This window comes from Mytilus galloprovincialis, chromosome 4, assembly GCF_965363235.1.
Source record: "Mytilus galloprovincialis chromosome 4, xbMytGall1.hap1.1, whole genome shotgun sequence".
Classification (NCBI taxonomy): domain Eukaryota; kingdom Metazoa; phylum Mollusca; class Bivalvia; order Mytilida; family Mytilidae; genus Mytilus; species Mytilus galloprovincialis.
The window spans coordinates 84,061,839-84,133,927 of NC_134841.1; the positions used below are offsets into that span (position 1 = coordinate 84,061,839).

At 31.7% G+C, this 72,089-nt stretch overlaps 1 protein-coding gene and 2 long non-coding RNA genes across 3 annotated transcripts; 2 read left to right on the forward strand and 1 right to left on the reverse strand.

Annotated features, from left to right (window-relative positions):
- Positions 1–4,315: 4,315 nt before the first annotated feature.
- On the reverse strand, positions 4,316–25,336 carry LOC143073192 (uncharacterized). The gene is made up of 13 exons (XM_076248548.1): positions 25,229–25,336; positions 22,710–22,891; positions 21,241–21,313; positions 18,384–19,571; positions 17,721–17,842; positions 16,318–16,405; positions 14,380–14,465; positions 13,405–13,467; positions 12,249–12,340; positions 9,424–9,497; positions 8,311–8,542; positions 6,869–6,971; positions 4,316–5,238 (listed from the first exon to the last, which is right to left on the reverse strand). Exons 2-13 carry the CDS (start codon positions 22,889–22,891, stop codon positions 5,034–5,036), a joined length of 2,508 nt encoding a protein of 835 aa, XP_076104663.1. The 5' UTR covers positions 25,229–25,336; the 3' UTR covers positions 4,316–5,033.
- Positions 25,337–28,431: 3,095 nt separating this feature from the next.
- Positions 28,432–38,163, forward strand: LOC143073194 (uncharacterized). Its single transcript, XR_012977419.1, has 2 exons — positions 28,432–28,487; positions 36,597–38,163. It is a non-coding gene; the product is annotated as an uncharacterized LOC143073194 (long non-coding RNA).
- LOC143073193 (uncharacterized) lies at positions 31,460–32,643 on the forward strand. The gene is made up of 3 exons (XR_012977418.1): positions 31,460–31,587; positions 32,119–32,197; positions 32,454–32,643. It is a non-coding gene; the product is annotated as an uncharacterized LOC143073193 (long non-coding RNA).
- Positions 38,164–72,089: the final 33,926 nt, after the last annotated feature.

The following is a 72,089-nucleotide window of genomic DNA, read 5'->3' on the forward strand; positions in this document are numbered from 1 at the left end:
TAATACCACATCTTCTCATTTCTATTAATGGTAGGATCTATAAAAATACCAAGTTTCAAGCAAATACCAATAATTAAATAAGAAAGTGAATTCAGAAAAAGATTAAAATTCAAAGATTAAAGGAGTATACTTCCCTATATGCAGATAGTCATGTTTTCTGACTTCTGTCATATTCAAGTATTTGGTTCAGACAGAAAGGGTGATCTCTAGATACTCATCACAAGTTTACTTGTTCTAATGCGATTATGAATAGTTACCCCAAACATTGGTTCAAGTTGAAATAAGAATCCCTGAACAATGGTTTCATAGAGGAGATAAAATGTGAAATCTTAAAAGACATCATGATAATGAATATAATTTACAAAATATCATATGGAACTTCAGGCTATTTGATCAAAGATTATGTATTGTATGATATATTTGTTGAGATATTTAAAGGCATAAATTACAAATACAAATCTTTATATTTTCATCTGTTTATTCTTGTACATTTAATACAAATATCTAAACTTTCATTCCTACACATATTAACAAAATTTTAGAACAATTTTATAAAATTAACAAAATTTTGAGATTAAGGCACAATTTTTGTTACTATCAATACAACAAAAAAGGCAACATTTCACGAAATCTAAATAGAGGAATAGAATTTTCCACACCGTTATAGAATTATATTGCAATAGTTGAAATTTTGGATTTATATCAGTTTCAAAGGGAAAATTGTAAATCAAAAAGCATTACAAATCTTTCAAATGATATCCTTTAGATGTCAATATATATAGCATAAGGCTCTCAGACACCAGTATTTTCATTTTTGAATTCAATCTTACATTGGCATAAGAGCAATAAACTTTGCACATTTAATGCATAACAGTAAAAACTGCCTGTATAGCTTTTTTATATTAAATATGATCAACATCTTTACCCCAAAAGATAATTTGCTACAAATGTATTTTTCAAAAATGTTAATGTGTGTAAATATCTATTTTGATAAAGCTGTTGCTCACATATATAAAAACCCAAAAACTCATAAAATGACTATTTAGATCAAGTATGTAAAATTCTAAATGACACCTAGCTGAACTAGTGTCCAGATTATAATACCATGTTCATTTTTCAAAAAAGTTAAAATTACTTTGAAAGGTATAAATTTTACTATTTCTGCCATTTTAAGGTCATATAATGGTGACTTGTATTTTTAAATCTTGACATTTAATTCAGAACTTAACTTGAATGGTAAAAAAAATGATCCCATAAAACACTATATTCTCTTCTTAATTTCATTTGATGAGAAGATTAAGAATGTTTTAAGCAAGTATCACCATTACTTTGCTTATGTGCCTTTTAGTTTCGTTATCAAGAAGAAAATATTGTTTTAAGCTAGGATCACTGTTGATTTGTTGATCTGTGTGCATTTTGATCGTGTTACAAAATAATGAATAGAGTCAATTTCAAATTCATAACAAGTATACTTCAAATTTTGAAATGAATTGTAAGTAATGTGGAAATTTTTTAATATTATGGGTGGGTTGGTTCTGAAAAAGTGCCTCCCATATGTATTTTGTTCGAGGAACAACACTTACAAATGTATTAACTACTTAATTACACACAGATAAGGCTTAAAATTACAGTAAAAAAACAAACAGGATTTGCTTTGAGCATAAATATTCAACTAGCATCTAATATCCATGATTTCTGCTGTCGTTTTTCAAAATTCAACCTTAAAACTTGAGGTCAGGAGGATATTTTATGTTAAATGTTCAAATCTTTGTTTGACTTGGACTATTATTTAAAGTAAAATGCTGAAAACTGATAATATGAATTAACTAATATTATGCCTGGGCATAGTGGCAATTTCATGGACATCTGAACATCAAAATGCTTATTAATTCAATAAATTAATAAAAAGTGAGCTTCATCTTTAAAAAAACAATGAAATTATAAGAGTTATTACTCCTATAAAGAAGAGTTTTTTTCATATTGAAATTTATGTAGTAAAAGAATATTTCCCTAGTACAATTTAGAACATAATGTAATCAGTTAACCATAGTACAATTTAAAAGATGCATTCATACTACATTTACCATCCATTCCTTAAATCATACAAGGAATCAATTCATTCATTCCCTTACTCCAAAAAACCAATCATTCACACTTTTAATCATATATACCTTCATCCGTTACTTAGAAACACATATCATATTTAAAATCAACATGATAAAACTTCAGTTATACACAATATTTAAATAACAAGATACAAAGTTTCTTTAGTGCTCTAATGTTGTCTTCTTGTCTATACAGGTAATTCATTTTGCTGGCCAAAAAAAAATACCTACTTAACTAACGTCAGGGTACCCAAATTGCACCTATTTTGACAGTTTTTTAACCTACGTTTATTTATACTTCAGACAAAAGTTTTCATTATATATGTTTATTTTGTAAATGTATCATTATCTATTATATGGTTTCAACAATTTAATATTGAATCCATATGGAATCATAGAAAAATTGGTCTAAACTTACCTCCAAACCATCAATGATTCTGAAATGAACAGTAACCAAATTGCATCCATGCTTAAATTCGCATCGCCAAAAGTATAATTACAGAGCTTTTGTTTAATTTTTTCAAATATTTTGAACAATTGGATATTTGTCCATGCTTAATCTTCGTTTTTTAAGAAAAGAATACTTATAACATATTGTATTTGCTCATTTTAAAAAGATGACATTTTGATGACGTCCCATGGTGACGTTTCAGTAGATTTTGCTTTTTCAGTAAAAACTTCATCTGTTGTTAAATACTATGAACAATTTGTGCATATCTAAATATGTTTACCTATGTTGAAAGATGTGCATAGTATAAAATTATAAAAATACAAATTGTTTTGTCTCTTGGAAATCTTGTAAGATTTCCGCTAAAAAGGTGCAATTTGGGTACTTGTTGCAATTTTGGTACCATTACGTTACCCCAGGGCTTCCAAAACGGTCATATATTCCGGACATTTGTTAATGTCCGGTAAAAGTCCGGTTGGGAAAATCATGACACGGTCATATACTTTTTAGTTTTCAAGGCTTTATCGGTCATTTTTACATAATTCACGATCTTTTTGACATAATCTTTTGCCTTTAACATCCACACATTTCCGGTCATAAAAGTGACATGATGATTAATTACTATCAAAACAATTCCTACTTCAATACTTCCTAATTTTAATCAAGGCTAATTAGTTGTTGGACAGCTGAAATCTACCTGTTTAAGTAACAGGTGAACTATTTTAAGTACCGGACATTGTATAAATTGATCGGTCTATTCACAATTATTTTCTTTCATTTCAGCGGTTTGTATCCAATTGATTTAGTCCAAAAGATTATAATTATAAGAAAGTAGTTTATCCCATGATTTGATGAAAAGGTTTTAAATGAAAAATCGTCAGAACTACGCTGTCTGAACTGGAACACGTGTGCGCATGTGCACAGGTGGGAAATTTAATTATGCATTCTACATTTCTTCAAAAATGCTAAAATTATCAATGATACCTGTATCTAACGTTCATTTTAAGTATTTTGTTGAAGAAATAACGTGGAAAGAGCTTCTTTGCTCAGTCAAGCTTTGTAAACATACACTGATTTTACATATTCATTTATGGTCCATGTTTTACCTTTGTCAAGTCAACATCCGGTTTGAGAAAAATGTGATTTTCAAAACCAAAGTAAAGTTTTTGACAATGTCATTTTGCACAAATAAAGAGTCTTGGGCAGATATATGATCACGCTGATATGCACACTTTGAATGATGCACTGTCAATTTAACCGAACATCAAATTCATATCAAAGTAAAGTTTAAAATCGTTTTTTTTTCAATCTAATGTCAATCATTGGAATGGCCATCTGATTACCATAATTGCCTTTTGTGAATAAGTCTTAAGGGATTAAAATCGGGATCAGATTTAAAATGTCCGGCTGGCTCAAATATTTTTTGGAAGCCCTGCGTTACCCACCACTGCAAGGTACGGGTAGGTAATAACAAACAAAAAAAATGTTTTTAAAAGGTGGCATTGTTGTTCCCTTTAAATATAAACAACGTATCTTGTTTTTATTGTAAAGGAAATTCTTATTCAAACTTATTCATATAAGCTTCATAAATAATATAAGTAAAGTAAGCTATAACAAGAAGTTAATAAGAAAAACTTGACCAGATTATTTTACTTGTGTGATTCAAGTTAAAATAACATACAAGTATTTGGCAAACAGGAATTTGACAATAAAATATATATCATACATTGAAAAGAAACTAAAAAAAAATTTTTTTTCAATTTCTGAGTTTTTTGTTGTTGAAGCAAGTGTGATAAAAAAAAATTACACATGGATGTTACATGTACAAGTCAAAGAAATACACGAATTTGACAATATAGAAGAGAAATGACCGATCAATGTTGTTGATACATGAATTTCCATTTTTATGATAGAAAATAATCAGGGTTAATGATTGTGTTTTTGGTGTAATAACCACCTGTTTATAGTTAGTTGGTTGTGAAAAACATCAAAATTCTCTTTTATGACTTACAACACAATGTCGTTACGCTTATCTGAACATTTTGTGGTATTTTTCATCTAGAAATATTTGTGACATTGCCCATTTACTGTAACTTGACCTTAAACTGACTGATCTTAATCGCAGATATTCAGGCATTAAGCATGATACCTTTTATAGTGACAATAAACAAACATTTTCAATATTACTAATAATGATAATAAAGTAGTTTTACAAAAATACAAATGTAAAAATTTAGGATCTGTTGTGTATTGTGATAAACAGTAGAGAAATAGACAGTAAAATAATATTGCAAACATTCTTCAAGACTGAATTGTAGTATTTGAGCAGGGTAGCCATAAATATTAACTAAAGATCGTCTTACTTTTGACAAATAAAATGTTGCCAGTATAATATACGCTTTGACTTTATGGTGAGACATAAAAATATGAATTAACATTTTAAAAGTACCAACTTTTTACATTTCAGCAATCTGCCTATGCTATGAATATAAAAATTCAGAACATGTTACAAGTTCACAAGCACTACTATAACTAGGAATCTCTTTCATAAAAAGTCTCAATTGCCTGAACATATTTTGATCTTCTTTAGTGTTCCGTGAATATCGTTTACATTTCACTAATTTATCTGTCAAGTAATGCAGCCACCAGATGTTGGATTTAGGGTTAAACTTCTCCCAGTTATTCCTAAAAATAAATATACAATAGTACAGTTGCAAAACAAAATACACTTCATCATGTTCATTCATATTTATAATATTCAAGTTTTTTTTTCAAATTTGTAATATCACTCTAAAAAACATATTTTAAACTTTTGTAACAATAAGTAGTCCAATGCATGGTGTTAACCCTTTCAACGCTATACACAGCATATGCCGCGATGACATATGCCGTCCGCCACTGCTATTCGCGGCATATTGCCATGATAGCGGATTTTTCATAAGGACTCTTAAACCATTACAAGGTCTCATTTGCGCTTGAAATCCCGGCAATTTTTATTGTAAAATCATGCAGTAGAAGGAAAATTGAAGGAAAATAAAAACAAATATTTTGACAAATGCAAATGGCAGAAATCGGAAACGAAGCTGTAAATATGGAAATATTTCAGCATTTCTATGGCGAAACTGACAACGAGGATTAGTTAAAAGGTTTCTTGTTATCTCAATGTGTTTATTACATTCAATTCGTGTGGGAAATATGATTTGATCGATCATTACGAGACGTAGAAAAAGGGGGGAAAACGGAGGTTGACTGAAATTTTTGAGGACGGAGCCACTGATTTGTGCCACGATTACATAATACGTTGTGTATGGTGCAATACGCTAGGGAATCGAGCAATTGTTGTCTTCTTTATTATATGGCAGATAAAACAACAAAATAGATGAAGACTAAAATACTAAAAGTAGTTTTTATTCAAAATTCAACACAAATGTAATAAATTACACCTTTTACCTGTTAATTACCTGAAAATGCAGGTAACCTGATTAAAACTTTACTGAAATAACTGCCTAACATTACAGTACATACTCTCCTGAGCATTTTTCATGCAATAACTTTCTCTGTATCTCTTATAATAAAAAAGATACAGCAGTCTAAAAAGGAATATACTGTATTAATGAATGAACACAAAAAAAAAATGCAGCAGCAGCAGCCATTTTTCTATTTTTTTGTGTAGCGTTGAAAGGGTTAATATTTGTACAATGATAAACTAGTTGAGACACTGTAACATACCAATGGAGAATTATTTTGTTCTATTAAATATTTTTCAAGCATATAGTATTATTTTTAGTTTGCAACAACCCATGTTCTTTTATAACCTTGATCATACATGTCATATACATACTTTTCTAATCATTTTTAGATTAGACTCTGATTTGAGGTCATTAGAACTAATTAGGCCTAAAACACAATACTCTGGATCTTTTCTCTTTCGTTGATTGAGGAAAAATTGATATTCGTTGATATTTAATTTTGAGGTTTTGCCTGTCTGCTCATTTTAAATCACGGTTTTTCTATAATCAAACAATCCAAAAAAATTGGTTTCCCATCAAAAATAATAAATGTTCCAATTATTTCAAAAGAAAATCCCCCCAGGGCCCCCACAGCCAACATACTTTCTATAATCATGATAATCAGCCAACATACTTTCTATAATCATGATAATCAGCCAACATACTTTCTATAATCATGATAATCAGCCAACATACTTTCTATAATCATGATAATCAGCCAACATATTTTCTATAATCATGATAATCAGTCAACATACTTTCTATAATCATGATGATATATGGGACATGATAACTAATCAACATACCCATTTTCTTCCTTCATTTTTCTGTAAATCTCAAACTGATAATCTCCTGTCCCTTCAAACAATGTATCATCTGTAGACAAGTCATTGTATGTTGTTACTCCCTCTACAAATATAAGTAGACTTTTTTAAAATTACTACATATAAAAACCAATAACAGTAAATTACAAAACTATCATATGGCATACACATTATATAAGAGGACCTCTATGACATCAGTACACTTAATCTATTGGATGTGTATTGACTGATACTTAAGTCTGGGAGAATATGATTTGTTTAATAGTTTTAATTGCAACAGATTTTTACAATTTGTTTTTGTGTTGTGGAGTAACACCACTGTCCTGGGAATGGGGAGGGTTCAACACTTTCAAACCTGTTTAATTCCAATGTCATAACAGCCAGCTAGTTATAGTTTGCATCTCAGCTGACTGCAAAACTTATCTTAAAACACTATAATTACATAAATTTACTAAGCAAAACTACAGAGTCAGAGCTCACAAGTATAAAAAATATTGAAGTCAAAAGTCGGTGGCAATTGCTATCCTTCCCTTCCACAACCCTGATAAACAATCAACATAGAATCGTGAATGTTGACGTATGCATATGTATAATAAGTGAGATGATAGAGCAATATTAAGTTGGTTGAAATTTGTTAAACTTTGTTTAAAAGGATTTCTGTGTATTCAAGCTTTCTTTCAGAAAATAAATAATGGATTTGATTTATTTTTATATAAGAAAGTCTATGCACACCTGTTTTAGAAGAAACATTAGCATATCAGATAATTATATCTTGTTCACCTTTTTTTGTTGAATTTGAAGGATCATAGGACTTTGTAATTAATGTAGTGAAGCAGCAAATACACATTTTAAAAAACAATGATGTCATCAGGTAAAAGATCAAACCCCTAGACCTCAAACACATTACAGCAAAATCTTAGAAGTGGTTTTTTTGCATCTTTAAATGGCTGCCTGTTTTTACAGTGCATGTAGCACTATATTATTGGAACAGCTTTTTACATCTTGCTACCATGTTTTCAAAGTGTATTTCCTTGGAACCCCATACTTGGATTAGCCATTTATACTAGTATGGCTACCTCATTTTCAATAGGCATTCCTTTGTAAATCATTTTGGGAATATCCATTTAAACCTTAGGGATGACATCAAAAGTTCAATGAAGGATAAAAAAACTTAATTCACATAGTTTTTTCACTGACCCCCACCCCTCTTAACTTAATTTGGGAAAACTTGATTGACCAAAATGGATACATGTAAAAATCAATGTCGGATAACCAAATCTTGCAGCCGTTCAACCCCCCACCCCCAAACTATTTGAATTAAGTTTTTTTATCTTACATTAATCTTATGATGTCGTCTCTTAATTCTTATACTATTTTCAATATTCTCTCCCTATACACCACATGCATGTAACACCTTTATATACCTGTATGTAATCTTGATAATGTAAAATCTATGATGCTGACATGAATATTGTGACATTCTAGTTTATAAAGCTGACCCATCAGTTTATATTTTAAATGAGTTTTCTTTGTTTTTTGTACTAGTACATTTCCCCAATGTAAATCTCTGTGTTCAAACTGTAATGATTCTTCTGCCACAGCCAGGGAAAAGGCAACTTGAACTAAAACACTTTTTGCTTCAAATATATTGTGGAACTGAAAAATAAAAACTAAACATGATGAATTTCTCAATACTTTGACAGCTTGAGTGTATTCCACAAATACTTAATTTTGAACTCACAAACAAATCACCTGTCTATCTGTACATATACTGTATACTGAAATACTGGTAAATAACTCTTCATCTGAATTCATGTGCAGATTCATTTAATGACAAAATAATCAATATCCTAAAAGCTGTATAAAATATGATGCAAGAAGCACACAATTTTCAATAGTGTTGTACAATTGAAGTATCATTTCTGTTCCTCAAAATCAGTCATATTCTTTTAAAATATCATACCATGTAATCTTCATATTTATATATAAATATTCATTTTGAAACATAAAAAATTGGAATTAATAGCAGGCAAAAGGGCTTTATGCATCAATAAATACAAGAAGTTCATACAAGTTATACATTTTTGTTTAAATAAAATGTTTGAGCTTAAAAAAATTGAATCTTAGATACATGTAGCTATTGCTTATAAATTATACCCTGACCATCCCATGACATTTGAAAGATAATAAAATAGAAGATTAAATTGTATTTAGTTTATAATCAGCCAGTATTAAGTTGCATCTTGCAAATGTTTCTAAAAAACTACCTGTTTTCTGATAAGAATTGGCTACAAAGGTGAAGCTCAGAATGACTCCTGTACTGTGACATCATAAAAAGAAAAGAAACTTCCTCAATGTGCTCATATGTTGGTTCATATTTGATAGTACAAGACAGATGCATGAAATCCCACTTTTTGATAACAATGTTAAATTTGTAAATTTATCTATAATTAGCATGAGAACATTAACTAAAGGGGGATATCAGATGTTTACTATCAACTATTCTTGCATAGATTCATATCTGAAACTATCCTCACCGTAGCAGATTCAACATCTTTTCCACCATCAGCAAACTCAAACACAATAAACAGCTGTTGGTCTGTAAACATGTCTGTTAAAAAAAATATTATATATACATTGTAAGTAAAGAATAATATCAGCAATAAAAATACAATAAACTTGACCAGGTAGAGTAATTATGTTATACAGATAGCACCAATACTATAATAATTCATTAATACATTGTGTACTCTAAAGTAATCGGAGAAATAGACATATAAAACCAGACAGCTTTAAAAAGAAACCCTAGAATAAAACATTCTCCTGCAATAGTTACCTAATTGTTTAGTAAAATTTGGGTTTTTACACACATACAAAAATGAATTACAAAAAAATAGTAATATCATAGATGCCAACCCCCTTTTGACACAATCAGTAACAATCTATCAAATTTTCAGTAATTTTGAAAAGTTTTCAGTAATCATTAAAAAACGTGCATTAACCAAAAAAAATTACTGATGTGTGATTGCAAAGTAATGTGCACTAATATGTTTCTTTAAACATGTTATCTTTAGTATGTATTCCATTCATTAATTGATCAGACGTTCTCGACTCATACATTTTGTTGTGTCAAGGAGAAGTTGAGGAAAGGGGAAAGCTACTTCATAAAATGCAAGTTTGCCTCTTTGGAAGTCAGTTAGTTACCAACGCTAGGTCAATAACTCCCGAGAAACCGTAAGCATTCCATTGGCGTTTTCTAAATACCGGACCAGGCCGGAAAAGAAATGATAAAAATCCATGTTTTACAATATTGAGCGGCAATGACTGGGAATCCGTAACTATTCGACTTTGACCGTAGTAGCGTAGTTTTGATCACAAAATTGGAAAAATTACGGAAAAATCGTAATGGTTGGCATCTGTGTAATATGTATATAACAGTGTTCTCCCCAGGATTTTTGGATAGCGCTGTGGTAAGCGCGTGATTTTCGACAATTCTCAGTAACTTTGTCGCGGCGCGCGGTTGGTTTGTAATTGATTTGAAATGTGTTTTTCTTATGTTATGCTATTGATGGTTTCTCTTGTAATGATGTCCTCATCATGCTATGCTCATGGAAGTTACCCCTTTGTTTGCTAATGTTATTGTCTGGATATAGACATGATAGAAGAAAAGCCTTTTTTTCTCCATTGTAAATTCATATAATCCTCATATTATCTGTCTATAAATTAAAACCCAAGGAAAAGTCTTTTCCATGGTGGGTCTATACCAGACTGCCTATGTGAAGATTTCTTATCACTAACAGGTGATATTGCAGAACATGTAGGACCAAGAATAAAGTCATTGTCAGCTTCTGTGAGAAAGTTTTCAATGACAAGATTGGTATTTTTTACATTTACTTTTATTAACATTTCTAGCAAAATACAACTTTTCAATAAAAATGAGTATAGTATTTCAAAGGAAGAAATGAAATTGCCCTTTCAATAATATTCAAATGTTATCAAAGACTTGCTTAAAAAAAGGCTAAAATATTAAAATTATGAATATGAAAGAAATCCTATAAAAATATTTTAAAGAGATTTTTTTATTTCAAAGGTGAATTACCAATCAAATACATTATGCCAATTGAAACAACTACCACCTTTAGAGGTTGTGTTTGATAATTTTATAAACATTTGAATACTTGCCACCAGATAAGTTTGTCAAGATTTGACAATACTTCTTTTAGGTCTTTCCCTCCCAAATTATCTCCCTTACTGGCTGACATAACTTCCTGTTTACACTTGTGGCCTTTTTAGCATTAAATACTATTCCTTATCCAAGCCATCCTCTGTTTACATTAAATTTAAAGCAATATTTAATTAATATATATTGATGATTGGTTGACAAACATCGATATTTAATATATATTTACACAAAATTTTCGTTTTGTTTTATTCCCTTATCCATTTTGAAAAAGAGCCATGGATGGACAAGTAATCGTTAAATACGGGCTTATAATGAATCCCTTGATAACAGGGATGCTTCCATCAAGCAATACAGGTTCGACAGTTCGGTTGTAAACGCAAAAAAAGTAATGATAGAATCGTAGATGGTTCAAAAAATGGTCGAGACCACGTTGTCAGAGAAGGGGGTAAAACTTCCCTTATATCATTTAGAAATGAACTTTTCAGCACCCGAGACATGTATTATATGTCTCTGTTGGCACTGTCCATTCCTTTCATAAGTTTCGGCATCTTTTTAAAGCAAAAAACTCGAGGAAGGAAAGGTTTATTTGGCAGTAAAAGTTTTGCAAATGGCGTCATTTTGATCATTTATTGAACTGGCCCCTACGATATTTGACATCGTTGGGTGAATTAACGATCTCTCGGATAAATAAACCAGTTGATCACGTGATCGGAATGTGTACAAAATAATACCGGAAGTTTGAAATTCAAAAACAATAGCGCTGGTTTTTGATTGGATAGCGCTGCGGTCTGCCCAAATACCACCGCGGTGAATTCAAATAGCGCTGAACATCGCGGCGCTAAAACGGCCTGGGGAGAACACTGTATAATTTTAAAAAATTAAGAATATTTTATTATGATTGGCTACAAGCAGTTTTCCTATCGAAGGTCTGAGATTCTCTCAAGGCCTTCTGACTTCCTTTACTAAAAAATCTGACTGCAACAATTAGCACAATAGTGCTGAAAGTCAAGTTAGACACCAAGCAATCAATTATCTTTATATTTGTATAAACAGTTTGTAGGTGCTCTGATCCAAATAACATAATAATCAAACTCCAACTAAAAAATGTAAAAAACTTTTACTACCATGGTGCTCTATTACAATAATGTAACTAAAAGGAATCTTAAAATAAAAACCAACCAGGTCTATCATTCTGTGATTCTTTTTCTGTGTGGAATGTGTCCCATTGCTTTAATAGTTCTCTTGGATACTTTCCTTTCACACATGAAACACTGAAGAAGTAAATATATTACATGTTTTGATAATATTATGCAAACCAAATTAAAGGGGCACTAGCTACGAGATACATAAAACATTTATATTATGATTTTTTTTGTTTAATCTTATTGAAAGTGAAATCGTGAAATAATAATTCTCTTTTTTGCAGCCAGTATAGTTCAATTTTGTGAAAATAAGCTAAGAAACATTGATGATGAATTTTTCACTTGCAAGTGAATAACTCGACCTTATTGAATCTGTATTCATGTGAACTTCAATTTAACCCCTTACCTAGAGACGCAGGATTGATGTGTGTTAGGCTATTTATAAAAAGATGTCAACATTGAAAGTGAAACAAAGAAAATGGTTTAATTGACTGATTCGATCCACAACATATCATTCTTATACCAGGTAAAATAAAAAAATTAACTTATTTTTTAACCTTGAAAGTGAAATCAAACAGACATAGAAAAATCCATTTGCACGAGGTCCATATATCTATTTATATTTATGTCTATATCATGTTATGTGACCGTCAGTTGTTTTTGGGGTCATCTCCATAGTTAATAAGATGGCATCTAGGTTAAAATATACAGGAAATGAAGCTTCTTCATCTTATGGGCTAATGTCAAACTTAGTTTTTAATCAATGGATGCAGGGTTCAAAAGAGATAATCCTCAAACCAAAATTCCCATAGCTGGTGACCTTGATCTTATACCTTAAAATTAAAAAGGTATTTTTCACCCCACCAATCCAAGTTCAACCAACATGCTTCATGATTACAAAACCCAAAAGAAGAAGCTGTAGATTTAAATTTTTTTAGATACAAGTGTGGACACAGATGAGTGTGGATAGTATGTTTGGATGTTTGACAGTGTTTTATGATAAAAGCAGTTCTATATTTTTCCTATATGTTATTAACTGTGTTGCACGATGACAACCAACATGAGCCTTAGGAGTGTTGTTTATTTTATATTTAGTTTAGTTTTTATGTTCAAGACGGGCATGGAAGAGACACTAATTGCATTAGTTACCAAATGATTTAGATATAATGTAGAAGCACTGAAATAAACCTCACCTGTTGACTTCACAAAAGTTATCTGTCTGTGAATCTTTACTGGTTCTTAATAAACTCAGTTCTCTGAAATTTAAAACAAAACATTAACAATCTCCTTTTTTGCACTGCATTTTAACTTGCATGCTAGAATTTTATTTATTTTTAAATTCAAGGAATACAATGAGAAAATATGTGCCTTTCCAACTTTCAAACAGTACAGAAAATTTGCTATTTTACAAACAATTTTTACACAGCTTGTGAATGTGATGTCATATTGCTATTTTTCATTTAATCTTACTGACTGATAATTCCTTTCTCAGCACAGTAGAGTTATATGAAAAATTATCGCTAGAAAATTAGGGTGCACATGTCATTGTAAATAAAATTAACAAGGTCATCATAGGTAAAATAGTGTACCAGCTCAAGCAAGAAAATCAATCTGATAAGGATGCCCAAAGATAATATATAATTATAGTTAATTATGTTATCTGATACAGTGATATTGTTTGCCTTAAATTAGTGGAGAATAAAGGCTTTTTCCCCTGGAGAAGAATCCCAATTTTGAAAAAAAATGGCTTAAAATTATTCCCAAAAAGACAACTTTTTTTACCAAACAGTGCAGTCAGTCTCAGTAGTAATTGTGCATGAATTCAAACTGAAAAACACTCATTTAAACAATTTTCTTGCCTAAAATGACTATATGTGCACATTTGAGGGTCTATTTATGCATCATCACGGGGTCTTATTTTAAAGCAGGGTTCGACTCTTGAAAATGGGTCTGTAAATTGAAGTTTCAGTCATATTCATGGTTTATTTTAAATTTCCCAATTTGATGAAAATGACGCATATTTTCCCAATAAAAAAGGGTAGAGGTAGTTTTGAAAAAAGCCAACAATATCACTGTGATAGGTATTGATGGAAAATATCAATTATTTGTCTCCATTATATATTTAAACTCTAAATCTTTTTTCTAATTTATCGAACAAACTATCTTACTTTGATATTACAATTTCTGGTAACATCCCTTCAAATGTTTTCTGTGGTTCGTCGTTTACTTCAAAGTCTCCCTCTATTGGTATAACCTAGAAAGTAGAAGTATACAATGAATATTACTGAAATGAATCATAAGTGGATAACATTCTTTATCACAATGTTATTTGTTTACTTTATTCAAATTATGTATGGTAAAAGCTTTTTTCATCTTTTGCTCACATTAATTTTAATTTGTTCAGTTGTCAAAATTTAAACCTTTTTCTTAATTACGAATAGCATCTATCCATCTGTCCAAGTTTTGTTAAATTCTATGAAGGTTTGACAAGTTATTTAAGTTTTAAATTCTTGAACCCAGAATGAACCTTGATGCTGAAAACATAACATAAATTTATAAAATAAAATAAAATAAATAAAAATAATCAGTCAAAGATGATGACCCTTATAATTGTACACCTATCTTTTATTTACATCATGTACAAACAAGCATAAAATAAAAGTTCCATCTTGAAAACTGTACAAGCTGGACAAACCATAAACCCTTAATGTCTTATTTCACCCAAAATTACAAATTTCAACAATCTGTTATAAAATACAAGTCCATCCATTAGTACTTGACTACCAATAAAATACAGATAAATTGACAAAATATTGAAATTTTACCTAGATGGTATCTCTTGATAATTTAAAAAGCCCAAATTAAAATTTTCTCAGATTTTGAAAAAAGGAAAGTGATGATTTCAAGCTTTATAAATGTTTATTAAAAATGTCCAGTTGTCAATGAAATATTACCAGGCCTCGACAATAACGCTTGTCCGATACCAGAGGGAAAAAATGTCTGACAAGTAAAAGTTGTATCAAGTTTGTCCGTCGGGACAAGTACATGATTATTCAGCAGAAAATAAATTTAATCCAACTTTGATGAACAGAGTAATTATAAACTAAAAACAAGAAAACAAAAATTAGTTTGACATGTTTCTGCATTCTGTTTATTCAAATGCAAAACCTTTTTTCTTCAACATGTTTACTTGCAATCGATAAATTTTAACTGGTTCTTTGTCAGGTACTTTTCAACAGGTAAAATGTATACTATTCTCGGAAACCAGTCTTACTGATCCGAATCAATGATGCGCTTTGTAGATAAGGTAACTTTACAGGACAGTTCTTCACCTCTACAGGTTTAGCTGAAGTTTAATAGACAGTTTGGCACCGTAGGAGACATATTTAATAGACATGATTGATAGACAGTTTGGCAAGGCAGGAGACATTTCAAGACCAAGACAAATCATACCTCATTTTGCTACCCTATTCTGTTTCTTATAACAAATACCATACTGGTAATTTTTTCACAAATTTTTAATTTTTTTATTTACCATTAAACATGTTAAATTCACACAATTATATTTGATCATAAGAAGAAAAAAAAATACTGACAATATGGTGACCTATAGTTGTTAGTTTCTGTGTCATTTGGTCTCTTGCAGAGAGTTGTCTCATTGGCAGTCATACCTTATCTTCTTCTTTCTATTGATTGCATTTCAATAAACTTTTTTCAACTTAAAAAAAAGGATTATACAAATCCAATGAGGCCTATCAGATGGTGCCTCATGTTTAGAGTCTGATGAGACTGGCATTGATGAAAAACTAGAACCTAAGTCCTGTGACATGACTAGATTCAGTTAAACTTGACTCATATTTTTGAAAAGTATTTCAAATCAAAAGAAATGTACATCAAATCCTGTCTATTGTTTAAATTCGTTTTTTTTTCTTTAATCAAGTAAAAATATAAAAAGGTTATTTTTAATAGAAATATTTTGGATAAGTAACAATTTCATTTGGACAAGTAAATTTTGGTATGTACTTGTCCGACAGGACAAGTTGAAAAAAAAGTTATTGTAGAGACCTGTATTACACAAAGATTAAAATATAACCAAGATATCTTACCTTCAAAGCAACAGATTGTCCACTGTTTTGAGTTCTGAACACTTCACCATAAACACCTTCTCCAACTTTCTTACAAATTTTCATCATGCTAGGAAAATAAAATAATTAGATATAATATGCTCTTTTATAAAGCTATACATAAATCAACGTCAAAGAGACAAGACTGCACAGAAAGATCTCTCAAGGTAATATTTCTGTCATGCTTATTGTATGTTTAAAATTTTGATATGCATTTTAATCTTAATGTTGCAAATGATATAACTATATAAGGCAAAAACAGAAAATACTTCCCATCATATTTGTATGTTTGAATCAATTTCAGATTAGCAGAAATAAAGAATTATGGATTATTCACACATGTCAAATTCACCTATATGTTTGGTATGATGACCATCACTTCATAGTTTCTAATTGCTTGCTTGTCAAACAAATAACCTGAACAATGGCGAATATTCATGCATTTTTAGGACAAGAACAAATAAACAATAGTTAATGAATAATTATTAATACAAGTTCTACAAGGTAGTTGAATAGGAGTACTGTAAATTCTCAAATTATTGCGTGCATTTATTATCGCGATTTTATCATTTTATACTTAAATGCAATTTAAATTTTTACGATTTTGAGAAAAATCCTGTTAAATTTATATAGAATATTTTAAAATGCGAGTTTAAATTATTGCGTATACAACATTTGAACAACTGTTGCATTTTTCGCAATAATAAAAACCTCTCAATAATTTCTGAATTTACAGTATTTAGTTTGTGCTTGCTACCAACATGACCAATCTGATGTAGAGTCAAATCTTCAATACTTTTGCAAATATTTATAACAAGAATGTGTCTCATCCACACTATCATTTTCTATGTTCAGTGGACCGTGAAAATGGGGTAAATCTCTCTTTATGCATTAAAATTAGAAGGACCATATGATAGGGAACATGTTTACTTAGTTTCAAGTTGATTGGACTTCAACTTCATAAAAAAACTACCCTGACCAAAAACTTTAAACTGAAGCAGGACAGACGGACGAACGGACCGAAGGACTGACGAACAGACGGACACAGACCAGAAAACATAATGCCATAAATGGGGCATAAAAACAAACCACATCCAAACAGAATTGAAAATACAATTTTGCAGCACATATTTGCCTCTTTCAAACTTGCCCTCCTTTTCTCATATCATGTCAAGCCAAATTTTCTGCCCTTCCATCCAGAAACAAAAATTTTTAACACACAAAGTACCAGTCTTCATGATTTTAAGCCACTTTCAGTTGGTAAAAGCTAGTAAGTTAGAAGTCCAATTTCTTTGATTTTCGAGACTTGATAAGAATCAAGAGTATCTCAAACTACATTTGTTTAAAAATGTCATGAATATACATCTAAAATAAATAGTAGTCACCTAGGTGGAATACATGACTGGAAAGACATTGGGTCATCTTGTTGACAAATCTGAAACACTTTAGACATTGGAGACATCACAACTTTAGGCTGGTCTTTCTTTTTAACTGGTGTCAGCATTACCTTTGAAATAAATCATATGTGGTCATTTATATATGGTTATAACAGCATACATAATTTCAAAACAAGTCATTTTTATATATCTAGCTGTGCCCCATGGTTGTTTAAAGGGTTGTATTGTACCTGTAGATTGTGGAGAGAATATAGTCAGAAAATTAATTGCAGTATTAGTCCAATTTTTTTGCTCCATGTAATAATAGGTTTCAAATTTGTTCATATTACCATGTAGCTGTTTCCTCCAATGCACAGATGTTAATGACATCAATCAAAGAATGCCTCTCAAATTGATGATACACAGCCAACAGACTAACAGTGAAATGTGATATTTTGCTCTGTGTTAGCACTGTTAGGACCCTCACTGTGACTTTCAGATGAAGAACAGGGATAAAAGCCCCAGAATTTTAGTTATGGTTTCGTCAATTTTGTCTATCATATCATTTTGCATTGGCAATAGCTACCCCTTGGTTATTTTTAAGTACAAGCAAATTATAAGATATTCTAGAAGCACATATGAAATTTAACATTTTTATATAGAAAAACTTACTATCAGTGATTCATTCAGGGATTTCAAATTACCAATGCTTTTGTTTTGAAGAACAGGTGTTGCAGTAGGTGTTTTTAACTTTTGATAAGACAATGATGACACACCATCCAAGCTCTGTCGTCCAGAGGTATCTTGAGCTGTATGATAAGAGTGATCTGATGCAGTGGAGTGAGCAGTATCATATTCTGAGAGACAACAGTCCTCATTAAGCATATATCTTGTTGAATTTCTGCTTTTACTACTCTCGTTAGTATTATCGTTTGATTCATTTTCCTTGTTCTCCCTGGTGTTATCAGAAGAAGAGCTTTCTTCTTTTCCATCATCTTCTTCTTCTTCTTCGTCATCATCATCATCTTCTTCATCTTCATCAATATCACTTAAATTTTCACTTTCTTCATTACTCGAGTCACTTTCATCTTCATCTTCCTCCTCAGGTAAATATTCGGAAGCCTCTTCATCGATACTATCAATATCATCTTTTACACTCTTATCTTGCTTAATGTCAGATATATCACTGAAAAGACTTGCAGAGTGATCAAAATTATTACTGATTGAAATTGATTTTCTTCCCCTGCGCCCTGATATATGCATTAACAAAAGACTAGTCCGTAATTTTTTTAACTGAATTTGACAATCAACCACAGGACTGATTTTATCATCTCTATCTGATTTCAGTTTTTCAGATTTTGAATTTTTAGCAGATTGCACTAGGACAGGACTATCTATCATACTAGATATATCTAATTCTGAGCAGGAGGATGGACTGTCCTCAATGGCATCTATATATGAAATATCAGTACACGAACCTGTATCCTCTTTTGAAAATGAGACATAAGACCTAGTCCGTTTAGCTAATGGTGTACTTGTTTCAATAATGTTTGAGCTCTTAACATTTGTTTGATTAATTGAGCTATGATTTGGTACTGATTTATCCTTATTTGTTCCTCTTGGTGGAGAACCAGAAATACATAAACTATAATCATCAAATTCACTAAAATTACATGAAAAATCTGGTTTTTGAACAACTGTTTTGGTAACGGCAGGTGATTTAGGTTGTCTTTTTCTTTTTCCTGTTACAGCATTACTTTTCTGATTATCATTATAATTCAGATTACTACGATCTCTGAGGGCTCTTTTTGGTCTGTGTGTCTTGAATAAACTTTCATTTCCTGTACTCCCAGTGCTATCCTGCAATGAAAGATTTTGCAATAGGCACATCAATACATCATAATTTTTACAATATTTTAGCAAATATATTTGGTCACACATGTATGTAAACAAAATGAACAATTCAAGAACATGACAAAAACATATAAATAAAAGAATGCTGCTATTCGCAAGCAATTTAGAAAAGCTGCAAAAATTAACACTAAATCATGGACATTGTCAAAACTAGAGGCTCTAAAGAGCCTGTGTCACTCACCTTGGTCTATGTGAATATTAAACAAAAGAAGCAGATGGATTCATGACAAAATTGAGTTTTGGTGATGGTGATGTGTTTGTACATCTTACTTTACTGAACATTCTTGCTGCTTACAATTATCTCTATCTGTAATGAACTTGGCCCAGTAGTTTCAGTGGAAAATGTTAGTAAAAATTTACAAATTCTATGAAAATTGTTAAAAATTTACTATAAAGGACAATAACTCGGAGTCAATTGACAATTTTGGTCATGTTGACTTATTTCTAGGTCTTACTTTGCTGTACATTATTGCTGTTAACAGTTTATCTCTATCTATAATAATATTCAAGATAATAGCAAAAAACGGCAAAATTTCCTTAAAATTACCAATTCAGGGACAGCAACCCAACAACGGGTTGTCCGATTCATCTGAAAATTTCAGGGCAGATAGATCTTGACCTGATTGACAATTCTACACCGTGTCAGATTTGCTCTAAATGCTTTGGTTTTTGAGTTATAAGCCAAAAACTGCATTTTACCCCTATGTTCTATTTTTAGCCATGGTGGCCATCTTGGTTGGTTGGCTGGGTCAACGGACACATTTTTTAAATTTTATACCCAAATAATCATTGTGGCCGAGTTTGGTTTAATTTGGCCGTGTAGTTTCAGAGGAGAAGATTTTTGTAAAAGTTAACAGACAACGCCGGACGACGATGACGACGACGACGGACACAAAGTGATGAGAAAAGCTCACTTGGCCCTTCGGGCCAGGTGAGCTAAAAATAGAGAATGTGTTTATTGGACACTGCAGGTGTAAATATTAAAAAAAATCTGCAATTTTCAATCGACAAAGGGAAATAACTCAACAACATAAAAGTGTTGCCATCAAATGTTTGGTGTTTTATAAGCATTGTGTATAAGTTTTATTATATTTGGTTTGCAGAAAATAAAGTTAGATTGAGTAAACTGCAAATTACTAATTTTCCATTAATGAAGGGACAGAACTGAAGAACAGTGAAAGAGATGCCACCTTAAATTCAAACTTGATAAAGATTTGGTGGCAATTAGCATCGTGTATAAGTTTCATAATATTTCGATGAGGCAAACGTCAAATGGAAACTAATGTTGGATGTATGGACAAGTGTACAGGCTGACAAAAGTAAATCTAAATGCCACCTTCGCTGCGGTGGGGACATAAAAAGTTAGAAACATTTGTCTTTCGGGCATGTTTACAGAATATTTTCATACATCATCTGTTTCATTCTTTGTACTAGCTGATGATTTTTTTATATTTTTATACATTCAACTTATAGCAGTCAGCCATATACTGTATCAGCATTCAGACATACAAACTGTTGTTATACCATTGACAAGCAAAGACAATTGTCATAAAAAACTGATAATTTTTCATATTAATCATAGGATAAAACAACTAATAAATATGTGCATAAATACCATTTCTGATCCATATCGCTTTCTTGGCAAAATTCTTCTTTTTTGTCTGGTATATCCATTTTCCTTATTTGAGCTTTTAAAAAAAATAAAAAAATAGAAACTAATTTTGAAATGAATTTTACATACTTTGAAACAGAATAAATAGAAAGTAAATAATTGTGCAAAATTTACTACGTACCGGATCGTCTAGAGTAGGCGATACTATTCAGATAAGGAAAAAATTATATCAGTCTAAAAATTTGCACAACGGTACTGATATAAGATGTTATTATACGAAAATGTTGTTATCAAATCATGTTGACAAATATTTGGGCTCAACAAATGGCCTTCATCTGTGTCTTCTTGAGAGAACCTCTGTTATGTTAATACTGGTACTTTTTTTTTTATATATATGATATTCTTAATTGTTATACAGAGAACCTGAATTATTTGGAATGTTAAATATACATTTCCAAAGATCTGGGTTCTAAATCTGTAAAATGTATTTATCTGTACTGATTTTTGAACTTGTCAAAGATATTTTTTAAATTCAATAACAATTTTGACTCTACAGTGTTCAAATTGTATTTTTTCATATAAACCATATTTGCTATGGGCAATTTTTCTTTTCAAATAATTGATCAGCATTGCTTTTAAACTCGTCTGAAACATTGCTGATGTAAACTTTTAATAAAGTCTGGCAAGAATTGAACCTGTGACACCTATTACACGAATGAAGTGACACCCAGAATTCTTGTCAGACTTCACTTGCTTCAGTTCCCTGTTGCTGCAGGTGACAACATGTATATGAGTTGCATCAGATAGATAAAGTTACGATACTGTTGTCAGATCATTAAAGATTGCATATTTTGGCTTTAATATTGATTCACTTATAGGGTCTTTAAATCTGAACCAAACACATTTATTTTTTTTTTAAAACAGTTGTTGGCATGACACAGGTTATGTTCTTCTCATATATTTTATGATAGTATGATACTAAACCCCTAACAGAAGGGATTGTGCTGATATTCATATGATGGACATAATCTTTCAATCAGTTTAATTGAGGTCTGGAGCTGGCATATCAGTTAACTTGTTATTTATGTATTATTGCCATTTTATTTTAATATCTTTTGTTACATCTTCTGACATCGGACTCAGACTTCTCTTGAACTGAATTTTTATGTGCATATTGTAATGAGTTTACTTTTCTACATTGGCTAGAGGCATAGGGGGGAGATCTCATAAACATGTTTAACCCCGCCGAAATTTTGTGCCTGTCCCAAGTTAGGAGCATCTGGCCTTTGTTAGTCTTGTATGATTTTTAATTTTAGTTTCTTGTGTATAATTCAGATAATTCATGCAAATTCTGTAACTATTTTTAAGTTGTGTTAATGTTGGTGATAAAAGCTTAGAAAACAAACCCAAATTCTTGTTTTATTTTTGTTTTTGACTGTTCTGAAATCAATCAAGAACTTATGCAACAATACCTGTTCCTTTTAGAAACACCAGCTTTTTTAAAACTGTCTGATGTGTTGATACTAGAGGAGCTCAAACTAAACAAATGCTTCTGCTGTTCATCTCCTGATGATTCCCATAATTCCTTGTCAACAGTAACAACTCTGCTACCATGATGTCTACTGTAGGTCTTTACTTTTCTTTCCCTTCCCATCTGAATAATTAAATGAAAAATGTAAAGCTACAACCATCATAACAAGGCAAAAATTAAAAAAAAAAAAAAGGGTAAAGGGTTTCCCTAGGAACTATATTTCTATATGCCTTTAAATGCCTACCCTCATAGCTGGTCTTACATACAACAGCTATCAATTACGATATAGAGCATATATTTCTATAGCAAAAAGAAATGAAAGTATATCAGTCAACTAAACACATGATCATTCAGATTATTATTAATATTTGCCATAATTTGGAAGGTCTCCTACCTAGTCTGAATGTGTCACTAGACATCAACTATTTGGAGTACATGTACATGATACATGTACAGATGTTAAATTTGAAAATTATAAATCTTTTGAAAGAAATTCCCACGTCCTATGTCGTAGGAAGCCTCCAGAAAATAAATAAAATAGCCTTGCAAGACGTCATAATTATTTGGACTAACCTTGACCTATTCAATTTACAGACTTTTCAGTAATTCACTATCTTAATCAGATTACCATGTATGATTACACTAAACTAAGATTTTATAAATGAAGTAAAATCATCTGTCTGAAGATATCAGCGGTATTTTGTTTTAACATGTTTAAAATTTAACACAACGCTGATTCAATAAAAGAGGGTGGTAAAGGGTTTAATGTGTTTTCTTGTTTGATCCAAAGAGGTCGGGGTCAGAAACTTGAATTTAGCTACTATGCTAACGAGACTGGACAGCGAGAACACAGAAGAGACAAAAGCCAAACTATAAACAGTGGCACATTACATTGACAGAACAGGCAGATTAAATACTGCTGTTCCTCAATCCCAATCTTAACCAGGGCATGCCAATTTAAAGCACAGAGAAGAAAATATGTAGAGGAAAACTGCACATTTGGGACAATTCGTGCCAACAGGCCTTAAGATTGAGGGTTGAGGTTTGGACGTTGTATTTCTAGTTTTCCGTGTTTGGTTCTGTGTGAGCACTTCATATCTCTCCTTATTTATTTTCCGTGTTTCTTGTCGGTACTCCTCATCTTTGCTCTTTATTGCTCATGCTTGTCCCACATTTGATTCAAAGCATTCAAAGGTAAACCAGACTAATTCAAAGTCAGCCTGGATACTGTACATTTAATTACTATGAATAATATTTTTTTTCCAATTAAAAAGCAACTAGCAGACTCTAAAAAGTGACTGCAGGGTCTTCGTTTCTGTTAATAATGACTGCATGATCTCAAAAACTGCTGAATAATAACTTTTGGTATTTTTTTTCATTGATATTCATGAATTTCTTTCTTGTGCTTCGTTTTCCCGGATTTAGGCAGTAATAGGTCCTCTACCTGTATAAATCTATCCGTTATTTACTTTAGAAGGAAAAAAGAATCTGGGTCTGTTGGCGCCCATTCGTATTCGCACCCAATCACGTTCGCCCCCTTTCACTTTCGCACCCTACACGTTTGCGCCCAATTTATATTGGTTTTGTGTTTAATAACTTTGTAATCAATTTTTGGCAAGTGTATTCCTATAAGTATGATTCAAGTATAGTTGTCATTGTCTCAAAAAAATTGAGACGGAATTTTTTTTTTTGTTGTGTTGAATAAATCTTAATCATGTTTTGAATAGTGTATTGTTAAAAAAAAACATCATTCTTTCTACATGTTCTAAACAAAGTGTGAATTTTAATCATTTAGCCTAATGTATTGCGATGGATTCAGATCAAAGGGGGCAAGCTATTAAAAAACATTATCTTTTGTGTTTTTCATTTAAAATCGTCAATGTTTTACTCATACCAAGGTACTTGTATAAATAAATATACAATTCCTTGCTCATACCAAGCTAAATGCATGCAGTATTCATTCACATCAAAGCAATTTAAAACAATAATCATGATTTTCTTATTATCCAACAGGATTTGTTTTAAATTTGAGTGTGAACGTGTAGGGTGCGAAAGTGCAAACGTGTAGGGTGCGAAAGAGTGTCGGGTGCGAATGTACCTGATACCAGGAAAAAAAAGGAAATTGTGTGGCAAGTCAATGATTATTGGGAGCAACAAACCCAATTCCATTTTGATATTTTATTTTTTATAACTTTATCAATATTTTCTAAAAAGTGATTTGTTTATCAATATCATGTTTATTTGTTTATGTCAGAGTTCAACTGTTCTGAGTTTTCAAGTGAAGCGCATTCAGGTGTTCTTTTGTGTGGGATTTTTTGACAGTCGAAAGCTGCAAACGTAGGTGTTTATTTCTAATCTCAGTCTGTTGCAATTAAGCACATTTAATTTGTTCATTTTGTCTTTTTCCTTTTATAATGTAAGTTGTTTAATACAATTTACAGTTTTTCTTGTACAATTTACATTTTTAAATCATAAATCTTTCCATTTTTCTGTAAAATTTCAAATTGTAAATATCAAATATGGCGCCCTATGCTTCAAACCCGATGTAACGTTGATTGCGATTGGCTACTATTTCCTATTATGAAAATCAATACCGGAGACCGGAATTGTTTCCGGAATTTATGAAACTTTTTCTTTTAAATACATTTTATGCATTGTTTGCGGAAAAAAACAACAGTGAAGTAGAATAAATAATACAAAATGGAAAATTCTTTCTCAGTTATTAATTATTGCATTTTCAAATGATCTGTAGTCATTGTTTTTGTTATATTCTTATTCTTTATTTAAAACACAAGTCAGTTTCTTTAAATCAATCACACGTCCCGGTTTTTGAATTATTCGCTTACGGCAATTTTTAGTTTTTTCATTGTTCTATTATTAATTTTATCTGCCAATTATTTTCTATTCGGTTAATCAATCCATCTTAACTTTTGTGCATAATAAATGTACACATTGATCTTAATTTTGTGCGAGTACTGAACGGTTTTTATAGTTTATTAAAAAAAACGACTGCATGCACAGTCCGGGCTCCGGTAACTGTACATAGTAAAGTTGGGCATCGTCCATTTAATCAGAGACATGAATAATACAACTATATATCTCTGATTTAAGTGAACGGTCCCACAGACATTCCAGGACTTATCCCGTTTTGTTACAGATATTTTCAATGATCGAGTCCTTTCTTATAATTTTCGCTTATTCCGTTTATTCAATATTCGAAACAAAACTAATATAATCATACTTTCGAAGCTGTTTATAAACTTTATATGTGGCGCCTCTGCTGTATAATTTCGTAATAACCCGTGACTTTTATGTTCAACGCACCACTGACTACACGTAACAGTGAATGTTGAAGGAAAATACTAAACATGTTTTAAAGCTAACGGTATTTTGACTATTGCAATTATAATGACGGAGAACAACATTTCTTAAAATCTTACTATTCTCTACGTTCGAACTTCTATCGGAAAGTTTCGAAAAAAGCCATTTAAGTAAAAAAGTTCTCCTTCAATTGGGTTGGTTTCAATTTGAATAATTTACAATAATTATCATTAGCTTCAATTACCGCGATCAAGGACGTATAACTAATATACGTCCTTGCCGCGATATATATTGTGTAGTGTACTCTCAATGAAAACTGAAGACAAAAAATCGTTGATTATCTTGCCTTTTAATAAAGACGATACATATGTCTTTCATGTTTTGCTTAAACCGCAGCAATGTATTATGTTTACCGGTGGTAGCTGTCCATCATTGACGTGTACCAAACGTCTCTCTGTACATTCCTAAACGGATAATTTTAGCTAGTTTGAAAAATGTATAGCTATGCGGCAAAATTGTAAGCACGATGTTGTCGTTAGCTAAAAATTCCAATGCTGGGCCACACTACATCATTTAGTTTGCAACGGCGACAAATGATTTGCTCTGTGTAGTGCGTTAACCTTATTTAAGTATATTACACCCAATTTACAATAACCCTGACAAATCTCACTACTAGCCTTGCTAATAGACTGCTCGACTATCTTCTCTACTACTTGATTGTCTATTATTGTCATTTGTGTCCCAATGAATTCTTTAGAAAACTATTTAGTAACTCTTCGAATACCAGACTGATAGATAAGTTTTAACGCACTACACATAGCAAATCAGTTCCACATACACATCTTATATCTATATTTATCTTGAAATATTTTTCGCTGCAAGTTTGCTAAAAATATATTACATCTAATCCAAATACTATATATATTCATGTATATATGCTTGTGTTTGGTAGTTCGTTTATTTTCGACATTAAAATTTCAGATACAAATTTTGACAGAAACACTTTCAAGGGTACATATGTCTTTTATATATTTTATAAGCTCATCAATTATGTACTCTATGTACTAGTATTTAAAACAGATATAGTTCATTTTCCTGCTGATAGAGAGTTCATTTTCTTGCTGATCTATTTTCATTGTTTCATAGTTTATTATTATACAAAACAACACCCAAGGGAATCAATCAAACACGAGCTTGAGTTTGTGTTGTGGTCTTAATATTAAAGTAGTTTATTGTATTCTTTTATAAAAATAAATTCTAAAGTTATTTCCCTTTGAACAGTGTGAAAATTCATCCATTCCTATCGTGCAGCTGGAACTACCAATTTTATGTTCATCACGAGAAAAAGGGAATGAAAAACAAGTATACGAGTTAGCGTAGACTTATAAATAACTTCTGCAGTATAAATACAATTTTAGATCAGTATATCATAAATAATCAACCGGTTTTTTTTGCATTTGGCATAAAACTGTTGAAGATCTCTACAATTTCAATTTCTTCGCATTATACAATAAGTTGATATCTTTATACAATATCGATTAATATGCACCAAACTTATTAGGAGTTACTAAATTATTATCAGTTTACTACTAAGTTTCCAGATTTGTTATTTTTCCTTCTGAGAGACAAATCAGCAATGGAATGGGATAAAACAGTAGTCTCGTTATCACAGTCTCTACTTGTTAAGTAAATAATTCAGCATTTCTATAAAAAGAAATAAAAAATTACCGCAATTGAAATGGTTATTCATTCTGTTTTGTACTATTTTTTTACTTTAGGCAATCCTAAGCTAGGTATGCTTTTGACAGATGTTTAAATGACTTCAAGTTTGAACAAACTGTAGGTACAAATTGAATTACAATATATATATCGTCCCTTAGCAATATATCTCTGATGGAATAGATAGCAACGGCGTACTCCTATAACATACGAATTCGCATTGTCTTTTTGAGTTTCGACATTTTTCTTTTTCTTTTTTTTTATTGAATTCAGCCATCTATAAAAAGCAAAACTAAAAATACAATATAAAAACGGTAAACACAAGGACTCGTTTAGTAGATTAAATTTTGCTTATCAATGGTGTTTTTTTTTTTTTTTTTAGTTTTTTTCGTATTACCTGTCTATTTGTATTAAATTATTAACGTTTTTAACATTGGTATAAATATTTCTTTGTTTTCTAGCTATGTGCAGTTTACTATCCATATCCGTATCGTAAAAAACCTTCAAAAAACCCTTGATAAACAAATTTTTAATCTGCTAACCGAGGCCTTGTGAAGCTGAATAGACAGGAATCCGAGTTTTTTTTTTATAGGATTAAAACATTTTGTTGACTTTGACAGTAAGCGTAATCGAGTTGACCCTGTTTTGATTTCAGTTGACATTTCGTACGTGATAACTGGTATGTATAATGTAATTCATTGAACTACTTTTAATTGAAAAACCTGCACCATCAACGAACTTAATGATATAATGACTCCTAAATAGAGAGAAACATGGTTTAATTTAGATATATCAGTTATGTTTTGTACATACTAGCTGTTTGTAATGAAATTTTTGTATTGGATCTTTTTCAAACACACACATTGTCTGACACAAAAACCACATATTGTTTCACCATACAACCAAACATTTAAAAAAGATAAACGCAAAACGCAGGAACACACACGATTATACATCTTTAAAGCACAAACAAGTGAAAATTCAAGAATAAGTAAGTAAGTAAGTTTTATTTAGAGTCGGCATATATATACATAATAACAAGCAAAACATGAGCTCTGGTGAGCTCTTTAACCGACTATCACATAAAAAAATCGTGCAGCATCATGCAAATACTACCAAATACAAATGAAATAAAAATGAACCATGCAAAATAATGAAAGCAAAACTATTTGATTTGTGAGCCTCCAGAGTCAAAGTTCATGTGGCAAGCGCCTCTATGTGCATTGAAACGGGGGAATCAGCAAATCACTTGAAGATCATAAAATATAACAGACTAAAAGCATAAAAACAATAAATAAATAAATAAATATAAGCACCAGCATTTAATGGCAGGTATATTCAATAAATGCATAAAAAGCAGAGCAAAAGGCCATTATAAAAAGAAAGGAAGAAATTTCAGCTTTGAGACAGCACTGGGTGGAAACGACATGAACTGCAGTAGCATTTTTGACCCCCACACCAGGAATTTATATAATTCCTAAACTGGTCAAAAGAAGTCATGAGTCTAGCCTCATTAGGAAGTGAGTTCCATACTTGTGCTGCCTCAAATCTAAAGGATCTTTTACCATAACTCGAGGTTCTAGGTCTAGGTACCTCAGCAGTGTTTACATACCTGAAATTATAAGAATTGTTTTTTATTACAACTAAATCTTGAATAAATAAAGGACATTTTTTTATTAATTATTTTAAAGGTCTCCAAGGCAGTTGAGCGCATTCTACAAGTTTTTAATGATGGAAGGTTTGAAATCGGCAGGAGTGTTTCGTATGAGCTCTGGTGGTCTTCATAAATAAATCGAAGTGCTCGTTCTTGTATTTTTTCTATTTTTCTGGTATTTTGTTCCCCACAGAAATGCCAAGTCAAAGGGCAGTAACTAAAGTTTGACATAATAAAAGAGTAATAAATTGTAAGTTTACTTAGTTTGTTTAGATGTTTCCCAATCTTTTCAAAACATTTAATTGCCTTGCAGCCTTTTTACAAATATTTGAAATATGTAGATTGAAGTTTAATTTAAAATTAATCGTAACTCCAAGTAGTTTAACCTCATCCTCACATGATATAGAAATACCATTCAAATCAAACACAATCTTTTTATCATGTGTTTTTTTGTCAAAAGAGATAGCTTGAAATTTCTCTGGGTTGGCCTGCATTTTATTGGAAGAAAACCACTGTATTAAATAATTGCTGTCTTCCTCAAGAGCAGAAATTACATCTTGTAAGGAATTTCCAGACTTTGACAAAGTATTGTCATCAGCATAATTATATAAAGAACAATTTTTTACAAAAAAGAACAAATCATTAATAAAAATATTAAATAGGATGGGTCCAAGGATGGAACCTTGTGGTACCCCTTTAAATATGTCAAGCATACCACTTAAATTTTGGTTTACTTTCACACACTGTTTTCTTTTTCTTAAATAACTATATAACATATCAAGTGAGGATTTGGAGAGACCATAAGCTTTTAGTTTCAGTAGCAGTAAGTCATGGGGGAGACAGTCAAATGCTTTTGACAAGTCCATAAGGATAGCTGCAAGGTATTTATTTTGATCTAAGGCTAATTTCCAATCTTCAATCACTCTTAATAAAGTTGACTGACATCCAAAACCAGATCTAAAAGCTGCCAAAAAAGGACTGAAGATTTTATCAAAGTACTGAACTAATTGTAATTCTATGGCATTTTCAAAAATTTTTGAAATAGCCGGTAATACACTTACCGGTCTATAATTTCCCTTTTCTAATACACTATTCTTTTTGTGAATAGGTGCAACTTGAGCTTCCTTAAGACGGTCAGGGAAGGTCGATGATGATAAAGATAAATTAACAATATCTGTAAGGGGTTTAACAATAGCAGGTTTATCAAAATGCAGTAATTTAGGTGAGATACCATCTATACCAGTGGCTTTTTTAACATTTATTTTACGTATACGTTTTTCAACAAAGTCTTGATCAATAGGGGAAAAGGTAAAATTGTTTTGATCAAGATCTGGGATATTATCTTTAATGGCCAAAATACTCGGGTGATCATCATCAACCTTTATTTGACTGCTTCCTATATTCTTTGCAACATTTACAAAATATTCATTAAATATCTCACACACCTCCTCCTGTTTTGTAATTAAAACATTATTTTCAGAGAGGACAGTTTCCTTTTGGTGTACATTTCCCTTATTTGTAAAAAAGGTTTCACTGTTGGCCAGAAATCTTTCGATTTCGGGCCTCCAGCACACCTCTCTACAAAATATTGGTTAATGGATTTATTTTTAAGTTTTGTAACATAGTTGCGTTGCCGCCTATATATCTCCCTGTTCTTACTACCACTGAATTTCTGAAATTTATTATACAACATTTTTTTCTTATAGATGGCACTTTTAAGCTCTGCATTCATACACTGTAAAAATAGTGCTTAGAATTTAAACATGTTGCAAGACTTATGTGCTTAGGAAAGTGTTTAATTTCTAAGCATTAAAAACTAAACATGTTTTGGCTCTCAGCACTTCGCACTAAACATGTTTTGGCTCTCAGCACTTTGCAATAAACATGTTGTTGTGCTAAACATGTTTAGCTACATCGTCAAGTATATGAAGCTAAACGTGTTTAAATTCTAAGCACTTTCAATATTTAGACACTTTCCTAAACACGTTTAGCACATTTAGGCAGAAGACGGCATGCATACCACGTGCTAATTTTTGAGCGGGAAGAAGAAACAAAGAACCCGAAGTCAAAGGCCACGCTGTTTACTTCTGACCATAACTGACCGTAACTTAACTGTTTCAGAAAGGTAAGGAGTTATAATTATACTGATTTTTATTTTGTACTGCCAATTTTAAATGATTATTGACAGTTATAAGTATTATGTACAAGTACACTACCGTATAGTCAATGCAGGAGAAGAAAAAGGGGGAACCATCCCACGAAACAAGTGCTTGTAAGAGATTTTAGTGTTCAAACTATCTTGTGTAAAGATAAGAGTTGTTTAATGTTCTATCATGCAAGCTAGCACTTATTATTATATATATATCATTCTACCTCTACAACTAACATTTCGTATGTTCTTGGACAGGAGTTCGTGAGGACAATTTTCATTTGGTACTCCTCGGCAGATTATAATGGAACATGAAGGGAAGCGGAATCTGCCGAGTGCATCATTCGCAAAACCAGTGTCATATCGAGTTCATTGTTTTAGTAAACACTTCCTAAATGCACAATCAACATTTGCTCAAAATAAATAAAAAGATGCTTGTTTTTCTTCAATAGTTATAAGCCGTTGTGCTTTCTTATATTTTTATTGATATGTATTGTTTTATTCTAGATGAGAGAAGTGCAGAGGAAATCATTTGTCTTGACATGCTAAAAGAGGAGATAATGCACAGTAGCAACTATATTGCTAGGTAAGAATCCGAAGTGTATTTGATTTTCAAAATGTCAATATATATTTGATGAAATGAATGATATTAAGCATGAAAAGAAGTTTTATATTAAAAATATCAATTTACTCATCAGTACATTTATGCTTTTATACCACGGTTCTAATGTTGTTATCTTGATCTTAAATCATGCATTTACTATTTGGTGTTGTAGTTCGTATACTTATATTTTTAGATTAATTCTACTTAGTTGCTTATCAATATTTTTCTATTTTTATAGGCCAGTGACCAGCAGTTGGGTACTAAGAAAGGAGAAGCTCTTATTGACTTGTAAAATGAAAACAGGACATTTTCAAATTGTTTTGATTGTCAATATTATGTATATGTACGTTGCTATGAATTTATGATTTTATGAGTTTATATTTGATTGTGTTCAATGATTAACTGGAAATAAACAATTACATAAATTCCTTTGTTTCATATCTTGTAATTTTGTTTTTAATCCTAGAATTAGTATAATAATAATTTCATTTCAAAAGTTCTAGACTGTTTAATGAATATTTTAAATGAAGAAAAAATGCAATAGTCGAATGTTGACAATTGAATTAAAGAAAATACTCATTCAGATTGAAAAGGTATTAGTCACAATCAATTTGAATTGGAAATTCAAGTTTCTTAGTTTGATGCGTTTGGCTCCTTTGTGATGGTATGAACACATGTAGTATTGAAAGCTATCATACGTTTTACAGTCTAGTCTTCCGGAATATTAGTTTATTTGGGGTCTAATGAAGTAACGGCTTATCGCACTAAAACGATAAACATGTTTCTTTACGACCCTTTATGGTCTAAACATGTTTACATTCAAAACACTTCACAGCTAAACGTGTTTCCTGACAAAACACTTCAGAACTTAACATGTTTCCAGATACAACACTTTACAACTAAACATGTTTACAGTCTAAGCACATTTTAGCAAAACATGTTTCTAGTCTAAACACTTTACATCTAAACATTTTACAGTCTAAGCACTTTATAGCTTGACACGTTTAGGCTGTTAGCACATTAAATATTAAACATGTTTAGATTTAAAACATGTCAAAAATCGGTTTCACAAATGTGTTTAGGAAAGTGTTTAGGCTCTAAACACAATTTTTAGAGTGTATATGGTACCTGATTTGGAAAAATTTTCCTTTCCTTAAAAGGTGCGTGTTTGTCAGCTACCTCAATGAAACTTTTGCTAAAATTATCATATGCTGTATTTACATTATCAAATTCAGATATATCAAAATACTGATTTTCTAAATCATTTAAAAAAAGAATAGATGAAGCAAGGTTCATCTGAAAGAATTAACAAATATTGTCTTGTTCTATTCCGAGTACAGACAACCTGTAAAATCTGTGAAAGTTTTAAAGCATAGCTGGACCTAGATATAAAAAAGTTAACTTTAAAAATGTACCTGGATTTTGTTGTGCATTTTGTTCAGTCTGAAGAAGATGGCAAAAAAAGATAACACACAATTTCATTGTTTGGAGTTGTATATTGTCCATTTTAACTAAAGCAATATCCATGTTATGAGACGTGCTTCTCGAACCTCTTTCTCAACTTACTTTATTTGCAGGAATGAAAAAACAAAACAAAATCTAGTTAAATTTTAAACATTCTTAAATGTATTTAAATTTCATTTATCGAGGTTCAGCCATGCTCAAATTTCCAGGTGCACATAACAAAATGTGTCTGTACTCGGGAGTAAAATTTGTGGTGTAAATACGGCCAAATCTACGAAAAGGTTATGATGAACCTTAATTGCAATGCATTGAGTATATATAAAAGGAGTTCGATCCTTCAAAGTCATTTAAATAAATTTAAATAATCTGTTTGTACATAAGCATTCAACAGAATTGAAAAAATAAGTTATATTTTTATTTCAGTATCGAAAATACATATGCAAATAGATATAGGAAGATGTGATGTGAGTGCCAATGAAACAACTCTCTATCCAAATAACAATTTTAAAAAAGGAAACCATTATAGGTCAATGTACGGCCTTCAACATGGAGCCTTGGCTCACACCGAACAACAAGCTATAAAAGGCCCCAAAATTACTAGTGTAAAACCATTTAAACGGGAAAACCAACGGTCTAATCTATATCAAATAAAAAAACGAGAAACGAGAAACACGTATAAATTACATAAACAAACGACAACTACTGTACATCAGATTCCTGACTTAGGACAGGTGCAAACATTTGCAGCGGGATTAAACGTTTTAATGGATCCAAACCTTCTCCCTTTTTCTGAAACAATAGCATAACATCACAACATAGAAAAACACACGATAAAATATGTTTTGCTTTTTTCCCTTATCCCCAATCACGCACACAATTTTTTAATTTTCCAAGAGTAAGTTGTGGCACATTTATACGTACACTTTTAGTTATGTTTTAAACGCCAAACGGGTCTTACACACTCTAAGGGCAGCAGTTTACACCTGAAGTTATGCATATAGAAGTAAACATCATGCCAATCTCTTGCAGAACGTAAATATTCTTGCAACTGAAATTTAATATTGTTAAAGGAAAGAAATCACAACACAAATTACCATTGAACATTGTGTGATCTATTCCAAAACAGTCAGACCATCCATCCGATAAAGCATCTATGTCATCCTAATTCATACATTATTAAATTATTAAAGATTATTGTTCTTACAGAAAATATTATGTAATTGTAATGTAATAGAATACAATAGTTGAATCTTTCTTTGAGGCATATTAAATTATATGGTACTAGGCAAATATTTATCAGCAAGGAATAAATCAAATGAGCAACCAAACGACAAACTTTACATATTTATCTCTGGACATTTCTAATTTAAACGGGAAGTATATTTAACTTATTAAAAGATTTTGAAAATTAGATATTCAATTTGTGATTTATTTTAGAAAAATTAGGCACTGATTTATCATTTTTAGCTCACCTGGCCCGAAGTGAGCTTTTGTCATCACTTTGCGTCCGTCGACGTCGTCCGTCGTTAGCTTTTACAGAAATCTTCTCTTCTGAAACTACAGGGCAAAATTAAACCAAACTTGGCCTCTAAAACTACTGGTCCAAATTTAACCATACTTGGTCTTAATCATCATTGAGGTATCTAGTTTTAAAAATGTGTGCAGTGACCCTGCCAACCAACCAAGATGGCCGCCATGGCTTAAAATAGAACATGGGGGTAAAATGTAGATTTTGGCTTATAGCTCTGAAACCAAAACATTAAGAGCAATTCAGACATGGCATTAAATTGTTTTGCAAGTCAAGATCTATCTGACCTAAAATTTTAAGATGAATCCGACAAATGGTTGTTGAGTTGCTGCCCCTGAATTGGAAGTTTTTAAGGAAATTTTGCTGTTTTTGGTTATTATCTTGAATATTATTATAGATAAAGATAAACTGTAAACAGCAATAATGTTCAGCAAACAGTGATATTGTTTGCCTGAAATTACTGGAGAATGAAGGCTTTTTCCCCTGGAGAAGAATCCCAATTTAAAAAAAAAATGGCTTGAAATTTTTCCCAAAAAGACAACTTATTTCCCAAACAGTGCAGTCTCAGTAGTAATTGTGCATGAATACAAACTGAGAAACACTCATTTAAACATTTTTCATTCCTAAAATGACTATATGTGCAGATTTGAGGGTATTTTTGTGTATCATCACTGACAATAAGATGTCTTATTTCAAATTAGGGGTTTACCTCTTGAAAGGGGGTCTGCTAATTGAAGTCCCAGTCAAATTCATGGTTTATTTTAAATTTCCCAATTTGATAAAAATGACGCATATTTTCCCAATAAAAAAGGGTAGAGGTAGTTTTGAAAAAAGCCAACAATATCACTGGCAAAGTAAGATCCACAAATTAGTCAACATGACCAAAAAGGTCAGTTGACCCCTTAAGGATTTATTGCCCTTTATAGTCAATTTTTAATAATTTTGTAAATTTTTGTAACTTTTAACAAAATATTTTCCTCTGTAACTAATGGGCCAAGTTCATTATAAATTGAGATAATTGTAAGAAGCAAGAATGTTCAGTAAAGTCAGATCTACAAACACATCACCATCACCAAAACACAATTTTGTCATCAATCCATCTGTGTCCTTTGTTTTATATGCACATTGACCGAGGTGAGCGACACAGGCTCATAAGAGCTTCTAGTTTACCTATAAGAAGGTCCAATGAACACACCATAACAGATAATAGGGTTCATAATTAGGTTCATAATTAGTTTACAAAGTTGTTACTTTAGAACTAAACCCGATAATTTCCATTGAATTCAATTGAATGTATACTATCGTATATAGTAGGTATAGCTACATTGTACACGACACATGGTGTGGTGCCATATAATTGTTTTTAATACAGAATGCGTTTTGTTTTAGAATTTAGAATATTCTAATCTTGAAGATGGAAACGAAAGAAGAAATTATTCACACCCGTCTTGGACAATATATCCTAAGCTGTCCATTTTGTAACCGAGGTTTCTCTAGACGTGCCGATTTGTACAATCATAAACTATGTATGCGTTTGACCAATTGCATGGACATGAATAACAATGATGGTAAACCGCATGTTAATGTGACCACCAGGAAACTTGAAATGTTTTCATGTCCGATCTGCGGAGAATTGTTTAATCGTTGGTCAGTGTTTTGTCGCCATACATCGTTCCATACCTATTTTTCTGCTATTCAGGAATCGCATGGCCATCGAGCAATCAATAGACCTGCATTTGTCATTGGGAACAGAAATGAAAAAGTCCATGGTGAGTCACCAAAGGAAAATGTAACAGAGGACTCTGAAAATAGTCAAATCCTAAATATAAAATCAGAAAATGGGATAAAACAGAATCATCAAAAAGATATGGACGACCCGAAAAAAAATAAATACAAGAAGGAAACTAATAAGAAAAAATACTGTGTACCTTCAGCTGGTAAAAACAGACGAACAACAACCAAAAAAGCACGTGTTATATGCAAAATCTGTTATCGTACTGTTAGCGGTCGGAGTAACTTGGCCGCACATTTGCGCATTCATTCCAACCAAAGACCCTACAAATGCAAATATTGCAACTATAGATTTAAGCAACTGAGTCATGTAAAGAACCACGAAAGACTTCATAGTGGGGAAACACCTTGGCAATGTTCTCTTTGTGGAAAGAAGTTTCATCAAAAGTCCAATTTAGATTACCACATGAACAATAACCACTAATCATTTATTGAAAAATACAATTTTTGTCCGTACATGATACTGGTGTAAGATCGTGTGATTTGAATTGTTCGATAGATAAAATCTCCCTATTTCTTTTCTTTCGTACGTTTTTTTAAAATTACGTTCGCATTAGTAACTTATCAATTACTGCCGGACATTCACCTCCCTCTTTGAAAATGTATGAAAATCCAGAGGCACTCGGTTAGTGGATATATTTTTTAATGATCTTCCAAACATGAAGTTATCGCCTGAAGTGTAAAAAATAGATGAAAATGTTATCTTTAAATTGTAATTTGAAGAGATTTCTTTGCAGTGTGGTTTTGTTTGCATATATGCGTCCGTATATATTTGCAGGTAGTTTTTTTTTTGTCAGCAGAACATCTAGTGGCAAATATTTGCACTAAATTAAAGATAGGTTATCTAAATCGGGATGTTCTTTGTTTAAATACACAGAAACATTCGTGCAGGGTATGAGTTGTGATCTCTTTGCACGTCTTTGCAAGATATAATTTCTGCCTGATTTGATATCAGCATGAATAAACACGAACTATTTTACACTGGACATTAAGCAAGCAACAATCAACTCTGAAATTAACATTATTTATAGATAACACAAAACTCACAGTGTGATGGAGCAGATTGTAACCATGAGAAATCAGTGAAAAGCTGAGTTCATTCTTCGTATTTTTGAAGTGTTTGTGGTGCTTAAACCTTTTTTTGTTATTAAATTTAATGTTTTGAGTGCTGTGTTTTGTCTTTTCGTCACCACGATGTTATCTTCTAAATTTGATCTGTATTTTTTAGAACGTACTTTCTGAGTTTCAAAATCTCCTTACGCGTTCTTTAATAATATAAGAAAGTAATATTCCCTTCCGAAATAAATCATATACTGATTGAGAGTTAATGTCCGAGTTCAGTTGTCCGACATGAACAGTGACATTAAACCTAATTACAGCAGCCTTCTTTCAAGTTGTCTCATTGGCACTCATACCACATCTTCTTATATCTATCTTCCAACATACAAAGTCAAAAATTGTGTTGTTGGATTCGCTCGTTATAGATGAGTCTTTTGAAGGTGAAACTCCAGTCTGGCGTACAAAATTATAAGCCTGGTATCTTTGATAACTTTTTTTATTACACATCTCTTTTTGATTCTTTTAAAAGATGTATACTAGTAGTGATTTTTTTCTCTCGAGTCTGCGAGCAGAAATCGGAGTCAAAACACGGCATGTAATGAGCTGCCATATTTGTTTAATTATAACCGACAGAGAGAGAAGAAAAAATGACGATTATACGATATATTTGCGTCAAAAATGATAAAATCGTGCACAAAAGACTAAGATAATATATATATTTGCGAAAGCAAATTTACAGATCTAACATTGTTGGGTTGATGTTTAGACGAGTTGTATATATATAGATTATTACATTGATACAAGTGGATTATCGGATTTATCCAATCGAGATAGTTAAATTATCAATTTTAAAGCTCTACTGTGATAGTCGAGTTGACATATTTATAGACCCTCATTGATAGGATTTCAACCTCCTGTGCTTTATTCCTGGGAACTGTCACTCTCTATAACGTAACGACGGCGTTTGGTTATTTGAGGCGACGGTGACAACGACGGTAAGTTTGACATATTAATGTTAAATGTCCCTCCATATATTGGTCCTCCAAATAGACAACTTAGACCTGTCGCAGTTGGCGCGCTCGCTAAATTTCCAAAGGAAACTTGATTTTCTGAAACCGCTGTTTTCTGTACATTCTGCCCAACCGGGTTATTGTTAATTGTGACCGTTCTTGTAGTTTGCGACGATTGCATATTTTCACTTTTATCCGCCAAGATGGTCCTCGAAATTTCCTGATGTTTCTTTGAATTTAGCTTGGAATAGGTGGAAATACTCTGGATATTTTTGTGTCCAGATATCTGAAAGTAATGAAAAGATAATCATTAAAGGACAAATATTGAAGGTTCTGTACTTGAAAAGGTTTAATTTGTGTTCTTGTCAAATAAAAATCATTCAGAAAGTCCCCCCCCCCCCCCCCACACACAAAGTTATAGGGCACATTCCAAATCTACATCATCAGAGACATGTAAATATTATAGTTTATGAATTGTATTGTATAAAATGTCTCTGATATCATAAAGGAAACTAGAAGCATGTAGGTGAGTGTGTTTTATTGTTCGATATTTGTCATATCTTTTTTTTTGGTAATACACCTTATCGCTATTAGTCTACTCAGCCGGCCGACCTGGTCGCTTTACCTTTTGACGCATACAACAATTGCTTTTCCATTGTGACGTCAGATATGTAACGATTATCAGGTTATCTGCATGCGGATATCGTAAAATATCAGCTGCGAGACATAATATGAAGCTTTTTGTCAAGCGAGCGTAGCGAACGAGATTAAAAAGCCTTCATATAATGTCAAGCAGCTGATATTTTACAATAGCAATGTGCAGATAATTTGATAATCAATTTATCGGTCTATATTTGCGTGTTTCGGAAGTGTTTTCTTTGTTTCAAAAGCACACAAAAGATGACTTTATAAGTTCGGGTCAAAGTTATCAACGTCGGTTCAAATGTTATGACGTCGCTGATATGTCCGGGTCAAAGTTATTAAAGCCAGGTCAACGTATTTGATGTCATAAGGACATGATACAGAATAATATTAAGAGCTGAACAGAGCAATATAGACGGTGGGACGACCGATAATTTGTTTTATGACGTCAAAATTTTACGGAAACCTGTATGATATACAGTAATGACAGACAAATAGCGATAAGGTGTATTGTTTTTAATATAAATAAGGCCACAATTTTTCAATTGAATCTTTGCATATTTTTTATGTCTGGACCATTTTTTAAATAATGGTAGGCTGTATGGTTTTGATTCTTCTCATCATTGGAGGCTGTACGATTGACTATATATAGATTCTTACATTGATACCAGTGAATTATTGGATTTATCCAATTGAGATAGTTAAATTATTGAATTTTAAAGTCGAAGTCTTGGATTGCTTTCTCGTTAATATCATACCACATCCCTTTATATTTTTTTATCCTGCTAACAGCCCATTATTGTACAAGTAATGGGTACACAGATAAATATTTGCAATATTTACATAGTACAAATAAAGTTCTGTTTGTGTTGCCAGCTTTCAAAAGGACCATGTTGATCAAGCAGTAATATGGATATTTTTTGTGGGCAACAGTGTATTTTGGGGTTCTCAAGGCCCCGTTTTGTTTCAATTTTTTTTTCCAGAGGCGATGAATTGGATTCAATCAATTAAGGCTCAAGTACTTGTCAATTAACATTAAGGATAAAAACCATATCTGCACATGTATTTATACTTTGCTGCAAAACGATGGAAAAGTTTAACCGTCCTTGCCTTTTTGTCTGTTTTTAAAATGGTATAAATAAATTTTATATTTACCAACAATGTACATGATGTACATTTGTATTGTATATATTTCATGTATTTATGTTACTGAATTTTATTGTATATTGATGTGTAGAAATATTAACTAACTTCAATTTATTTTTAATGAATATTAAAGAAATATTTCTTAGATAATAAAAGAAAAAAAAGGGTGTTCCTGTCTGGTATGTCATATTGTGCTGCGCGTTTTATTTACATGCCAGTACATATGATGTGCTGTTTTGAAGCACTTGCTTTCATCAGAATTTTAACAAGCTCTACATTGTACATCAGAGAATTTGCAGTTGTACATTTTATACATGTATTATATCATATCATAGACATATATATTAAAGGGAAAATTCACGATTTTTTACTTATGGTTTAAATATGTTCATTATGACATAATATATATATTCACAAAGTTTTATCGCTATATGTGCAGTAATAAAGGAGAAATTCAATAATTAATGAAAAAATATCAACTACTTCCTGTAGGTCGTGACGTTTTCTCCTGATTTTTGCATGCCGGGATTTAAAATACAATCATTAAAAGTCTTGGTTTTTAATCATATTTTAACGTAATCGTAAGCGCGCCGATGACTTATGCTTTATCTAATAACCATCCGATAATAAGAAGATAAAACGCACAGACGTTCAATTGTACTCATTCGTGAGATAAATTATCTATGTTAAACGTATATATTCAAATTATGTTTGTAGACAACACAAAAAGTTATAAATTTATTTTTAATAAATGCATTTTCGGACTGATAAGGTGAACAAATTAAAGTACAATAATCTGTAAAGACAATATGTTGGTGTACTCATGATTATTGACCTTTTACTATCTCTGCTATGACTAGGTTTATACGATGTGTGTATTCACGGTTCTGTGGCAATACTCGTAGATGGCTTGTTGAAAGGTAAATTGTTATTTGCACTTCGGTATTTAACCACGCCTCTAGGGCACACCTTGCCAGGTGTGACTGTCTATTCGGATCAGTGGGAGCATTTAATACACACATTACAAATACATATTCAAGTTGGTGACAAATAAAAATTGGTCGCCGTGGAATTATTTAATTATATTTGGTGCTATTATTTATTAGAATTCAAATAAGTTAATTTACTAAGAAATACACAATTTTCGGTTAAAGACGGGAAACTTAATTCATATGTCAGAATGAAATGATATACAAGTCTTGTCCTTGATTTATGTCTCATAAAAAAGGGGGACTTAGAAATTAGAAATAGCTTTACTTAATCATTTTTATTTGTCTTTATTGGGCGAAAAAATGTACGAGAACACTTACATTTAGACTTTTGAAAGCCATGTATTAATTAATATATGAAACTAGCTGAAGATAACTCTACCGAAGCGGAATATAATATGTACGAATAAAGAAAAAAATACTTTTGTATTGGAATGGAATCGAAAAATTACGAATAGATATTCTTTTCAAGTGTGAAAAACGTCAACCAAATTTATTCATAATCGGGAACGTCCTTATTAAAATCTGAGACTACTATAATAATCGTCGTCTCCCAACGTATATATATACTTAAATAACTATTTGACCAACGATGTTTAAAATTAAAAGACAACGAATTTAATGTTATCATTCCCTATTTTTGAATGTAATTATAAGTCTGTTCAACTTGCAAGAATACCCCTAAAGCAGACAAATATCCGACAAGCAGTTTATTCTTTAAATTGCTGTCATTGAATATCAAGAAAGAAAATAAATCCCGAAATTGATACTCAATAGTTTTCCTAGAAAATATTCACATCCCTTGGGGATTATTAGTGTACGTCCAGTTGCATATATTTTACATGAATGTTGGAACAATTGTGATGATGACAAATTTCGTCCTTTATTCGAGAACAATCTAATTGATATATAAATCTGTGAGTTTACTATGTTCTTAACTTCGATGAACCAAAGCAAGTTATAAATTGACCTGTATTTAAATCAAATTGTTTCTTTTTTTTCTTCTTCTTCTTTTGGTATACAATAGTCTATCGAATTCGTTGATTACATACTGTTGGCATACGTGGACTAGTCTATAATAATTTACAAAACTTTTACCACAATTTACACAAAATGTATGTTTCTTTCTTATGTTCAATGTATACATGTATACATATTTTAAATTGCGCTACTGACTATAGTTCCGTAACTTTCTACCCAGGCGTATGTATACACGAATCGTCGACAAGTGCGCACATTTTTTTAAATCAATAATTCTGGTATGTTCCAATCTGTCCTAAACTATTGACAATGAGTATATATTACATTTTCCCAAATTAACCCTTGGAAAAATATGTAAATAGATTTGTATTTCTTCAATTTTTTTTTTTGTATTAATTTTTTTTTATAGATAATATTCTTTACACCAGAAATGTTATTTATAAACAAGCGTATGAGTTCAGTAATGACTAGTATGAATATCACTTTCGGACACGCAAGACAAAAATGTATATTATACATGCACCTGATAGTTCAAAATGGAAAGTTATAAGTAACGGTCGTGTACACTGATCAATACCTACAGAAGTGAAACGATGCATGAACTTGCAAGCCAGCCGGACAGGAAATCGATTGAATACCTGGACGTGTCACCTTACACCCCTTCCAATACCTTTGGGAGTAATACCTTTAGCCATGCTGGTGATCAGATGAGGGAAGATCCGAATTTATTTAAATAAAGTTTATTACTTGAAAGAATTATGAACGAATTAGATTTTCGAAAACAATTTCCACGGAACACTTATTTATGATTTGAACTTTGACTTTTTAACTAATTACAATATTATCAGTTTAAAAATAACAGACTATATGGTTATTTAAAAATATAAGACCATTTTCCGTATCAAGTTATTCAGTCAGATAAAACAACCGTACGATTGACAAGATATCGACACGCAATTACGACTACATCGTTTACTGTAGTTTTGTTCCTTTGTGGTTTTTAGACATATCGGGATTTTTCATCGGAGAAGGTGACAAGATGGCGGAGAGCAGAGAACTGATACTCAAAATTTAAAATCGATGGTGATCTCTTATTTAGCGGAATAAAACTTTAATATCTATAAATTTGAGCATTTTTATACAGAATGGACATAATATCAATTTTTGATTTTTTTGCGAAGTTTCCCTTTAAGTATTAACCTGTTTAATGTGATTATGCTCAAATCCTGCGTCATCAAGTTTTTGTAGCATAAATCTTCTTGCAGAATGGTTTGTAAGGCGTCTATTGCCTGAGTCATTTTCACTTTCATCATTGTCATCATCTTCTTTACTTTGAATTATCCCTATTATACATGTATGAACAAAAACAATTAAAAATTTGAAACAAATACATGTTCTATACATGTACTTAAACAAATTGTTTTATTCATTACCTTAACCTTTTTGTTGATATTTTTAACTGATTGTTTTTGAAATTAAAAAGTTAACAGACTTTATATGATATCCTGCTTCTGTTTAGCTGAGAACAATTTTTTTGCTTTTTAAAATGTGATAACTGTTTTATTAATAGATAACAGTACTTTAGTCATGTTAATTTATTTTAATTTTATTTAACAGTCTGATACATGTACATGTAATGAATAAAATGAATATCTAAAGTCTAAAGTGTGCAGATATATGCAAGATATGTAGATTATTTGTCAATATGGTGTGTGAACTCATTTTTTTATTGGTGAAAATTCAATACATGTATTATAAAGTTTATTTTTTTATGTATCTATTGTGACGTCATAAAAAGAGAAAACCATATATAGAAAGTACACTTATTTTTACAGAATGTAAAAGAAATATAGATTTTATCTGTGTGTTATGTCACAAAATATCATTTCATAAACAGATTCACCAGATAATGTTGTTAATATATGTTAATAAATACATGTTTGATAATTCTTCACTCTCGACAGTTAAATTTTAAATATTTAAAACACTCTACAAGCCTCATGTTTTAAATTTTAAAATTTTACTGTCTTGAGTGAATAAATATTTTATCGAACTCAATGTAGTGGTAGATTCAATATATAATTTGTATGTAAAGTAGGTAAATTCAGTATAATACATGTACATGCAATATAAATATAAAATGACCAGTTTTATACATGAATGCAAAGAAATTTACCTGCAGCAGTTGCCATCTTTTTCATAAATTTTCCTAATTTGTTGATGCCTATGGGTTGGCTCTTGTACCAAAGGCCAGTTTTCTCTCTATTTATATTTTCTTGAATATAAAAGGGATCACTTGGATTTGAATACTTGAGTGGGCGTTTTGATTTATACAGTTTATATGCATGTACAGGACATTTTAACTTGTTTTCTAGATTTGCCCATGCCATTTGCGGGATGTCTCTCTGGTCTCTTAGACTTTTGCCTGTTCTGGTCTTTGTGTTTCTTTCGTTCATTTGGAGATATTCTAGTCCGGACGAAGTGTCCCTAACAATTTTGACATCACCCCATGTCATTTGGTGGTGTTCTGTGACTCCCCTTAGACCAAAATATATAGTGTTAAAAAACCATACAGTGTGTAGAAGTGTTGTAGGATTGTCATCTCCAATTTCTCCCGACTGAAAAAGCTTCTCGATATCCTCATCACAAAGTGTCTTTGCCTTTTTATGACCGTTTCCTTTTCCCAATTTTTTAAGTTCCACTTGTTTTGCTGTCAGGACATCTTTGACTTTGGAAAACTCTGCACTTTTACTAATTTGGTAGCCATAGTTATGGTGTCTTAAATATCTATCAAAACTGCAGAGCATACCTTTAAGGGATGCTGGTTCATATTGGTTTCCATCATCTTTTCGTACGGATATGAGGAATTGACATAAAATTTGGTTTAATTCATGGGGTGGGATTGAATATATTTCTCTTGTTTCCAATTTTGTAATCAAGAATTGCTGTAATGATTGTATGTCACTTTGTGTTTTTCTAGCGGTATTCTTATTTTCCTGGTCTAGTACAAATGTGTCAATACAGTCTTCAGGAATGGTCACAAACTGTCTTTTTTTGGTTTTGGAAGACAGTTTAGGGAGGGTCAAATCTTTGTTAGATTCATGTATAGGTTCAGCTAAATACATAAAATCACTATCACTGAACTCATCAGTGTGGCAAGGGTCTTTTGCTGGAGCTAGAGATGACATTTTCTGTTTAGTGTTAGTTTTTGTTACAATTATTTCTGGTTCAATGTTTTGAACACCGTCTTCTATAATATCAAAACGATATCTGGCCTCTGTGACAACTTTCCCAGAATCAAGTTTAATTTCCCAAAGTGGGAAATCAAAATTTATAGTTTTTCTTAAAATTATCCCTTTAATCCCGCCTACAAGCTTTACTCTAGCCCCGATATGCGGGTCATTGTTGATCTCTGAAGCCATATTTGTTTTTATTGTTGAAGCAGACGATTTCGCGAGTTTGTTTATATGTTGCTATGTTGTTATTGATAAATTCCGAGAAATCCGAACGGAAAAGTAGTCCCGGCGGGTTGTGACCTTTAGCTTAACCAATCATCTGCTGAGATCACCGGCAACCACACGTTGATTAATTTTTTTTATACAACGGGTGCAGAAAGGTATAAATTCTCGAAGAATTAGAGAAATATATATATATATATGCATTGGTTCAAGAATTGGATAAACTTTATTTTTCACCAGCCACTAGTTTCATATGACTTAAGTTTTTGTGTTTTGGTCTGTTTTTTTTAAATAGTGTAATATATACAATAGGTCTACTCTATTTGGGATAGGGAATGATTGTAAAGTTTACATGTCTAGCTGCCAGGTGTCATCTGGCCTTGACCTCATTTTAATGGTTCAGTTGTCAAAGTTAAGATTTTGAGTTTTGGTCTTTTTATAATACTATTTGCAATAGGTCAACTATATTTGGTGTATGGAAATATTTTATGATCTATGTCAGCCGCGCAGGTTTTATTTGACCTTGACCTCATTTTAACGGTTCATTGCTCAGTGTTAAATGTTTGTGTTTTGGTCTGGGCTTTTTTAAGATTTTGAGTTTTGGCCTTTTTATGATACTATTTGCAATAGGTCAACTATATTTGGTGTATGGAAATATTTTATGATCTATGTCAGCCGCACAGGTTTTATTTGACCTTGACCTCATTTTAACGGTTCATTGCTCAGTGTTAAGTTTTTGTGTTTTGGTCTGGGCTTATTTAAACTATAAGCAAAAGGTGAACTATATTTGTTGTATTGAAGAATTTTAGCTGTACGTGTCTGCATGGCATGGTTCATCTGACCTGATCTCATTTTCATAGTTCATTGGTCAATGCTTAGTTTTCTTGGTTAATGATAAATTGATGTGACAGTTGTATATTATACTTAAATTTGCAATATTTAGAATGTTCATCCAAACTTGAAGATTAAAAAAAAAATTCAAATGAGATAAAGTTATAAAAAATATTGTCTTTTTGACATTATTTCAGTATGCTTTTGTATATCCTTAATTATATTTTACAAACAAAATTATTGTTAAATGTAACTATGTATCAACATGTCTTCAAAACATTATTACAAGTATATCTCTTTTTGGAATATACATGAAATAATTGTTACTGGACGTAAAGCAGAACCAAGAAGACTTCATAGAGCGGAGACATGATAATAATGTTCTCTTTAAACAAGCATACATTTATATTGTATGGAAATATGGTCCCTTGTAAATATGTATTTTATAAAGTCTTGACAAGTTATGAACCAACTTCAGACTCTTTAATATTGAAATTTTAGCCAGTTATAACTTTGACACTTGTCATACCATTTTTTTTTACTTGTTCATTACCTGGAAAATACCAGGAAAAACAATTACAATGTCATTTGCATAACAGACACGATAGTTGGTCGTTAAAATAGAAAAATCTTTCGGAATTTGATGCTGAATATTTCTATACAACAGTATAAATTGCATTGTGTGCACAATTCAATTATGGAAAAACATATTTATAGACGTAAAGATGACCCGTCCCAAGATGATTATTCCTGAAAAATCAATTTTGCTTAATCATTTGACTATCAATCAACGTCACCGTAATTCTCAGGTATCTTAGATGATTCATCTTTTAATTATGCACGTGTAGTACTTTACCTGCAGGCGCATGATTCACCTTATGCCATATTGACATTAAGTGGTCATTTCTGAACTGATGAAGCTTTAAACTAAATTGATGTCATACATCATCGCCTTGCATGCAAAGGTAAACGATAGACTACATGTACTTTAAAACACTGGCTAGCATTGTAATACCATTCAATTATACATAGTATAGAAACACAGGCACTCGTCTCAAATTTTTTTCTGATTATATATTTATTTTTTTCAACATTTTCAGAGATGGGATTTATGTTGGAGGTTCGGTCGAGCATAACACCAAAACATCTTTTGAAAATTTTAGTTTATGAAAAAAATATAGGTTTTGACATGTAATTTATCACGAAGTGGAAAGGGAACTACTGAGGTAATGAACAATCATATTGATACAGGTATTAATACATAAATGAACAATTGGAAAAGAATGTATAAAAATACACGTCTCATTTTTTGGTCCACAAACTCATGCAAATTACTATTCATAAAAAAATATTAGTGACTCTAAATCCTGATAACAGTTCCCAATTGGAAAAAGAATTCGATTATAAAAAGGAAAGATATCGGTATAGCTGTAATAAATAAAACAAGCTCACAAATGACATTATCATTTGTAAAAAGTACTTTATTGTGGTATAAAAAAAAAACATTGATTATGTTCCAGTCCATGGAGACATGATGTAATGGATGCCTTATTTTTTTGGTTTATACAACGGAAAAACATCCAAAATCAAAAAGGAGATTTCTATAGTTCTTGTTACAAGAATCAGAAAATGTATTACCATAAGATACTACAATACAAAGTTAATGCCAGGTAAAAGGCATTAATGATGAGATTTCGTTGAAATATCTGCCGCAGTGCAATTAAATTGAATGGGCGGGAGATCATTATAGAAAAGTTCACCCTTTGGATAACTTTTATATTTTCAATTTTAACTTCACCAATAATTTCATGTTCGTCCCATAATTCAGCGTTCAGTTTTTATTTTTTCTGTAAACAATTTCACTACTGCATGATAAAAGTACTTAATACTAGTTTTTGGTTATTTTTTTTCATTTTTACTGTTATATTTTGCGAGGCCGTCATGTACATTATTTCAACTACCTTACGAGAAAATGAACAAAAACAAATAATCGAAAAACATTACAAATTACTGGTCAAGCTTTAATATAAAAAAGGAGATGTGGTATTATTTCTTCAACTGGAGTTCAAATGACGAAAATGAAAGCATTGAAGCTTACTAGGACAATCATGTCTACATACATTTTCAACCTGTGACTTGTTATTTACTTACAAGTTTACAATTGTATACTGACATATTGTATCTTTGATTTCAGAAGCAGAATAATTCAGAATTATCATCTACTTTACTATGGATTTCAGTGCATTCGTTTCAAGGTTAAACTCTAAACTGTCAATCGAAACACTATATTGAACTAGGTCATTCACCCGTAATCATATCTAGGTCGAGGCGATCCATGTTTCCGGATGAGAAATCTTGATTAGCAAATATATAAAGATACGATAAAGACATAAATACACTACATTCACTTATACATATTCCCATGGTTTTCATTGCATCCTTGAAATTTCTACTTTCTATTATATGATTCAGAATTTATGCTGCAACTATATGTCTACGTTAAACACAAAATTGTGCTTCTGACAATTATCCGTAAATAACCAATTGCATAGGCTTTAAATTTTAAACTAAAAACACATGTTTAGTCTTGTTAGTGCTGTGCACAAAAAAAAAATCAGAGATGACATAAGAATAATAAAATTCATAAACATTTATTATCACTATATGATATTTACAATTTCCTTTGAATCTTTTAAAGTGGCATATGAAATGACAATTTACATCCAATATACATATTAATCAGTAATTCTAGAAGGAATAATATTTCTTTGCTTATCGATATTAAGCAATATATGCACGACTGACATGCAGTTTACGTAATAGAGATTGATTAAATATAACATGGTAGGACGATTAATGTTAGCAGTATCAACTTGTAGAAATATCATTATGGCATAAAGTATGATAAAGAAGGCCATGGTAGACAGATTAATGTTACGGATTTATACATTTATTGCCTTTCACCGATTACAAAATATTTCCACTGAACAAGTGGTCATAGAAGTTATTCTATTGCCGAGTTAATCAGTATTGCCAAGATACTAACATTGTTTTATCTACTATGCTTTTCTAATTGGGTTTCTTCTGAGTTACAATGAATCGCAATGATAATAAATAAGAATATAAGCATTAGTAGAAATAATTTAATTTTACAAACTATTTGTAGCAGTCTTGTTAAGTAACTAATCATGTTTTAATTAGAACTTTTTAGTACGAAGCACTTTTTAGATTGTAAAGACAATAGTTTCGTTAGGTTCTTTTAGTGTATTTACAATATTTTAAAAAGCTTTATAACTTTCAGTAGTTATTTATATATTGTTATACCTTTTTTTATACGCGCGGAGCTTTTAAGCTAAATTATTCAGCTTACATTCATAACTATTCATAATAAACCAAAAATATACAACTTCTTAGAAGAAAACCAGACATCACCATTGCACGAAGTAAAAACGACAAAAAGAGAAACAACAGTTAAAATCACTACACAGATAACCAAAGACAAAACAACACTAACCCCATCAAAATCCTTGAGTGACTTTATGTGCACTGGAAGAGTAAAATATTCCAATTGCAGTAGTAGCGGCATCTGTTGTGCATGCATTCAACGATGTGGCAATAAGAGAGAGAACGGGCATGGTATTGTTGCAGTGTTGATTTGTTATTACATAAGCAACACGACGGGTGCCACATGTGGAGCAGAATCTGCTTACCCTTCTGGAACACCTGAGATCACCCTTAGTTTTTAGTGGGGTTCGTGTTGCTTATTCTTTAGTTTTCTATGTTGTGTCATGAGTACTATTGTTTGTCTGTCTGTCTGTCTGTTTTTTTTTTTGTTTTTTTTTTTCATTTTTAGCCATGGCATTGTCAGTTTATTTTCGATTTATGAGTTTGACCTGTCCCTCTGGTATCTTTCGTCCCTTTTTTTGCAGGAGTTGCTGGAATGTTTTTATATACTATAAGTAATGTATAGTTCACAATTATAGACTAAGTGAATGTATATCTTTTGTCTCTATTATCAACGCTAATTTTCAATTTCTAGACACTAGTAATGATATCCTATATTTCAAGTTACACTGAGTGTGTTCACTTGACAAACCGCGTCACATATAGTGTGTCTTGCAGTTGATATTTTAGCATGTCGATGTGTTGAAAACCTATTTGGCTTAAAAGTTTGGTCTGCATTGGTATTTTTAACAAGAAATACGTGTCGAGTATCCTGAATATGTTATCGTACATGGATATGAACGGTGATTTTTGAAATTAGCATTGTTCAGCTGATGCATATTGTTTTTTGATTTTTTTGTGGGTATTTGTGTGTGTGAGGGAGGGGGTACCAAACTGGCAATCAAAATTGAAAAGTCGAAAAGAAACTGACAACGCCATAAAAAGGAACAAGACTTGAGCTCTAATTGATATTTTTTATCATTTGAAATGCTGTTACTTAATGGCATGCAATTATCATTTCAGATGTCGAGTGAATGTCAAAACAACTTGTTAGAATATTATATAAAACAGAAATTCGATGAAAATGGCTATAGAAAAGTGCTAATTGGCAGTTTTGAAAAAAATATATTCAGATCATAACAGCATTCTTGGGAATCAAAAGTCAATATAAACGGCTAAGGCAATGGCTATTGACACGGAACATTCTTGCTTTGATATGTTTACCGCATGAAGATGATTATATAACGCATCAAATAGTTGATTACTTTATCTATAAATCTAAATGAGTTTCCCCTCTAAGGTATTTGCGTTAATAAATAAAATAACTTCGAGCTTTTATTTATAACAGATCTGATGAAATTACTGGAAGATCTGTCTGCACATAAGGATGAAGAAAGACGGACATGCATGTCTATTTTATACTGACATTGATTTGTAATGTTCGTTTTCATCAGTTGTGGTACAGTCCATTACTGACCTAGAACAATAATTCACTAAGACATGCTCAAAGGTGCATAAAATTCACTAATACATGCTCAAAGGTGCATAAAATTCACTAATACATGCTCAAAGGTGCATAAAATCAATGACGACATCAAATTCATGTCATGACTAAACAGTTAAAGAAAAATCGGCTGTGTTATGGATTTAGTACAGTTTGTATAATTGCATTATCTTCGCTTTATCGAAAGCAAACGTGCAGTTTTATAACAGAGATTGACCAAACAAACCAGCGTTGGATGATAATGTCATATAACTATTGAATGATAAAAGAAGGTTATGGGGAACTTACTAGAGCTTTACACGATTTCCACTCACTTCACTCAGATCTATCTCACTTAACTAATGGTAACAGAATTTATAGCACATTTACTAACATGTATGTATCAACTGTTACTATTATTCCTACTTTTCTTAATTTAAAATTTTTTGTTTAAAGTTGTTTGGTTGGATATCTTTCATCATTTGTTCAATATAATAACATCCGAAGTATGGTAAAAATACTTTGAATCTTAACTGTGTTACAATGTTAAGTTAAGAATTTTTTTTTAAATTCATTATAAGGTCTTTTTATGTTTAATTATTTTTGATGATTTTTCATTTCAATAAACTGCAAGCATTTAGGATTTCTAATGAACCTAAGTCCAGAAAAGCATTTGGCATGCACTACATTGGCCACCATACATTAATAAACAGTTTCGCTCAGTTGCTTTGTTAATGAAAAATATAATTTTTCTTTCAATTAATCAATATACAATATACCATTAAAATTAAAATAAACTTTTAAGAGTTTTTTACTTTGAACTTCCTGGCTTAGTTTTGAAATCAGAAATTAAAGCTGTGGGATTTCCAATAAAACATTTTTTGGAATTAACTGTGTACACCAGTGTTCTTTTAACAGTAACCAATAAATCATATTTCATTTTTTATTCAGAATAAACAAGTTGAACTAGTCCAGTATGTTTAAATTAGACCTAAAACATTTTAGCTTTCAATAGAAAACGTCGATTTTTTACGAATTAATGTTTTACAATAAATTTGGTTTCTAATTCTCAGGCTATCGTTTCACAAAGATTCGTACGACTTGCGTTTACGATTAAACTTACGTTAAGCGTAAGATTTTACCTGCGAGTGTTTCACAAAGGTGATCGCAAACGTGACGTAAACGTAACGTAGACTTACGATAATAATGGAAAAGGGGTGCTCTCTTTGACAGCCGCGTTCATGTCTATAAAAAGAATCGTTCTTTCAAAACCAGGAAGAACATTCATACCATCGTATTTTGAAATAATTATCAGTTTGTTTGTTAGTATAGTAATGAGGTTTAGTGAGGTAAGCATGATAAGTGTCCAATCTAATTTTAAGGAATTTTTTGCTTTGATTTTATTAGAAAATTGACTGGCGGAGGTTGTTTTTTTCATGCACGGTCTGTTTTTGCTATTGTTGAAGAATGATGAAGTCATACAAAAAAAAAAACCAGTTATATTCATTGGAACTTTTTTACTAGAAATTATAAGTATCTTTGAATGTCATTTATGAACAGGTATAAAATGTGTTAAGCATTGTGAAAGTTTCTTGTGCGTGTCTAGGTTGTTTATTTGTCAAGGAGAAACCCACTGGCAAAACAACAATCAATTATGGAAATGTAAAAAGTATATGCATATTTTTATTTCATATTTTATAACGTTATGCGGTGCATTTGTTATTGTATCATCCAAAAAATATAATAGTCATCAGGACATTAGGAAAGCATAAAATAGATAAAAGATGTGGTGTGATTGCCAATAAGACAACTCTCCATAAGAGATCAAAAATAACAAAGAAATTAACAGTTATAGGTCACCGTACGTCCTTCAGCAATGAGCAAAGCCCATACCGCATAGTCATCTATAAAAGGCCCCAAAATGACAATGTAAAACATTTCCAACGAGAAAACTAACGACCTGATTTATGTAAAAATTGAACAAAAAACAAATATGCAACGACAACCCCTGAATTACAGGCCGACATGGGACAGGCATATACATACATTTGGCGGGTTTAAGCATTATAGCGGGATCCCCCCTTTTTAACATGGGACAGTGTCAAACATAACAACATATGAACGAACTATAAAAATCAGTTGAAAAAGGCTTAACTCATCAGATGGACTAAAATTCATCAGATGGACTAAAATACAAGTGGACGTGGACGGGTACTATTATTATATTTATTAGTATTATTTGAGCCTGGAAGCAATTTTTAAGCAAGAACAACTTAAGCTGCGATTGCTGTTCGGGGTGAGCCAAGGCTCCGTCTTGAAGGCCGTACTTTGACCTATAATTATTAACATTAAATACATTTAATAAAGTGACCGCTGATTTTTTTCTCAATAAAATCAATGGCTAAAAATTACCCGTTTTCCTTCGATTTCCTTACTTAAAGAAACATCAGTATTGCTGGATCCTGGAAGCAATTTTTATGCAAACAATTATTATCTGTATTTAAATTTTTTGTTAGAAATCAAACTGGTAAGTTAAAAAATACATATCGTAAAGCAAGATCATAGAACGTAAGATTTTTTTTTATCGAGGACCTTGAATTTCAATATTATTGTAAGCTGAACAGACATGTACATTTTGTATATAACTACAACCAGGGACTTTCTATAATAGTATATACTTAGTATAGAAAGTTCTTGCTACAACGAATGGGAGTGTTTATCTACTAAAGTATTGAACATAATACTCTCGTCAGTTCGGGAGACAATAACAAAAGTGATCCAACAGCTGATTCAGCCGGTAACGAATTTCCGATATCATAAAAGATTCCAAAAAAAAAGGGAACTTCCTCTGCTTATTTGAGCCCCTAAATAAATTTGAATATTGTAATATGTGTTCTCGTACAAAAACTGAATAACACTGAGACGGACGGCTACACGAAAAAAAATTAAAGAAAAATACTGAAACGGTTCACTATCGATCAAAAATTCGGAAAATTACAGATATATCACGTATTATGATACAGCTGTTAAGGAAGCTGGCTTGTCAGGTTATGGATTTTTTGTCAGATTTTCAGAATCCTCTGGTTTTATCCATTTGAATGCCTTGAAAAAATTTGCCCGGTGACCCCCATTTTTCTTGTTGAAATTCTTTAACATGTACATAATGATAAAGCGATAATCAGGACATTATGGACTTTATATACGATGTGAATTAAACCCTAATGAACTCAACGTCGTAAATAAATCGGAACAATTTCACAAAGAATTGATAGAATCTTTAAATCCTTTAAAATGACATGCTTTTATAATTATAGGACAATTATTAATAAATTTAATTTAGTGAAAGCTAATGCTATAGTTTAAGATCATAAATAACTAATAGAATTGTTGGTTTATCTTTTTCAATCACCTATTAACTCTCGTGTTCTCCTTAAACGCTATACAATGAGGAATAGCCACACAACTGAATCAATGTTATGCACGAAAGATTCATTAACAATTGATTAGCAATGTGATTCGAAACAGAAGATATCAGTAGATTTTAATGAATATATACAGTTCATCTTAAAGTCAATTTCTCGTTCTGTGCACTTTAACTGGACTACTTACCTTATTTTTACAGATTTGGTTGGTATTTTGAATCTTAAGTTTCAAAAACTTACTCAGCGCAGAAATAGTACGAATATAAGCGTATATAGCTACATGGCAATAATTTAGAATACATTAAACATTCACAATATGAGTTCTACTAGCATTTTGTCGTAAATGCGCAAATCTATTAATGAAAATTTCAATATTATGCTCTTAATTTACCAAAGAATTAGGGAGCTAGTTATGCAAATGTGAGTCTAAATTACTTTCAGTGTTTTAGTTTAAACTTATTCAATTTCCAAATTTCACGAATAGGATTAAACACAAGTTAATCAAATAACGAGAACAGAAAGATATGAATGTGTCTGTGTAGATCTCTACTTTTAGATTATTCACAAGTTTTGGTATTTTTAATATAATGAAAAACATTTCTATAAATAACTTTATTTTACTCATTTGTCAGATTTATACTATCAGATCCCAGAACGCAGTGCGTTTTACATGCAGATCGTTGTGATCCAGTTCCAAAACAAGTATGAAGGTACATGGTATACCAATTCCTGTTGACAAATAAGACATTCAGATACAAACAAATTAGCAATTGAGTAAGTTCAAACATTTGAGAATATTTGTTTTCGTACACCAAAATAAAAATAAAGTTATACATTTTGTCGATTATCCATTGTTTTAGACGTTTTGACACTATTTGGTGTATTCTTCTTTGGAAATATTAACAAGAATGTATAATCCTCTATTCTGAAGCAGTGAAACGGAGTGCGTCTAGATGTGTCCAACAAGAGTCTGCTAAGAGACTAATGATCATATGGCAGTTAAATTAACAATAATGGGCATACGGGATTTATGACAAAGTAAAAACTTCTCTTGAACATTGTGGCCACTTATTAGTTAGTCATCGCGACCGAAAACTTGTGAAATAATAATAATTTAATTTATATTACCACTTTCTATTTTTTTTTTAAAACAAAGGAACATTTTTCAGTTCTGCGTGATATTTTATAATATTATACATGTACATGTAACTTCCTTGTAATTTTGCAGATTATTCCGGAAGCTGCAAACAAAAAGAAAACTGAAAATGAACGAACATTTAGATAATTAAATTTAGCTGCTGTAATACATTTTTACTTAGCATCGATAAATGAAGGTTTCAATCTGAACGCCCATAATACAGACATGCAAACATCTAAATAAAGTTCTTTCCTTTAATTAATAATTATTTCTGTTTTATTTTAGTTTGTAATATGCCAACAGGTGACCACGTCTATATTCATTTACCTTTTAAGGCAAGGTATTACAGGGATTGTTTCACAGCACAATATCTTAATTACATATGAAAAAACTGAAGTAATTATGGTATGTTTCTTAAAACCAAGCAAAGAAAATATACTTACTTTAAAAAACATAAATAAAAAAATAGGAAGATGTGGAATAATTGCAAAGGATACAACACTTCATCATAGAAACAAAACAACATACAAGTTAACATATTTTCTTAAAAATCAAGATACTAATAGGAAACTATTGTTGTAATATAAGAAGTGACAACATGTCGATAAGCAGATTGCAGAAGTCTTTACAACACGAATGATCGAACAAATGTATGACCACAAGTATAATAACACCAATGCATTAATATGAAATCAGTAGAAGCAGTCAAACAATTCGATCGTCTTATCACAGAAAAGAGCTATTACCCTTTAAATTATCATAAATTGAGAACCGGTTAACACAAATGAATTATGGTACGGCAAACCATTATGGTTGTAAAGACAACATCATGATATATTGAGCAAAGTTAAGTAAAATGGATTTGTGATGTAGTGAAGTATTCACAATAGTCTTAAAATGTTACATTTCAGTAAAGATACCCGCTTCACCATCACATCGTTTGTACTATCTAAAAATGAAAACATGCTTTTAATATATCACATTGACTCTCACTAACACCGTTAAGTGTTGTATTTTTCTTCTGTCCGCAAGTTCGATAGCACTAGCATTGTCTCTTTTCTTAACAATGTTTGAAATATATATAGATTTCATTTGTCTTTCGATCCATTTTCTACAAAGAAAACAACAGGAAAATTATTTGAAATTTGATTTATATTACATCTGAAGGTTTCAGAATGTCGTTAGTAACTGAAATGCCATATGGCGTCGTCTGATTTTCAAGCTTGTTTTTGAACGGTAATAAAATAGAACATTGCGCTATCGTGTACCTAGTCATAATCTACTATTTTAATTTAAAACATCTGTAATGAGTTGGTTATATGGAAGGCCACCTATATTTGTCTAGTCTTTCTAAACAATTTATTCTGTAAACTATCAAATTTTGAAACTATCCATACAACTATCAATGCCTTGTGCATGATTTCTTTGATACTTACTACAAAAAAGTCTAGTAATGCCACATTTCTACCCAAACCAAGAGTTGGCAGTTCTGAGCTAAGCCTTCATTTATGAATGTCACAGTTTCGACTATGCACTTATACGATAAAGACCTTTTTCAAAAATAGTACAAATGGACCTTTTTTGTTTCGAATTCACTAATATAAAGGTGTAAAAGAGGGACGAAAGATACCAAAGGGACAGTCAAACTCATAAATCTAAAACAAACTGACAACGCCATGGCTAAAAATGAAAAAGATAAACAAACAACAGCACACATGACACAACATAGAAAACTAAAGAATAAACAACACGAACCCCACCAAAAAACTAGGGTGATCTCGGGTGCTCCGGAAGGGTAAGCAGAACCTGCTCCACATGTGGCACCCGCCGTGTTGCTTATGTGATGACAAATCCGGCAAATAGTCTTATTCGGTAGGTCACATTCATGAAAGGGAAGGGGATTGTAGTTACGACGTAAGGAACATATCCGATATCATTTGTGAAACGGTTATTCCATAACGGTCAACCAACTCGTAATGGCGTCCGTAAAATTTACGAAGGGATGATTTCAACTTCACAATTTGAAACACTTGGTTTATTAGCTTCCTTGTGAGCAACCCTCTATCAAGAAAATCATGATAGGAAATGCAAGCACTGGAATATCGTATCAATTGGGAGACATATATCCCGTATGCAGGTGCTGCTGGAATGTTGCTACTTAGAAATTGAAAGTTCACAATTGGAAAGCTGAACTCATCTCTTTTGTCGTAAAGTTTTGTTTTCAACCGACCCTCTGGTACATGTAAAATGTAATTTTTATAGTGTTATTCACTGGTGGTCACTTAATTTCGTTTTAAATATATGCTGAGTCTTAGCTAAGCATGTTTCCAACCAGAGGAGTTGATAAAAAATTATTATTTGCGATTATCAAATGCTAATTCAATTTATGCAAATTGCGTTTTAGGTGTAAAATTCTCAACATCTTGAAAACAGAACCTGTAGAATTAAGATTCATCCTGAAAAGTTTTCTCGTCACGTTTACATGTAGGATTCGGATTCGCTGTTGTCAGACATAGACATAGGAAAAGAAAATATGATACTTTAATTCAACTGCAGTGTCATCCCAATACACTAAAGAAGAGAATCGATTCAGGTATTTTTACTATAAAAACAATAGTACAATATGATATTGCCAAATGCTTAATGTATTTTTAACTATTGACGTAAACATCCATGCATTTGTTTCTGCTTATAAAGTTTTATATTCTACAAAACACTTTTAAATTTGTGAATGGCAACATTTAAATCCAACTATATAGATTTGGACTTTCTGTACAGTGAGTATGTGAAGAGTTTATTCTTGTGAACCAGTTATGTATAATTGTAAGTCATTTATTCGTATTTAAGAAATGACTGTAATATTTTTTCTGTCTATGAAGAAATAACATAAAAAATTTGGTGCACACTGAATAACGCGCGTAGCGGGTTATTTAACAGTGTGCACCACATTTTTTATGTCATTTCGAATAGACAGAAAAAATATTACAGTCATTTCTTATAATTTAATTCTAAATTCCATTTTAAACCGTAGAAAACCATGAAAAAACGTTGATGACGTCACGGTCACATGACTAAATTATGTCTATGGGCTCATAACAAACTAACGTCAGCCAATCAGAAGACGCGTTACATCCAAAATTAAATTATAAACAGATATTTTAGTGACGAAATGATATATTACATTACGATATACACAATGAAGAAAAAAATACAGACAATATCCTTTTCACGTGCCTTTGAAAATATAGTATTTAAAATGAAGATCACCTGTTGCAATTTGCAATAGAAACATTTTTTTTTATATCAGCAGCGTTATCAATATCAAAATTTGCATTTAAAACAGACGTGATTTTTTGATTTTTTACTTTAGAACATGTAGTTGGTATGATATAATCTATTTGATATCATTACCTTGTATATGAGAAAAGCAGATGGGATTATAACAAAATCGTCCAAAATCAGCATCGGTAACATTTGAAGATGGTTTTGTCTTTGAAATAGCATTATGTTTGTAAGTATTTCTGACTGATACTAACAGAACCGAGAGAGGTAATCTTATGATTAACGAGATGCTTCTCATATCGACATGTTATCGATCTTAGAAAAAAATAAAATTACAAAAATACTGAACTCCGAGAAAAAATCAATCGTAAAGTCTCTAATCAAATGACAAAACACATCAAACGAACAGACAACAACTGTCATATTCCTAAATTGGTCCAGGCATTTTCAAATGTAGAAAATGGTGGTTGCACCTGGTTTTATAGCGCCAAACCTCTCACTTATAAGACTGTCGAATCATTACAGTTAACACATTTATAATTGTACAAAAAAAAAAATCGAACTTGAGCAAGGGGTAGACGGAGGAGTTATTTTGGGATTTTTATTTACATTTTCATTTTAATCGGCTTAAATATTTTGTTTTGTTGTGCTCTTAGGCATCTCTTGAGCTTCAATAACTTTGGATCTCCAGCGTTACCGTTGAAGGATATCCTAGAAACATGTTTCGTGCACTCACAAAATTGGCATATAAGTCATATGTAATAGACCACTTTCATATCACCGACTTTTGACTCCGGAATTTATATTTTTGTCGACAGGTTATCTTCACTGTGGTTGGACATCCTGGTACTCGGTCAAGCAAGAGCAACGCAAATAAGTAAATTCAACATTTTAATCGGTACAAATTTGTGGGAAAGTTATTTTTAATGCTTTCTATACATGACTAAACCACCAAAAAGCAGTTAACTTTACCCACAAATTACACCGTTTATATATTTTTGATTTGACCTCTTTTGGTTGCTCGTAGTTGGCCCTGTACCAGGAAATTATAGAATCTTTATATTCGTTTAAATGACACGCTTTTATAATTATAGGACAATATTAATAAATATAATTTACCGAAAGTTTATGTTATAGTTTAAAATCATAAATAACTCATAGAAATGTATCTTTCTCAATCTATTAACTATCGTGTTCTTCTTATACGTTATAAGAACAGGAATAGCCATACAACTGAACCAATGTAATACACGAAAGATTCTTTAACAGCTGGTTATTTGATTTGTAACTTAACATAGCAGTTCATTTTAATGAATACAACAGTCCATCTTAGTGTCGACTTCTCGTTCTGTGCACTTTAACGAATTACCTTATGTTTACTGATTATTTTTTGTATTTTGAAGTTAAGTTTTAAAAAGTTACTCAGAGAGCAAAAATAATATGAATAAGCTTGTACAAAACTACATGATTTACACGTTCACAATATGAGTTTGCATTCAACTGACCTTTTGTTTCAATGTTATGCTCTCAATTTACCAAGGAATAAGGAATTAGGGAGTTAGTTTGGCAAGGATGAGACCTGATTACTTCCAGTGTTTTAGATTAAAACTTATTTATTTTGCAAAATATCACAAAAAGGATTATGCATGAGTTAATCGAACAATAGGAAGAGAAAAAATATGAATGTGTCTGTGAAGATATTTATATTCAGAGTATACGAATTTAACAAGGAACCTTTGGTCTCTTTAAATTATTTGAAAACATTTAAAAAAATATCTTCATTGTCAGGTTTTTACTACCGGATGCAAATGTGCTGTGAATTGCACAAGTCTTTGAGTTCCAGGTACCTTTTGAACACTCCAAAGTATGTAATGACAAGTATGAAGAGTGTATACCAATGCTTTTTGAAAAAAGATATCCAGATACAAGGAAATTAACATGGGAGTGATAAGAAGAAAACATTTACATATAGAGTCGTTTGTGAACATTTGTTATCGAACACCATAATAACAAATATGGTTTTCTACCATTTGTCAATTATCAATTGTTAAAGGCGTTGTTTTCATAGCTTTAACAAATGATGCATTATCCTTTTTTGTCGAGCCTGCAACTTTTGTTGCAGAAAGCTCGACATAGGGATAGTGATCCGGCGGCGGCGGCTACGGCGGCGGCGGCGGCGGCGGCGGTGTTAGCTCACTTCTTAAAAGCTATATATTTTAGAAGGAAGAAGACCTGGATGCTTCATATTTTGTATATAGATGCCTCATGTTACGAAGTTTCTGTCAGTCACTTGTCCATTGTCCTTGACCTCATTTTCATGGTTCAGTGACCACTTGAAAAAAAAGTTCAGATTTTTTGTAATGTTAAATTCTCTCTTACTGTAAGTAATAGGATAACTATATTTAGTATGTGCGTACCTTGCAAGGTCCGCATGCCCGTCAGACAGTTTTCACTTGACCTCGACCTCATTTCATGGATCAGTGAACAAGGTTAAGTTTTGGTGGTCAAGTCCATATCTCAGATACTATAAGCAATAGGTCTAGTATATTCGGTGTATGGAAGGACTGTAAGGTGTACATGTCCAACTGGCAGGTGTCATCTGACCTTGACCTCATTTTCATGGTTCAGTGGTTATAGTTAAGTTTTTGTGTTTTGGTCTGTTTTTCTCTTACTTTATGCTATAGGTTTACAAAATTTGTTGTATGGAATGATTGTAAGGTGTACATGTCTAGCGGGCAGATGTCATTTGACCTTGACCTCATTTTCATGGTTCAGTGGTTATAGTTAAGTTTTTGTGTTTTGGTCTGTTTTTCTCATACTTTATGCAATAGGTTTACTATATTTGTTGTATGGAAAGATTGTAAGTTGAACATGTCTAGCGGGCTGACGTCATCTGACCTTGACCTCATTTTCATGGTTGAGTGGTCAAAGTTAAGTTTTTGAGTTTTGGTCTTTTTATCTAATACTATATGTCATAGGTCAACTATATTTGGTGTATGGAAATATTTTATGATCTATATGTCAGTCGTGCAGGTTTTATTTAACCTTGACCTGGTTTTCACGGTTCATTGCTCAGTGTTAAGTTTTTGTGTTTTGGTCTATTTTCTTAAACTATAAGCAATAGGTCAACTATATTTGTTGCATGGAAGCATTGTTAGCTGTACATGTCTGCCTGGCATATGGTTCAACTGGCCTTGACCTCATTTTCATGGTTCATGTTAAGTTTATGTGACAGTCGTAATAAAGCTTTATATTTAGGAGTATCAACATAATATCAATGATTAGTAAAGAAGGCGAGACATTTCAGTGTGTGCACTCTTGTTTTCTGAAGCAGTGCAGATGTGTCCAGCAAGCTCTGCTATGCGACCAATGAACATATGTTAGATTAACAATAATGGACACGAGGGACTTATTACAGAATAAAAATTTCTCTGTCACGTTGTGACCATTAATTAATAATCATCGCAACCGAAAACTTATGAAATAAATGAGAGGCGAAGGATACAAAAGGGACTTTCAAACTCATGTTGAAAATTAACGGACAACGCTATGGCTAATAAAGAAAAAGACAAACAGACAAGCAATTGTACACAAAGCACAACATAGAAAACAAGAGACTGAACAAGATCAACCCTATCAAATAAAGGGGTGATCTCAGGTTCTGGATTTTGGGATAAGAAGATCGCACTCCATATGTGGCACCCGTGATAATTTATTTTTTCCAGTATAGAAATTGACCTCTGCGTAATATTTTATAATATTAACATGTACTTGTAAATTCCTTGTAATGTTGCATATTACTCCAAAAGCTACAAAAAAGAGAACCGAAAAAAAATTAACGTTCATAAATTTTAAAGTTTATATAAATTTCTACTTAGCATCGAGCAATATAGAAGTTTTCGAGCAATGTCCATAAGACAGACATTCAAAATAAAGGCAACAGTAGTATACCGCTGTTCGAAAGTTATAACTCGATTGGGACAAAAACCAAACCCAGGTTACAAACTAAAACCAAGGAAAACACAGAAAAACAGAAACATTGAAGTGAACAAAAAACAAACGACAATGCAACATACACAAAAACGAACTACTATATTATGTATAACAACTTCCTTTTTCTCGACTAACTATCGGACATTTTAAGAAAAAATGATGGGTTGAACCTGGTTTTGTGGCTAGCCAACCTTGCACTTTTATTGCAATGTTAAATATAACACTAAAATAACACCACTATATGACATGAATATATTACAAATAAATGCAAGGACATTCAGGATAGACAATAAAAATCTCTCCGTTAGTTAATGAACATTCCCATTTATGTTCGTTTGTGATAGGCCAACACGTGAACACGTCCAAATTCATTTACGGTTTTTGTCAAGGTATTCAAGGGATATTGTTTCACAGGACAATATAATACTATGAAAAAAATGTAAGACATTATCTAAAGTTTCATAAAACCAAACAAAGAAATATATCGCTTAACTATAAAAAGACAATGTATAAACAAAATAAGTAGTATGATATAAATTGGAAATGAGACAGCTCTCCATCAGAGAGAGACCAAATGACATCTAAAAAAGACAAGATGCAAATAAACCTCAGTAGTATAAGAAGGGACAAAATTTCGTTTATTTTGTTAAGCAGAATACAGATAACTATATATACGTCTTTACAACACTAATGATCAAACAAATGATTTATTACATGTGTAATAACACCAATACATTAATACAAAATCAGAAGAAGCAGTCTAACAATTTGATCGTCTCATCACAGAAAAGATTTATCATCCTTTAAATTACCCAAAATTGAGTACCGCATTACATAGATGAACTATTGTACGACAGGCAAATATGACGATTTACGAAGCGAAAATAAGTAAAATGGATTTGTGATGTAGTCAAATATTCACAATAACCTTCAAATGATACCCTTCAATAAAAACACGCTTCATCGTATTGACTTCCGTTTACAATGGTTAGTGTTTTTATTAACATTTATCCTCAAGTTTAATAGCACTAACATTGTCTATATTCTTAACAATGCTTGAATATAGATGTAATTTGTCTTTCGATTCATTTTCAACAATGAAAACAACATGAAAATTATTTGAAATTTGATGTCTAATACATCCGAAGGTTTTATGACGTCGTTAATAGTAATTGAAAAATGCCATGGCGTCGTCTGATTTTCAAGTTCTAAGATGTGCTTGCTTATTAGACGGTAAAAATATAGAACACTGCGCTATCTTGTACCTGTAGTCATAGCGTCCAAAATCTACTTTTTCTATTAAAAACATATGTAACAAGTTGGTTAAATGGAAAGCAATCATTTGTTCGGATTTTCTAAACAAGCTATTATATAAACGATCACACTGCCATGAGTTTGTCATTGGTTTTATATCGTATATACAGAAACGTATGACATGCACGGAGGCTTAAGGAAATTTGCAAATTGAATTTTTTTGTGTTTCGATTACACCTATAGTGCATATTGAGCTACATTTCTTTAATTGATCGCAATTATACATTTAAACCAAAGTAAGAATTGGTAGTTCTTGAATCGGTTAAGCCTTATTCGTTAGCATGTCACGTTTAAAACTATTTCAAATCATAGTACTTTATTTGTTTTAAATTCATTAATATTCAATGATGTGTTTTTCCGTCATTTTTTTAAGATAAATTAGGTTCTTAGTTTTCTCGTTTGAATTATTTTACATTGTCATTTTGGGACCTTTTATAGCTGACTATGAGGTATGGGCATTGCTCATTGTTGAAGGCCGTACGGTGACCTATAGTTGTAAGTATCTGTGTAATTTGGTCTCTTGTGGAGAGTTGTCTCATTGGCACTCATACCACATCTTCATTTTTATAAGCCTGCTGGTAAAATGTAATTTTTAAAGAGTAACTCACTGGAGGATAGTCATTTAATTTCGAATTAAATACATGGTGAGTCTTGGAGGTAATATCAACAAAAATATATACAAAACATGCTCCTCATTCAAACAAGAAATGTTGATCATAGACATTTGTAATTTGCGATTTTTAGATTCTATTTTAATTTGAGCAAATTGCGTTTTAGGAATAAAATTCTCAGCATTTTGAAAAAAAACATGGAAGATTAAGATTCATCTGCATGGAAAAATTTCCCGTATGCAATAGAATGTTAGAATTCTCGTCACGTTTACGTTTTTATAGTATTTGGAATTGATGTTGTTAGACAACCGTAGATACAGAAAAAGAAAATATGATACTTTAATTCAACTGCAGCAGTCACTCTGCTATAGGAGGGAATCGATCAAGGTATTTGTACTATAAACACAATGATGCGATATGCTTATTGCCTAATGCATTTTCAATTATTGACGTAAGAATCCATGCATTTGTTTCTGCTTACAAAGTTTTACATTCTATAAAAGAGTTAATAAATTTGTGGATCATAGTTAAAATTTAAATTCAACTTCATTATAAATATTTGGTCTTTCTGTAAAGTGAGTATGCATTTGAGTTTTTCGATGGAACCAGTTATGATTGAATTAAGTCATTTATTCATCTGAACAGATATTTTAGTTACGAAATGTTATATTACATAAGGATATACTCGATGAAGAAAAAAACCCAGACAGTAAACCTCTATTCCTTTCACGTACCTTTGAAAATATAGTATTTAACATGAAGATCCCCTGTTGCAATTTACAATAGTCGCATTTTTTTTTATATATCAGCAGACGTTATCAATATCAATAATTGCATTTAAAAAAAATGATTTTTTTGATTTTTCACCTAAGAACATGCAGTCGGTATGATATAATCTATTTGATATCATTACCTTGTATATGAGAAAAGCATATGGGATTATAACAAAATCGTCAAAATCAGCTTCGGTAACACTTGAATATGCTTTTGTCTTTGTAATGTAGCATTGTTTTGTGTGAATAATTCTGAGTTCTTACTCTCGGAACTGAAAAGGGGATCTTATAATTAATGAGATGCTTCTCATATCAAAATACTATCGATCTTCCAGTTAACTAATTTCTATTTGTATGGACACATTTTAAGCGGCTCTTGACACACAAAAACTAGATTTTGAGCAGGGGATAGACGGAGGAGATATTTACGTGTTGATATATTTTTTTCTGTTGTTGCTGTTGTTTTTTTTTTTTATTTTTTATTTGTCATCTTAATCCGCTTTAGCAATTTGTTTCATTGTGCTCTCAGGCATCTATTGGGCTTCCGAAAACTTTTGATCTACAGCTTGAATAATATTCCAGAAACATGTATCGTGCACACAAAATTAGCATACAAGTTAATATTCTACGGTACTGGCATATATATGTAACTGCACTATTGAAATGACTACAAATTGATATAGATTTAGACTGTTTTTGCTGTTCTGTACAGGTACTTTTGGTTTTATGTTTGCAAACGTTACATGTTATTTTTATAGTCGTTTAACTTCGAACATACCTGCTGAATGTAAGTCCAGAAAAATGAATCTGTGTTATAGTTATCAAAGATACCAGGATTATAAGCTTGTACGCCAGACGCGCATTTCGTCTACATAAGACTCATCAGTGACGCTCATATCAAAAAAGTTATAAAGCCAAACAAGTACTACAAAGTTGAAGAGCATTGAGGATCTCCCAAATTCTAAAAAGTTGTGCCAAATACGGTTAAGGTAATCTATGCCTGGGATAAGAAAATCTTTAGTTTTTCGAAAAATTCAAAGCTTTGTAAACAGGAAATTTATAAAAATGACCACATAATTGATATTCATGTCAGCACCGAAGTGCTGACTACTGGGCTGGTGATACCCTCGGGGACGAAACGTCCGCCAGCAGAGGCATCGACCTAGTGGTGTAAATAGTTATAAAAGGTACCAGGATTATAATTTTGTACGCTAGACGCGCGTTTCGTCTACATAAGACTCATCAGTGACTCATTATTTGTTTTTTTTTACTTGCTTTAAATAAAAAAAGACTTACTTTGACCTATAATGGTTTACTTTTATAAATTGGTACTTGGATGGAGAGTTGTCCCATTGGCACTCATACCACATCTTCCTATATCTATAGTCTCACAATTAACTCGTTATGATTTACACGTATTATTAAGTTATAATAGGACGCTAGGAACAATCGTTACCACTTCTGGATTTCACCAGAAGATCTGGCTTTTCATATAATTCAAAGTGTCAAGTTCCTATTGATATGAGATACAAATTTATTAAAGGGGATAGGAAAACTATCTGCAGGTATTATTATTGATATGATATGGATCTTTACTACTTTTTGATAGACAAATAATTACAAGATATCGACAGCTCTTTTCCGTTTGATAAAAAGTGAGCTGATTACAGATAACACATCGAAAGCATGTTTGATATATAAAAATTAGAAGATGTGGTATGATTGCCAAAAAGACAACTCTTAACCAGTAACCAATTGACATAATAGTTTACAACTTGTATCACCGATATATTAATCTCTGGAAACGATATCAACATTATTAAATAACCTAGCCGAAATCAGCTATTACTGCTTCACAAAATGGTCAGTGCATATTGGAAATGAGCTGCTTTCGTTTTTGCCACGGTATTGTCGGTCTCTTCAACCGGCTGTTTTGGTTCCCCGTTGGGTAAAACCCGCCTCTTTTTATATGACTTTTCATATACTTTGAAATTAATGTGGCAAATAAAATACATATTTTCATATTTCTTATGATCATTTGATTATTTTTTGTTACCTAAATATATTTATATCATAACGCAGTAATAGATGTTAAGATGGTTATTTAATGATTTAACGCGGTTTTATGTAATCTGAAGTCTGAGCACATACATTCACACAATTGATATTACTTTGATCTAGCTGAAAATAAACAAAAAGGTTTACAAGTAGTATGTACTGTTGACATGTATTTCATTAGGACAATAAACCAGCATTTATCTAAATGTGTAACAACAACAGAAATATTAAAGTGCTAAACGGTTGCATCAATGCATACATATTTTGAACAGGTTTCCTTTATCTGGTAACAATTGCATCTCTTTGATAAACCTTCCATTAGCTGCTGTAGTAATCGTTTTTCAATCGTTGAAATAACAATCGATTTGAAATGTCCAATGGAAATACCGATATGGTCTATATGACCATGGAAGTAATATCTAAATATTACTTCCATGATATGACTAATATGGTTGTGAACGGATCTATTGTGCTTACACCTTAACAATAATTGAATAAAAGAAGAATGGATAAAGAACTGCACAACAATGGCAATAGACTATAAAAGAAAAGCACAAACAACCAGGATTTGACAAAATTAATGTATTGATAGATCAAAAGAAAAATTTAACAACCAGTATGTGACAAAACTTAAGTATCAATAATGCGCTCATTTCTTACTAGTGTGCCATTAAACTATAAGCTTTTATAAGAACAAGACGATTCTTAGGTCGTTAGTTTTCTCGCTTAATTTGTTTTATATGCAATTTTGGGACCTTTTATAGCTGACTATGATGTGGAAAAGGCTTTGCTCATTGTTGCAGGCCGTATGGTTACCTATAGTTGTTAATTTCTGTGTCATTTTGGTCTCTTGTGGAGAGTTGTCTTATTGGCGATCATACAACATCTTCGTTTTTATATATCTGCTAAAACTTAGTCTTTTGGCTTCTTGTGTTGTTGGACTGCTGTCTTAATAAAATAGTACACACATCTCTGTATATACATACAAATAAAACTATAAATGCAAAAAAAAATGAGAGATTACATTTTAAATTTAAGTTTAAAATGTACTTTTGATTATTTTATTTTATGTTAACCCAAAGGAAATCTATAATAGGATATCTTCCATTCTGCTGATTAAAAAGAATAATCCTGATATTATTTTATGATATGTTTTGATGTTGTTAAGTATGTATTGGAAATGGTTCAATCTTACATTAATGTCAGTAATGTTAAAGCTAAGTTTTGTTTATCCTTCACAGCAGTGTTCTCATACATAACTGTTATTTAAGGTTTGAACTATTCCGTAAGGTTTCCTGTTTTTCACAAAATAGCAATTTCGCGTTTTTTTATGTACATTGGTGTATTAATCTCCTTTTGTCTATATGATGGAAGATGACACGAAGCTCCGTTGGTGCCATTTTATGTCTGACAAAAATAGCAATTCTATCTCCTATGCTAGGGAGTTATACTTCCGGTGAAGAAACTTGACGTTTTTAATATAATTCCTAATGCGTTCTAATTAACTTGATACTTTTATGATATTATCCTAGCGTTTTGTTTTTCATTATGACCATACATTTATTGATAAAAAGCTGATAAAACGCATTTTATCTATTAGAAATATGCTTGTATGTCAGATGAAAAGTGTTGCTATTAGTTTTACTTACATATTTGAAGTACATTTGAAGAAACGATTTTTATATTTATTTTCAAATATTTATACAAATAATGACTTAAAATATCCTCTCAACCTTTTTTTATTTGTTAACTTCACTGCATTAGTCCGATTCATTTTCAAATACAGTTGTTATTTAATAAATGAATAATCCAAATTTAATATGCCTACAGAAATAATTTCTCGTCCCTATTGGCAATTGGTTTTAAGACCAATGGAGGTTGCAGTTAAACGTAAAAACACCCTCTTCGTGAATTCTGTAGAAAACCAGTAGTTAGATCAACCATGAATCTATCTTGTACAAAACTGGTGTTCAACAGGTGATTGTCCTTTCTACTGTGAAATGCCGCTATGCAAAGATTTGAGCCTCTTACATATACTCGTAACAACGACTTCGGTTTTTTCATGATGGTCAATATCAAATTCAGGTCGCCAAAATGCAGATTTTCAAATTGTTGACAGAGATTAAAACCTAACTGATTCAGTCCAAGATCGCCCTTGACGTAGAAGGTCAAGCATCACTACTCAAATCCAAGATAAATATTCCCGGCTGTTCTACTAAAGCCACTACGTCTTATCCCAAAATTTCGTAAATCTCAACCTAGACAGTCCGTAACAAAATTCGCAAACACAGAATTCGGCCATTTATATCATTGACCGTATGATGATTTTTTTTATTCCAGGTAAACAAACGTGCATGACTTTGTTGGTGTCATTTATTGTGAGTATGAACTTCGAGGCGCTGGCACAGAATTTTGCTCAAATCACTTATTTTTCTATCAGGTGGCCAACCAGCGATTTTTGGTGTCAAAATTAGCATATAAGCTCTGTCTGCTAACTTGAAATTGGAAATTTTGTGGTGGAAGATTTATTAGGTCAATAGCAATATCATCCTACAATCAAGAACAATGGGACAAACTTTTGCAGCAACATATGCTCATTGTTGATATCTGACCGTCCTATACCGTTGACTGGTTGGGTGATAATATCATTGGATATAGATTATTGTCTAATAGACGGTTGACAACCTTTGGTCTCAGCTGAAACTACAGGAGCCGTGGTGTAGTGGTTAGTGCATCGGACTACTAACACAAAGGTTCCTGGTTCGATTCCCGTTTGGAATAAAAATCTCCCTTGACACCATCTGCGAGTATGGTCTTGAGGAAACGATGATAGTCCGTCGGAAGGGGACGATAAATGGCTGACCCGTGTTAAGAGAGAGCCATATCTCTTGCACGTTAAAGACACCCTTGTAGATTTCGAAAAAGAGTAGGCTAATGCCGCTACAAGGCAGCACTTGCACCCGCAAAGTGGAAAGGGATTAATATAAGTTGCAAAACTTGTTTCCCAATCCATTATAAATAAATATGTTTAAACTAAACTACAGGGGAGTGATATCATTATATGTATCAATCATTGATTATAGCTTGTTTTTGATAACATTGTGTCTCATTCGTTCATTTCAAGGAGGGCGCTAATACTGGGTCTCAACTAACCATTGACAGTAAAGGACTAGTATATGATAAATGTAGGTGTGTTCCATTGACTACTGGTTCGATAATATAATTGTGTATCTGCAACGTTCTACTAAGCTAATAATGTCCTTATATATGTATCTACCATTGACTAATTTGTTAACCATCAAGATAGCCTTGGTTATCATAACTCATTGACTTCTTCATGGTCAGTTTAAATTTTTGGGTACTAGCATCAACATTGACCACTGATTATAAAGTTATAAACCTTTGGTTGCTACCATTGACTCCTGGGTAAAACTTGGGTATCTTCACTAGACAATCG

Excerpts from the sequence above, each read along its gene's own strand:
- LOC143073192 (XM_076248548.1), bottom strand. The coding sequence starts at position 22,891 with ATGGGAAGGGAAAGAAAAGTAAAGACCTACAGTAGACATCATGGTAGC. Across the intron at positions 21,314-22,709 it reads GGTGTTTCTAAAAGGAACAG|CTCAAATAAGGAAAATGGAT; the intron begins GTATTGTTGCAT and ends TTTTTTTAAAAG. Across the intron at positions 14,466-16,317 it reads GACAATCTGTTGCTTTGAAG|GTTATACCAATAGAGGGAGA; the intron begins GTAAGATATCTT and ends TCTACTTTCTAG.